We start from the raw sequence: 72,089 nt of genomic DNA, 5'->3' as shown, positions 1-72,089 counted from the left end.
CAGTTCTGACTGGGTTTTCATGATACATGACATGTTGAAGGAATGGTTTACCATTGCCACACCAGTGAGCTTCCATGGCTTAGATTTGAACCTGTGATTCCTAAGTCCTAGATTAAGAATCTATCCACTATACCACAATGATTTTCTGTTTAGAGAATAAGACAGGCAAACGAAATGTAACTTGCTGGAATAGCAGCATGTTTAAGATAAGATTTCAATAAAATTTGCCAGCTGCTGTGAGGTAATTAGGATTAGGAGAGAAAAACTCCCACCTTTACTGAATTTGCAGCTGGGAAGATTTAAACCTTGCTTTTCCATCTAGCATTGCTGACGACCATTGTACTTGCTCCCTCCACCTTAATGTCTGGTATTTATTTTAACTGATTTTTTTAAAATAGTTTTTTTGTGCTCTGTGTAGTTAGGCTCTCAGTGGTAGCACACATGCTCTGCCTGCCAGAGATATTACGTTCTCACTAATGCATCATTATTTTTAACTACATCTGCATCTTGACCCTCCTCCAGGTCACACAGTCCTCCTTCCCATGTTTGCTCTCATAACACCCATGTGGAGTGGGCTAGGCTAAAGGCATAACATAGTTGGTGATGAGTGCGAGACACTGCACAGAAAGTGGATTGGCAAGAGGCCAACAGACAGGTCATGTGATACATCTAGCCCAGTGGTTCTTAACGTGGGCAATAATGCCCCCCAGGGGTCGGTTTCATTTTTCAGGGGGGCGGTAGAACGAAAAGGGGCGGCGTGGGGGCGGCAGAACAGAAGGAGGGTGGTAGGGGGGCGCTGGAGCAAGCCAAACCTATGAAGGCGGCTGCAGCCGCAGTGCTGGCAGTGGATCCGGTGCTGGCACCGCCAGACAATCCAGCTCTTTCTGCCTGCCACGTCTCTCCTTCCTCCCTTAGGGGAGCACCGAGTGTGGATTGGGTGGAAGGAAAGGGTCTCTCAGGTCCCCGTACTCGCCCGGTGAAGTGCTGCCTCGCACCCAGGTGGGGAGGGAGAGACAAGCCCTCTTTGTCCATCCTGCCTTCCCGCCCACCTTTCCACCCATTGCAAGGGAAGTGTGGAGAGAAACGGGTCAGTTTGGGGTGGTGCGACAGGATTTCTAGGGACGGGGCTGGCTCAGGTCCATCCTAGGTGGGTGGGAATTCGGCAGCTTTTTCGGCTTTTCTTGTTGTCCTGTTGTGGTTGGCTGGCTGTTTTTTTTTTCCGGACATTTCATTTTCTTGCAATTGAATTTTACTTTCAGGGGTCACTGGATTTAAATGTCCAAATAAATAAATAAATAAATAAATAAATAAATAAATAAATAAATAAATAAATAAATAAATAAATAAATAAGTAAGTAAGTAAGTAAGTAAGTAAGTAAGTAAGTAAGTAAGTAAGTAAGTAAATAAATAAATAAATAAATAAATAAATAAATAAAAATATTGCCGTGGGTAGGGGGGCAATGATAACAACCTCAATGGCTCAAGGGGGCATTTCTTTCAAAAAGGTTCTAGCCCTCCACACTCTGCCAGCTTGCAGCATCTGCTGCCTCTCTTTGCCTAATAGTAGGACCAGCTCTGGCCGGCTCTCCTGTTTGTATGGTGCAGATCTCAGACCCAACCAAGAGCCTATTCACAACAGAAGGCAACAAAAGTGGAAGCACAATCTTTCAATCTGCTGTTCCTGAACTTCTTGAGCAGGAGTACAGTGGGGTCTTGACTTGAGAACTTAATCTGTATTGGAAGGCGGTTCTCAAGTCAAAAAGTCTGTAAGTCAAGTCTCCATTGACCTACAGTGCATTGAAAACCGATTAATCCCGTAACAGGCTGTTTTTGTTCCATTTTGGTTTTTTTCTGGTCTGTAAGTCAAATCTCAGTCTGCAAGTCAAACCTAAATTTTGTGGCCAGAGAAGTCTGTAACTCAAAAAGTCTGTAAGTCAAGCCGTCTGTAAGTCAAGGGTCCACTGTAACATAAGCTCCATGTGGTCCTCAGGTAGGATCACCATATTCCAGATACCCAAATCTGAGATGCCTAGTTTGTATATTATGCAAATCTATCCATTAAGCAACTTGACATAATTTGAATATAATGCAGGAGTGCATTGTGTGCAAATGATACACATTTATTACTACATTGCTTTTCTGCCACTCTTGGTGACATTTACCTCCTAAGCACCCCCCCCCCATTTCCATAGTTCTGCTACTTTCTACTTATTGTTTGCTGTCGACTCTATCAAATGCACCCCACCTGTCTGCAAAGAGGGCAGGGTGTTGCGACACTGTAATATTTCCCCAGGAACTGAGAGGCACTGACTCACTATGGCGTCCTTGACTGAAGGTTTCAATCAAACTGCTCCATGGCTTTGTGCTTTGAGGAAATATATTCCAAGACAGTAAATAGGGAGCTTATTTCTCTCACAGGTGAAAAAGAAAAGAACAATGATTTTTGCCTTCTACATTTCCATAATGATTAAAGACTTTTGTTGTTGTTGTTAAAATTAAAGTTGGAAATCCAGGCCAGTTAATGGCCTACAAGAGAACTGGGTAACACATCTAAAGACCCCCTGGCCAACCAGGCAATGTAACAACCCAAACTCTGTGGTTCCCTAGGCTCAAACCCTCAAGGCCTATGGGGAGGCATGATGTGCCACTTGGGAGCTTTTGAGGGAGCTGCCTCAGGCCAGCCCTCCAAGGTTTGTGGGAGGTGAAAATGGCTCATAGACCCTCAGAATATGGCCATCTGTGTCAGCAAGGAATCCCTGACAAGCTTTCTTGGAGGGCAGAGTGTGTGTGGAACTGAGTGTGGCTTTAATTAAACTTCCTCTAATTACACAGCAGATTAAATGGTCTAGGCAAGAACCTACAGAGCAGATTGAGCTACAAATCTCCCTCAGTAGACCACCTCATTTTTGTTAGTTTACCTCAATTGGCACTTATTGTCTCAATGCATTCACTCAGAGACTCTGGTAATGAGAAAGAAAAAATGTTTTGGTTTACTTACAGTTCTTTGGAGATAAAAACCAAACATTATATTGTTTACAAATGTTAGCTTGTTACATCACTGAGCGTAACCAGCTAATTAGTTTCATTACTGACTAACTGACTAGTTATATAGTTGAGAGAATACATCACTCAAACTAACCACTTCTGACTCCATTGCTAAAGCTCTAAATGAACCCAGAGAGAAAAAAAGGTGGAGAAAAGAATCTGAGGTAGAGAGGGAACTATTGGCTGATGCTGAGTCTATTGACAGCAGCCCCAGTCCAAAAAGGTCCCTCTCAGCTAAAACATCTCAAAGGCATCATGTGCAGGTTGCAATATAACCAATAAGCTCTTGATGATTCTGGAGTGCTTTGGAACCCTGTTTGAAACCTACAGGTCTGGAGTTTTTTCAGAAAAGCTTTGAAAACATAAGCAGCAATCATATGCGCCAGCAGTATAAAAATTAATTCAAAGGCTTTGCTTTCCTGCCAAAGTAAATGTAAACCCACCTGGTGTTCATTTGGAATTAGGGACCACTTTTTGTCTGCTTGCCAAGATCTTGCTTTGTTGCGCTAAGCCAAGTGGTCAGCTGGCATCTCTGGGTTCTGCATCCCTAGGGGTTGACCTCCTCCTTCCCCACACCCTGATTTAAAATAATGTTGCTGTCTTGGCAAGCCAGGCCACAAACTCACAGTGCTACAGAATTCAGAATGTATTCCAGGTGGGTTTGCTTATATGTTGGGGCATTTTTTTTTGGTCATTATTTGGTATGAGCCTACAGCTTTTGAACTATTTTTATAATGCAAAACATTGTTTCTTATGTTTCAGCCATTGCTTCAAAAGGTTTATTGTGAAGGACTGGGGAAGATTTAGACGTGATTTCTCTCTGTTTCTGAAATATAACAGTTCAAAATTGGCCTTCTGAAGGTCTCCATCTGACTTGTGGGCAAAGAAATTATGAAGGGGGGATTTAACAGGATCACTTCAACAACTTATCAGAGGTGGCGCTCACGATTCGCAGTGGTGGTAGCACATCTTTGTTCTCCCACATCCAAAGCCTTTCGTTTCTTTCCACCGCTTTGGGAACTGGCAAAAACAACAACTGTGCTGGCAACCTGGCTAGCATTTTGCTTTCTTTGCAACAGGTTCTTCTACTTAGTGTCCTTGTTGGGCACAGCAATGGTAGTGGTGGTGGTGGTGCTAATATTAGTAGAGGCAGACACCAAGAAATGGCTGGACAGGAAAAGCCGCAAACTGGTCTTCTATTTACAAGGAAATAAGGACAAGAAAATTCTTAGTAAAAATGTTTTACGATGAATTTTGGATTAGCTCTTTCCCCCAAGTCAGGATCACTGTAGGTACTTTTAGACTGTATTGCACTGTACATACATTTAAACTCTTTTGCAAATTATTGTAATGAAGCTTATTTCCTTTAAGGCCTGTAGTAAGTCAGAAGCCAATGTTGTGTCCAGATGTGAAATTCTGTGTGCCAAGAGTGTAAAAATAATTAAGGAGGGTATACAAAAAGTAGCCCTGAAAACGGAAGTGCTTTTAGAAATGAGGCTTGGCCAGCAGTTTACTGAGAATCATTGCAAAACAATCAGCCAACTCTCCAGCCAAGCAAGGTCACTATACTACAACCATTCCTGACAGTTAAACATGTTTTACAAATGATAACAAAGCATAAACAAAAGAGAGTAGTTAAAGAGTGTACAGTATTTAAATAAGTAGAATGTGTATACAGTATGTTGTAGTGTGTTGATATGACCGGAGATGGTGTTTGCAAGAAGTATAACTTGCACCCTCTGTAACTTCTTACTGTTTCAATGTGATACTTGTTTAATTAATTTAAAATATTTGTATAGCTATTGTTTTTGGCTTCTACATATTCTATTTTTAATGATGTGGGCCACCTTACATTCTTTTTAAGGAGAAAGGCGGGATAAAAAATTTAAATAAACAAACTACAGTATTCTGGATTTCTTAAAAGGAAAGAAAGGCGTAAGAAAGAAAAGAAAAAGAAGGCAGCTGTAGGGCAGGCTGCCAGGTTTTGGGCAAAATTTAAAAGTAAACCTGTGCCATCAACATCCCACGATGGAGACTGTGACATACCTATGGGAGGTTTAGATCTTATTTCAGAGAAAAGAGGAGATGATCCTAAAGAGATTATTGTGAACAGCACCAACACAGATGAAGCAGACAATATTCTTGAGTGTGAAGAAGATTTGATACTCTATAAATGTGAGGCAACAGAAGGTGAGTGAGTTGAGGAGAATAACAACAGTAGCTAAAGATGACATTCTCAGTGTTGTACAAGATAAGGAAGATGACAATATATCATCTAATTATCTGGTCTTATGGCCTAAACAAAAGAAGAACTTCTTGTTCACAGGGTCCTACTCTGTGCCAGCATTTGGCAGGAAATTACAGTTATTCTGAGAAGTATAATGGTGCTGGTACTAAGCATTCTCTTACCAAAAAATATGTTGGAATGTACCATGCAGAATGGACAGACTGTTAAAAGAGATTATATCATACAGTATATTCTCTTTCACAAGGAATTATTTATTGCTTTCAATGTCTCCTTTTTTGCTGCATCAAAAGCAGCATTTTCTGACAACTGGATTCGTGAATTTGCAAAACAGAAAGCAAGGAAAAAAACATAAAAGTTGTCTTCTATTTGAAACTTCATAATACTGCCTTTATAAGAGCAGTCCTACCCAAAGCAATCCTCCCTGCATCTTGTGCAGTGCACTACTCTGCACGATTTATCCAGATTCTCTGGACTCGGTATACTATCTTATCAATGCTGGATTCCAGTTACATTTCGAGCAGCAAATTGACATATTTGCAAATTGAAAAGCCTTCGAGAATACAAATTGACATACTGTATGTTTATTTTGGTACTGTAACAGGAGGTAACACTTTAGCCCTTTGGCACCAAGGCTCTTATTTTCATTGCAGGTGCTTTTTTTCTGGGTACACGTTTTGTTTTCTAATACTGAAGGCTTGCTTATGGTCATAAGCTAGACTTTCTTTTAATTGTTATGTTGTTTGTTTACTTATTTACTGCTACCAACATTACCTTAGTGAGTCATTTATGTCATATTACATTGTCCATATTGTGTGACCTATTTAGGTAGGAGGTGAGGGAGGGAGGAGGGAGACCCCCCCATACACACACACACACTATTATATTTTATTGTTCAGGACTCACCAAAGCTTTGAATCAGCTTTGGCCTTATAGGCCCCTTCCAACTCTGTTACTCTACGACTCTATGAATGCAAAGCCCAGAATTTGCCCACCAATATGAGCAGTGAATGTTCTAGCTGAGGGATTCTGGATGATGTATTGATTTGTTTATTTATGTATTGTATTGTACTTTATTTAGTATAATATTCAGGTGTGGAAAAAAATAGCTGAAAGTTGCTTTTTGATACTCGTTAAAGTGAGCAAAGAACAAAGGTGGCAGCATTATCTTAGCTCAACTGAAGGCTGATCATATCATTTTGGTTTTTCCACTGAGACAGCTAGCTGGCCTCATTTCTCTTTAGATGTCGCTTTTCGGACAAACAAGTAAACCTGGAAACCTGAAAGCTAAGTCATTATCTAAGAAATGTTGTTATTGATAAGATACGGAGGAAGAGGGTTATATATGAAAAACATTTTCTCTTGTCCATCGTATTTACTTCACATTGACATGGCTAATATTCTTCAGGACATTATGATGTCATTTCCTCTCTGCTGCCTAGTTACATAAATGCTGGAAAACAACCATTTCTAATAATTCTCAAACAGATGGCCGTGCGTATAAAAATCCAGAAAGTGAGAGCAGCTACTTAATGTAAAATGTTTCCGCCAACATATGGTATAATGTTTATTTTATAAGCCCTCCCCCAACCTCATGGCCTTATGTGGTTCAATCTTGTGATTTTTCCTGGCAGGAATCCCTAGCAAAGGACTATGTACTAGTAAAGAAAAAAAAAATTAAGCAAATTAAAAAAAAATTAAATTAATCTGAACAGAATATAGCTTTGCAGCTTAATGTTTATTGATAAGAGCAGAGAATCACAACAGGAAAAATAAGTATAACAATGTTTAATTTGTTGCGGTACTTTAAAACTGAACTTTCAAAGTACTGTTTTGCATGTTTTTTTCAGAAATACATAACTCCAGTGAGTTAAATGGGGCTAACTCACAAATAAGAGGGTATACGATTGTAGCCCAAAAGGCATTAAACTAGGAAACCCCAGGAAGCTGGAAGCTCTGTAGTGGTAAAAATAAAAAATTACTGTTACTTTAAACATTTGGTACATATGTTGGTGTAAGTTAATTTCCAGAAAAATACTGGTAGTGCAATAAACATTTTCATGAAACCATCACTATATCTAGAACATGCCTGGTGCAGCTACTGTGATGTGGCACCCTCAAAGGGAAAAACAGAGCTTGCAGGCTGATTAGGATTGAGCAATAATAGGAAACTACCAATAATTGATACTGCCTTTTCAGCATGAGGGCTAGAAACTTGATTTTTAAAACAATAGGGAGAGTGATTCTCATGTATCTGAAGGTTCTGGGGTGTGACTTAGGAATATGGAAAACTGCCATACAGTCATACCATTGGTCTAGTCAGCATTATTAGTTCTGACAGGCAGTGATGACTTTCCATTTCACCAGCATTATACTGGCTTTTTGGATTATATGCCCAGCCTTCTCTGAACGTTTCTGTGGAAGTTTCTGTTGAAATTTTACAACCTCACATGCAGCCTGTAGTGTGTCTGGCTGGGAGGCGCCTTTCTGTATGCCATCAGGTCAATTCTGGAGAACATTTTTTCCCCCAGATAGAGCATATTCGAAGTACTTTACCATTCTCTTCCTTTGGGGGTGCCCTGGGATTATGCAGCTTGCCCAAGCCTACGGAGGCTGACTCTACTCACAGGGGGCACAGCGGGGAATAGAACTCCCAAACTCTGCCTTTGCAGTCAGATATCCAAACCCCGGAATTATCAGGTGGTGTTCAACAGCTCTAAATTCAGCCAGAGTATAGTGACCCGCTATCCAGTTGTGTGGAGGTGTAAAGTATATTTCTTTTAAAATTACTATAATTTTCTTAATTTCTATTTAAGTTGGCAAAGGCAAATCTTATGGAAATCTTCATTTTATGTTCTCTCCCCCCCTCCCCCCAACCTGCCCTTTTGGACAAATAGCCACCATAAGAAAATGTGTTTGCTAATCATGTTGTTAGCATCATGTGTTACCTTGAGATAAGATGGCACACAGTAGCGCTGGACTTGCAGCTCACTGGGCTGAAGTGTCAGGACTATTTGACCTATTTATCAGCACCCAGGAAGGGATGTGGTGGCGCTGCAGGTTAAATAGAAGAAGCCTCTGTGCTGCAAGGTCAGAAGACCAGCCGTCGTAAGATTGAATCCACGCAACGGAGTGAGCTCCCATCGTTTGTCCCAGCTCCTGCCAACCTAGCAGTTCAAAAGCATGTAAATGCGAGTAGATAAATAGGTACCACCTCGGTGGGAAGGTAATGGCATTCCGGGTCTAGTCATGCTGGCCACATGACCATAGAAACTATCTATGGACAAAATGCTGGCTCTACGGCTTGGAAATGGGGATGAGCACCACCCCCTAGAGTCGGACACGACTGGACTAAATGTCAAGGGGATCCTTTACCTTTACCTATCAGCACCCTGAATTTTCCCTCTTCCTTCTGAGTTTTGCTGTAGCCTTCTGTGAGCTGTCTTTGTTGTAATGTGTATTGGTGAGGGCTTAGCCTTGAATGAGCCATTATATACTGTTAGATTTAGAAAAGAAATGGCTTACAGCTCTAGAAATGAAGAAATTCTCCCAGGAGCTGGGGAAGGCCTTTCATGAAGAACACCTCTATTTCAAAATTTACTACCAAATAACTAGCAACAAGTAAAATGTCTTCCTCCAGGAAAGGATGCATATCCCCGATCTAGGTCTAGCTCTGTTCTAGATCAGCTATTCAATGGCAAACTCAAGACAGATCAGCAAACCTGTTGCTGTTTATGCAGGTCAGTTTTATAGGGGCCCCCTCAATTCGGGTGGTTTGGTTCTGCAAGGGATTTTACAAAAAAATATAATTGTTCTTAAACAAATATCAGAATTATCAGCTTGCTAGACCCAGACTTTCTCCCAAATGAAAAGCAGAAGAGAAGCATAACCAGACCCATTTATCTGCATATCACACAAGTTAATAGAGAGGTTAAATGTTTGGTTGTTTTTGCTTCACATTTTCAAGAGATCAATCTCTTCTTATGCGTGATCAGGGATGGAGACTGGAGTTGTGTGACTCATTGTCAAGTCAGACTTAAGTCACATCGGTGACTTGACTCAGGCTTCCCCCCCCCCCCCAAGGACTCGGACATGACTTATGACTTGGAACCCATCCACTCCCTCTGGAGAAGAAAGCTTGTTTTTAATAGGAACTCAGGCTTGGGGCTTGATACCAAAGACTTGCCAACAGCCCTGCATGTGATAAACATGGCACTTGTATTGAATCCACTTCAACTTACTTATATTACATTTCTGTTACATGCCTGGAATACAAGCTATGTGTGGAGGACTTTGAAATTCAAAGCTAATTCCATTTAATGTATTTCCCCAATTCTTGATGAATATACTTCCTACCCCATCAAGAGAATCAACAAATAAATGCACCTAGGAAAACAAATCAGCACAGTTGATTTCAATTTCAAAACACTGGATAAGCAAACAGTTTATTTTATGCAGACCATAGCTTGGAAATAACATGCTAAAATTAATGCATTAGTGATTTTTTTTTTTACTTTCCCCATAAAGTGGGAGAAAATTACTTTATCTAATACTTTAAAAGTTAACACATTTTTATGATTAAAATAGTTAAGTTATATCTATATATGCCCCTCCTCCCTTGCAGAAATGCATATTCCCAGGAGAACTAAGGGTTTGATCACACAAGGCAAAAACAAACAAAAAAAAACCCCTAGTTATACTGATTCTGCATGTTTTTAAAATTGTTTCACTGGTTAATGTCCTCCTCTCTGGTGGGGTTGATTTAAATTGTACCGATGTTGTATTGATTTATTTCATATCAATTCTGCACTTGGGAACGTTGCTGTCGATTTATTTACTTTTCAAACGGCTTATGTTTTTTGGCACTGTGGCCACTTCATGGGCTTTTAAGGTAAGTGGAACATTTAAGGAGCGGTTCTACCAGTTCCAAACCTCCAGGGATCTTCTATGGTTGTCTCAGGATTTGAACCCAGGCTCCCTGACTCTTAATCTGCCAGTCTATCCACTATCTACAACAACATTGTATCATATACTACATTTACTTGTATCATTGTATCATTTACTAGGAGTAAAAGTCCCTTTGAACCCAGTGCTATTTACTTCCAAGAAAGCTTACAGAAAACCCGGCTGCAAAGCTGAGCAATAGGGATGAGATTTTTGAATTTTATGGACAACAAATACCACAATTCTCCCTTCTGGGAGTTCTGCTTACCTCCCCCATGTATCAGACGTTAACCTCTTTAAATTTGCTGGTGTGTGTGTTGAGCATTCTCCCCTTGGGGGGAAGGAAACAAATCTTATGTAATATTCCCTCTATCAGTAGTAGGAATAAAATTCTTTTCAATTAGCATTTTAAAGGTAACATTGGAGGTGATCAGACAAGCATATAACTTGCTGTTTAGTTTGCTTTTGGAGCAGTTTACTTCAGCCGATTTTCCAGTAACTGCATGTGTTTTGAGTAAGAGCGATTCATCCCGTCTCTTTTGCAAGTTGTCCCACTTCTTGCAGTCCATCAGCGACTGCTACAAAATGCTGAGACTCAAAGATTCCCATTCTAGGAGAGGATAGCCCTATTTTCCCATTTATCTGCATTGTGAAACCACACCCTCTAATGTTTTCCAAATAAAGACAGGGTGTTGCAAGCACCTTTCTGTGCTCTTGCGAGGGCTCATTGCCCAGGTTTTCTCCCAACACAGTATGCATTGCTTAAGACCCTACTCCCTCTAGTGCATTTGTTTACTTTGCAAGAGATTGTCCTGTACTGCTTCGATTTCCAAAAAAAGGTGTTTTTGTTCCGGTTAAGAACACCAGGGACAACATAGCTGTCATAGAACATGGATAAAAAGTACAGATTAAAATCAGTTTCATCAACATGTGACATAGTAGGCTCTGATCAAAGCAAGAAGCTGGAGGAGGGAACCTTCATTTTTTCACCCTTGTTGTAATTTTCATTGGAACTGAGAGGGGAACCTGTGTGACTGGTTCTTGTTCTGTGTTTAGCAGTTCCTCTTCTGTGATGCGATTAACCACAGGAGGCATAACATCGTTAAGGGAACATTTACTATCATCCGGAGGGGAAGGGTGCACAATAACTTCTGTAGGTCCAACAAAACCATTAAACATAGGTGAAGCAGTCCATAACGTCAGCAGTCCCATCTGGTTAGTTCTCTCCCTACACGCGGTGATATCCCAAATCGCTCCAGATTGTTTGGTTTCCTCAGTGGGGTGCTCCTTGCTACGCATATGGTCCCACAGCACAGGTGACATGCACATTCTCCCTCACGAGGTGTCTCCCCAGGGGGGATAGGCTCCGGCCGCACCACCTTTCTCCAGGGACCTTCCGCACCACCTTTCTCCAGGGACCTTCCGCACCACCTTTCTCCAGGGACCTTCCATTCTAGTGGGTCCAGCTCCCCTAACTGCACTTCAATACCTGTTGGTCCGTGTCCGTGTACGGGTCTGCCTCCTCTGTCACTACAGCATCTCTTTGGGAATGAGAATACACAAGGTTCTTCTCCCTTGTCTTGTTGCTCACTCCTCTTTCCACTTTTCTCCTTCCTTGCATCTATCTGCTGCTCTGAACCCCAACTCCTCTTCTTTCCCGCCTTTTCCTCCCACTCTATCCTCTGTAGAAAACCTTCCACTATTGGTTGTTCTCCTTCTGCCTTCTCCCTATCCTGGCCTTCTTCCAGAGACATCTCTCACATTCCCAGGGGTAAATTAAGTAACACCGTGTCACCTCCTCCCCCCCCCCAGACAATTGAGGAATGGCCGCTTTAATCAGTTCCTCTTCACACCTTGTCAGTCAATGAATCCAGAGACACAGTGAGAATCAAACTTCCAACCTTTTGCTTCACAGCAAAATGTCCCCTCTGTCTGCTACTTATGTTAGGAAAACAAGCTTCCATTGGAGGCACAGGTTTCCCAATCTGGATTATGACTCCCATCCTGAAAGAATTCAGTTTTCCTCCACATTTCTTGCAACTGTAAATGATCGTTGAAAAAGCCATCAACGTCTCTGCTAATCTTGTAAATGATATCTAGTTTGACTAAAGCTCTGAAAAGTGACTTTTCTGTAGAACAACTCCCACAATCCCACAGTCAGTGGCCATGCTACCTGATGGATTCTAAAGGCTGTCATCAGGAAAAGTAATTTTTACGTACTAAGGCCAAAATCCTGTTGCTTAGTTTAGTAAATCACACCAGATTAGGCCCATGGAATCAATGGGGATTTGGTGAGTCCTCATTAAGCTCTATTGATTTTTAAATGGCCTACTCTAATTGTGACTTACTTTAGCATAAGAAATCACAGTTAGAGTCGGTCCATTTGTCGTCATCATCAATGTCATCATTATCTTAGAACTGCAGAGCTAGAAGGGACCCCATAAATCATCAAGTCCAGCCCTTGTCAAAGAGGCAAAACTCCAAAGCTTATTGAGGAGTTGACTCACTATATCATATATATATGACATCAGAGCAACACTAATCAGCTGAACAGTCTATGGTTGCATCACAAGCACAAAGTAGGAACTAAGCTGGTGGATAACCAATGAATCCATATCAGTGACTCCCATGTCAAAGAATTAAAAGAAAAATCAATAAGAAATGTTATCTGCAGTAAATAAGCCAAGTTGAGATGCGAGTACACAGTGAGGGGAAATAAACTTGGATCCGCTCTGATATGCAGTTTTTCAAAGTGCATCACTGCTGATTTCTGTGGGTGAAATCATTGTAGTTGTCCCCATGACTATAGCAACTTCATCATGAAAGACAGAGGCAAGTTTCTTTTCATTCTGGTTGTAAACTAACCACCAGCACATTTTGATCTGACAAGGTGTCAATTGGTGATTTCCATTTCTTTTTTAACATTCAGTTTTTCCAAAGTGGCTTATTGCTAATTCCTCTGAAGCTGTTTTCTTTAAAAAAGAAAAGAAGAAAAAAGAAAAGAAAACCTGTTTGGAGACAACAGCTCCTTCTTCTATCTCTTTATATTGGAACAGGCAATGGCACAGGCCAAAAAGTAGAGAAAAGAGAGGGAAGCTTACAGCAAAAAAAAAAAAAAGAAAAAAAAAGATATCCCATTAAAAAACAACAAAGACAAAAGCAATTCCCCATGAGGGTTCTCTGTGCTTAGCTTTCTGTTGTGTAGTTCCTATTTTTATTTCAATTTTCTCTGTGCCACAGTCTGATGCAAACTGTGGGGTCAATAAGTGGTAGATGCCTCCTTCCTTTCTCCAAATTGAGAGTGTCAGAGAGAGAACATAAAATCCATATGATCACCAGTTTCTGCAAGAAGGCTTTCTCCATTCCCAGTATTTTTTACTCATGGAAATTGCGTGTTCCATGAATAGGCTTCTGAAGGCCTGTCCAGAGTACCTGTTTTGGTGTGGTCTGGATTGGACTATAAAGGGTCAGTTGAGGTTGAGGGGAGAAGTGATGTGCCATTTGGTGCACTCCTCCTGCCTCAATGGCAAAAAGCCCTTTGTAGTATGATCCATTTCAATTAAAATTGAAACCATGGCTGTGGGCAGTTTCTCAATCAGCAATGCACAAAACAAGCAAAGAAAAATAATTAAATTTAAATAAAGTGATACATTATATTAGTGATAATCTACCAGACATTAAAAAAATCACTTCCCCTGACCCTCCACAGAAGATCAGAGGAAGGGTTCTAGGTCCAATATCCTGAAGTGCCCAATAGGCCCCTTCAGAATACCAGAAATTGACACCTGAAGTTGCTTCTAATTTAGGCTCCAATTTAGTCCATTTCAAGTGAGCACACTCACTGGGAATGGATTAACTTGGACCCCTTCAACTTGCACCAAAATAGTAGAAGCCCTAAGAGGAGTTTTAAAAGGAACAAATTGATCTGCTCCAGCAAGGTCTGCCTGTGGACACTGGAAAAAAGAGTGAACCAACCCAACTGAACAATGCACCAAACAGCAGAACAAATATCCATGCAGATTTTCTCTAAAAACATTACTTTACTGGTTGCTCACTTGAGTAGACCACTTGCTTCATCAGACATTGGCCCACTACAGAACTGATTATAGATGAATCAGCTTTAAAAGGAAGCAACTCACCCGGACCTCCAGGGTTTACTTTGGAGTTGACATGTCTAGGATCAAGCTGTACTTTTATAAATTGTTTTAATAAATCCTTGAAAATTGCAGTGATTTGGACAAGCTAGTCTCAAAAGAGACCTGTTGTCTGGTTCAGCAATGCTACATTGTTTTTTTGTCCAGAAATATAACCACTGCTTGGAAGGAGGTTTGTTTTTATTTTTAAAGAATTCCCAAATTAGCCCTTGTGCCATTCATTGGAAGCACTCATTATAACTTAAAAAGCTATGTAAGAAAATCTGGATTGTTCCAGTGAGAGAGCTCAGATACTATATATTTTCATGTCCTCAGTGGTGGGCCCCAAGCCATGGAAGAGAGCGAGTATTTAAATGCCTACTTTCAAAAACAGGAAGTGACATTTCAAGTAGTTATAGATTTTCAGAGGGGACAGGGGTGATCACTTCATTGTCCTGGATTTCCTGTTTCTGTCTGAAGGAAGTGGTCAGGGAAAGCAGGACCGGGTGGGGAAGAGAAGGAAAGCAAATCTGGGCTGCAGCCACACTGACTGACTGCGCAGGGTACACTGGCTTCGCAAATGGTTGTGGAAAGATGCTCAAACCCTTGCCAAAAGCTCACTTAGAAATATTTGACATCTCACCCTGCTCAACAAGCAGGAGCTAAAGGTTAAATGACACACTATCCATATGCCTGATGGGGAAAGGGATGTGCTTGTGTCATCATCTTTCTTTGTTCCCAGCAGTTTCAATAACAAAGCAGGTTCCTAGACGTGTTCAGAGAGGAGACGGAAGGGGAAGATAATTGCACATGATGATGGCTGCAAGTAGGGATGTGTTGCAGTTGTGGAAATCATTCAGAATCCAAAGCCAAATAGGGGTATTTGTTAATTTCTGAACTGATCCAAAAGGAACTGAAGAAGCTCAGACTAAGCCCTGGATCAAATCAGGACTCTCCAAAGTGCCAAATGTTGCTTTGGTTCTGTGGTTTAAGAAAACTAATTTTAAAAACCCCACTACAGTACTTGGCACCATCATGCCCCACCTGGAACCTGGAAACAAAACGGAAAAGAAGATTGACAGTTGAAGCACCAATGAAAAACCCAGGATTTCCAAGAAGTGACAATCATAGAGCCCCTAGAAGGGCTTGGATTGACCAGATAAATTCTCTTTTCCCATGAACTGCAGTCAGTTCACATCTTGCCAAGATGAAGAATGGTGTTAGTCTGTGAGAGATTACTATTTGCATTGCTTTCATTTTCAGTATGGTGGCTGTGCATAGGAGAAATTTTTTTTCTTTACTTTTAGGTAGCTGCAGATCTCATTTTGTGTTACACCTTAGAATCCAATCTGTTGAATTCCTGTGTGTGTGAAAGTGCCGCTGGTGTCTGAGTCTCTTATGCAGGATTTGAGTGGGGTAGGTCACAAACTTTGGACACATCAGGAGAACACAAGATTTGCTGGAAAAGACAATAATGCTGGGAATGTTTGGAGTCAGCAGGAAAAGAGGAAGATCAAATATAAGATGGAATAACTCCATCACAGAAGCCACAGTCCTGAGTTTATAGGAGCTGAGCAGGGTTGTTGAAGACAGGAGATTTTGGAGATCACTTATTCATAGGGTCACTATAAATTGGTGGTGGCTTGACAGCACTAGGTTACATTAGAATTGGAACAGGACTTAAGCTATTCCCACCTCTCAGTTTTGTACTTTATTTGGTTTTTATTTTTATTTTTCTAGAACCTTAGATCTCCACCCCCCTCCACTGGTCATGCCTGTATTCTAAACAGGCGGCTGGAAACATGGCACATAAGTCAGCAATCAAACATTCTATCCACTGAGATAGATGCTAACAGAAAATAGCCTTTCCCCCCATTCAACAAATGTTTTAGTTGAATAAATTTGAATATATTTCATGATTCTTGGTTGGTGAGGGGGAAGGAAGGAGGTAAACTGGTTCAAGCTTTGCCTGCACTCTGGAGGCCAAGCAATAATTGATGGCACTGAGTCTCAGTCTCCCATCCCAGATCCAAATCCTTTATTTTCCCCCATTTTCAAGTTTTCCCTCTATTGTAACCTCTACAAATGCATATATAGTTTTGACTATTCAGATATGAATCAAAGCAGACAGAGTACAAAATGGCTTAAAGCAAATTGATTGCTATTTGTAAGACAAATTATTTGGACTGAAAAAAAAAACAGGAGGTACAATATTTGCACACCCGCGGTTGTGCGATTTCATTAACAGCTCTGTTCACAGCCTCATGACTGCAAGTTGTGGTGGAGAACTGTTGGGCCTCCAGTCATTTTGGCCTACAAATCTCATCAGCCTAACCCTGCATGGCCAATGGCAAGGGATTATGGGTAGCAGAGCCCAAAAATTGGAGGGTCAAAGATTCCCCTGCCCTTTTCTAAATACAGCTGTTTTCAAAAGCAGTTATGCATGAGACCCTCATTCTCTTGTTAGATTTTCGTTCATGTACATCTCTGCTTCTACATGAGGGTGTTGGAATATTTTAAAGTAGGAACAGCTGCAGTGGGTGTGCTTTTCAGTGTCATGTAACACATTGAAATGTGGTTGTGGGAACTGGCATCCTGATTCATATCGTGGGATGGAAAAGGATACCAAAATAACAAAATATGCCCACAGCAGCAGCTGGGAAGCGGAGAAGAGGGTTGTTGCCACCCACTCATCACCACAGCCGCCAAGGGTGATGTAGAAAGAAATTGACCTTCTCAGTCTTCTAAGAAGGTTATGAAAAATATTGGGGTGGAGAAAGTAGGATCAAACAAAATAAAAAAAACGCAGGCAGCTGTTATTGATCTTGACAAAAAAAAAAGCCATAGTGTTTTTCATCTCTATCTGGAAAGGGTCTTCTTTAAGGCTAATGGGTCTTAATTACTGCAATTGCCAAGCCATTCGAAAATACTAGTGTTACAACAGAAATACTGTACTGTATTTTCTGTGTATAAGACACCCCTATGTATAAGACACCACCCCCACTTTTCTAACTCCAAATTAAGAAATCAATATTTTAAATATAAAACAGAATCCATTTTTATTTAGTAATTAGGTAATATTTACACACCAGTACTATAACATTATGCATCACACTTAGCCTTCGCGAATACACATCACTCTTAGCTTTGAGCATATCAGTTTATTCAGCCTCTGCGCTCAGAACAACCCAACATTACCTTGTTGCATCTGAACAGTGCCTACATGCTCCACCTTCAGAAAGGTGTGTTCAAATTGTTTAGCATCAGCTGACATCAGTTACGTAAGGCTCATGATTGGAGGAAGCTAAGTCTCCTGGCTGTAGGAAGCTAAGCCTTGCGATTGGAGGAAGCCTGTTTACAGAGGCAAAGTATGGGCAGTTTTGCAATTGTGTGGTTTTCTCCTCGGCTTACTTCTGTGTATAAGGCTACCCTCAATTTTTAGTCTGAAGATTTTAGACAAAAGTATCATCTTATACACAGAAAAATACATTTGTTTACAAAGATGTTTGCGAAAGTCATTTTCCTCCAGCTACTGTTGCTGGAGTTTGTTTTTGCAGAGCTGAGTGTAATAACAATAACAATAGCAATAGCAATAGCAATAGCAATAGCAATAGCAGTAGTAGTAGTAGTAGTAGTAGTAGTAGTAGTAGTAGTAGTAGTAATAATAATAATAATAATAATAATAATAATAATAATAAGAAGAAGAAGAAGAAGAAGAAGAAGAAGAAGAAGAAGAAGAAGAAGAAGAAGAAGAAGAAATGGTTCAGTAAGGTCAAAAAACATACAGAGCAGATTGAACATTAGTCTCCCTTAGTTGTTTAGTCGGTAAGTAATGTCTGACTCTTTGTGACCCCACGGACCAGAGCACTCCAGGCCCTCCTGTCTTCCACTGCCTCCTGGAGTTTGGTCAAATTCATGTTGGTAGCTTCAGTGACACTGTCCAACTATCTCGTCCTCTGTTGTCTAAGTCTCCCTTAGACTACTTCTTATTTGTTAGTTTACCTCAGTTCCAAATTATTTGTTTCAATACAGTCACTCAGATAAATTAGAAAAAATAAAATATTTCTGTTTACTCACAGTTCTCCTTGTATAAAAACAAATATATTTTGTGGAAATATTAACTTCTTACAGTACCAAGCTTAACTACTTAATTTACTTCATTTTAAACTAACTGACTGATTATGTTGCTGACAAAACACTTCACTCTAACTGTTCATTTCTGACTACATAAATCACATAGTCTAAAACACAGAACACTAACTGAACCCTGACTAGAAAAAGACCACTGAGATAGAGTGGGAACAATGCCTGCCACTGGATTGATTGACGTTGACTGCAGCTCCCTCCCAGCCACAACTTCTCAAAGGCATCATATGAAGGTGCACCCTGAGAGGAAGCAGGGACATTTGAGAAAGGTGGCAGATCACGTTATCCTCCCTGCTAAACAAATGTACCTGGTGCTTCAACTTGTAAACATTGGCCAACCTACACCGCTTCCGTTTTTGTCAGTGGTTCCCAAAACTCCCAGAAGCTTTCACCACTAGTTTTGTTGGCCAGCTGTGGTCTAAGAACATCTGGGAACCCAAGGTTGGAAACCACTACCTATGTAAATGTTAGCAGAATTGATCTGCTGAACATGCGCACAAAATTTGTTACACAGCAGCATTGTCTATTTCTATCTATGTCCTGTGGGAAATAATTCATTTTGGTGTTTAGTAAGGAAAAAAATAAATTATTTGGTGCAGGACTAAGGACCGACAGGAACATGAACATCAGTAAAGGATAACTACTGTTATTTTTTAAATTGTCTTTTAAAGTTGGTTATAGGTACCCAGTGCACTGTAGTGTATAAAGTGATGACTTAGGACTCAGGAGGCCTATGTTCAATTTCCACTCAGCCATGGAAGCTCACTGGAGGAGTAGAACTGGTAAAACCACTCCTTAAATATCTCACTTACCTTGAAAGCCCTATTAAAGCTTCCCCTTGACATTTAGTCAGTTGTGTCCGACTCTAGGGTGCGGTGCTCATCCCCGTTTCCAAGCCATAGAGCCAGCGTTTGTCCGTAGACAGTTTCCGTGGTCACGTGGCCAGCACAACTAGACACAGAACACAGTTACCTTTCCGAAGTGCTACCTATTTAACTACTCGCATTTACATGCTTTCGAATGGCTAGGTTGGCAGGAGCTGGGACAAGTGACAGGAGCTCACTCTGTCGCGTGGATTCAATCTTACCACTGCTAGTCTTCTGATCTCACAGCACAGAGGCTTCTGTGGTTTAACCTGCAGCGCCACCACGTCCCAAAAGCCCTATTAGGGTTGCTATAAGTCAGTTCTGACTTGACAGCACATAATAGAAAAACAACAATCAAGCTTATCGTCACAACACTGATTTTTGAATTTTCCTACACTTTCTATAAATCTGTAATGTTCAGAATAGTATGCATAGTCTAGCTGCTCCACCTCAAAAAGAAGATCCTGCTGACATGTGCAAAATTACTAAAATTACAAAATGACCAGGGGCTTGGTGCGTCTTCTCTTCAAATGAAACTACTAGACTGAGGAATAATCAATGATGTAGTGGAAGATGAACACAGGGAAATACAGTTCATGGCTCTCCACCACCATCATCACCAATGATTAAACCTGGAAGAGCAACAGAAGAATTGAGAGACCTTTCTCTGTGTGCCCAATAATGGAGGTGATAAGCCTATCAATTTTTGTAGCAGAGTATAACAGTATAATAAACATGTGCTGTCAAGTTGATTTTGACTTATGGGTTTTCCAGGTAGAGAATATTCGTAAGTGGTTTGACATTTCCCTTCTTCTGAGGGCACCCTGAGACTGTGCAGCTTGCCCATGGCCACACAGGCTGGCTCTACTTATAGGAGGCACTGTGGGGAATCAAATTCCCAATCTCTGACTATGCAGCCGGATACCTAAACCACAGAGCGATTCAGCCACGGAAAATCAGAACACGAGAAACATAAATAAGCAAAATCTGGTTACCTCATTACCTTTCTTTCCTGTGGCTCATTTCACACTAGGACCTTAAATTGTAATATCACTTTTTAAAAAGACAATGTGCTAAAATAATTTTTAAATGGAACCACATCTGATATCTAATGCAGAGCTAAACTGAGACTGTTTTAGGATGAAAGCACCCCATCAGCACAAAGTAACCTCCTCTAGTTAACATATTATTCCATAAATATAAAAGTTATCTAGATACGTCAATGTGGCAACCCCATTCTCGTTTCGTTTAGTCGTTTAGTCGTGTCCGACTCTTCGTGACCCCATGGACCAGAGCACGCCAGGCCCTCCTATCTTCCACTGCCTCTCGGAGTTGTGTCAGATTCATGTTGGTTGCTTCGGTGACACTGTCCAACCATCTCATCCTCTATCGTCCCCTTCTCCTCTTGCCTTCACACTTTCCCAACATTAAGGTCTTTTCCAGGGAGTCCTCTCTTCTCATGAGATGGCCAAAGTATTGGAGCCTCAGCTTCAGGATCTGTCCTTCCACTGAGCACTCAGGGTTGATTTCCTTTAGAATTGATAGGTTTGTTCTCTTTGCAGTCCAGGGAACTCTCAAGAGTCTCCTCCAGCACCACAATTCAAAAGCATCAATTCTTCGGCAGTCAGCTTTCTTTATGGTCCAGCTCTCACTTCCATACATCACTACAGGAAAAACCATAGCTTTGACTATTCGGACTTTTGTTGGCAAGGTGATATCTCTGCTTTTTAAGATGCTGTCAAGGTTTGTCATCGCTTTCCTCCCAAGAAGCAGGCGTCTTAATTTCGTGGCTGCTGTCTCCATCTGCAGTGATTATGGAGCCCAAGAAGGTAAAATCTGTCACTGCCTCCATATCTTCCCCTTCTATTTGCCAGGATGAGATGGGACCAGTGGCCATGATCTTAGTTTTTTTGATGTTGAGTTTAAGACCGTTTTTTGCACTCTCCTCTTTCACCCTCATTACAAGGTTCTTTAGTTCCTCCTCGCTTTCTGCCATCAGAGTGGTATCATCTGCATATCAGAGGTTGTTGATATTTCTTCCGGGAATCTTAATTCCAGCTTGGGATTCCTCCAGTCCAGCCTTCCGCATGATGTACTCTGCATATAAGTTAAATAAGCAGGGAGACAATATACAGCCTTGTCGTACTCCTTTCCCGATTTTGAACCAATCAGTTGTTCCATATCCAGTTCTAACTGTTGCTTCCTGTCCCACATATAGGTTTCTCAGGAGATGGATAAGGTGGTCAGGCACGCCCATTTCTTTTAGGACTTGCCATAGTTTGCTGTGGTCCACACAGTCAAAGGCTTTTGCATAATCAATGAAGCAGAAGTAGATGTTTTTCTGGAACTCTCTGGCTTTCTCCATAATCCAGCGCATGTTAGCAATTTGGTCTCGAGTTCCTCTGCCCCTTCGGAATCCAGCTTGTACATCTGGGAGTTCTCGGTCCACATATTGCTGAAGCCTACCTTGTAGTATTCTGAGCATAACCTTGCTAGTGTGTGAAATGAGTGCAATTGTGCGGTAGTTGGAGCATTCTTTCGCACTTCCCTTCTTTGGTATTGGGATGTAGACTGATCTTTTCCAGTCCTCTGGCCACTGTTGAGTTTTCCAAACTTGCTGGCATATTGAATGTAGCACCTTAACAGCATCATCTTTTAAGATTTTAAATAGTTCAGCTGGAATGCCATCACCTCCACTGGCCTTGTTGTTAGCCAGGCTTTCTAAGGCCCACTTGACTTCACTCTCCAGGATGTCTGGCTCAAGGTCAGCACCTACATTGCCTGGGTTGTCCAGGATATCCAAATCTTTCTGATATAATTCCTCTGTGTATTCTTGCCACCTCTTCTTGATGTCTTCTGCTTCTGTGAGGTCCCTTCCATTTTTGTCCTTTATCATGTCTATCCTTGCACCAAAGTGTCCTCTGATATCTCCAGTTTTCCTGAACAGATCTCTGGCTTTTCCTTTTCTGTTATTTTCCTCTATTTCTTTGCATTGTTCATTTAAGAAGGCTATCTTGTCTCTCCTTGCTATTCTTTGGAAGTCTGCATTACCATTCTAGCAGGTAATAAAATGAAACCTTGTACGGGCAGGGGTCCTGTGTATAAACTGTTGTGTCATTTACACAGTGTCATTCACAAGTTTCACATATTCCTATATCTGTACTGAAGAAAAATGTATCTAAGAGCCTCAGAGTAACTTCTCCTCATCATAGCTGAATTGTCAATGGAATTTCTCCCATTAAGCGAGTCAGGCTTAAAAGCTCCCATAAAAGAGCTTTTGCTTCCAAGGGGAAAAGGTAGTTTCCTCACCCTGCGTGAGGAATAGGCCTGACTTTAACAATAGTAATACATAAAACCACACTAAAATTACAGCTCACAGTTCTGGTGACCTTGCTTGAACCTTTGTATGGTTACACACCAAATCCATTCTGTGTATATAAATCTAAAATCCATAACTGAGAAATAGCGTAGATTATAAATCACAGCATTTCCAATGCATACAACAGCTGTAGCCTTTTCCCATTTTGAAAGAGAAACATTTTTGGTTTATGGCATGATTACCACTTGTGAGGTGTGAGCTGTTTCTGCTGAGTATCCCATTGTGCTCATATGCTGTGGGGGGAAATTTGACCCAAATACTTTTTTATAGTGATTTTTCTTGACCAGCATTAAAGAGTTGGAATGACTTTACACTTCAGGTGCATTATTCCTATGCTAATGAGTACAAAGTTTAACATTTAGGTTTTAATGGACAATTATTCTCCTTTCCCTATTTCCAGAACATGATGACAGATTAAGCTTCATTTTCATACCTTTTAGATACAAGTAAAAATTCTATGCTCAGTGCTACTCTGATGCTTCAGAATATTGGAAAGTACTTCTAAAACTAATTAGTGACAGATTTAGTAATAGTCATTCTTTGTCACATTGCTAGAACTGAGTTTTCTTATGCTACAATAATTACAGATATTACTTGCTTACTTTAGCTGCAGAATGGTCTCATTGTACTGCGGGAATTGCTGCAATGCATAAATAACAATAATTATGCTCTACTAATCCTCAGGTTAACATTACTACCAGCAGTGTTATAGCTCAGTGGTTTAGGTATTTGACTGCTAAGCCAGAGGTTCGGAAGTCTGATTCTCCACTGTGCCTTCTTGATGCAAGCTGGACTTGATGATCCATAGGGTCCCTTCCAGCTCTGCAATTCTAAGAAGATGATGATTGTAGCCACAGTTTTTGGAAAGTAACACGTTATTTCCCATTTCTTAAAAGTAACTATGTTTTACTTACCTATAAAAAAGAAGACACATATGAATACCACAAACCATGGGCCTGTGGTACAAATTACACTTTGTTCCAATGTAACTTGCAACTGTATCCCTAACATAATGTGAGACAGAAGCATGGGGCAGCATTCAAATAAATTTTATTTATTTATTAGATTTATATACCACCCATCTAGACATTATCTACCCTAAATCATGCAATATTTCTCCCCTGAGATTCTATAAGTCCAGATCCCTTAATTAAAAGGTAATCATAGAGTTTCAGTTATATATGGATGTGTTATCTCTCATGAAGTTAGAATTGTAATGTAGTGTTATACCTTCCGTAGTGTAAAGAAATTGATTACAAGCAATTATTGTGATTAGTAACTAGTTCGTTCCAAGCTCAATTATGTCTCTGGAACTCAATCAAAATGAAGAAAGAACACAGATCAGCTGTCTTTTCCTTTGACCTTTCACAGTCACTCTGTTTTCTGTTGCTTTATGATTACAGAACTACAACAACAAATAATTTTTTTCCTGGATTCAGCCAGGCTGTTTCCTATAGGAGATGATGAGTCCCAGAACCGCTTATACTGAAAGCTGAGGGAATTGATCTTTCTTTCTTTCTTTCTTTCTTTCTTTCTTTCTTTCTTTCTTTCTTTCTTTCTTTCTTTCTTTCTTTCTTTCTTTCTTTCTTTCTTTCTTTCTTTCTTTCTTTCTTTCTTTCAGTTTATTCGTGGCTGAAAAAGAATAGAAATTTGTGCAGTTCACACACATGCACAAACGTATTTTGGAATAGGAAGTTCTAGAAAAGGAAGGAAAACAAATCATCGAGGAACTGCTGCATTCAGGGAATAATACAGTTTTACCAAAAGGTAAAGGTAAAGGTAAAGGTTCCCCTTGACAATTTTTGTCCAGTCGTGTTCGACTCTAGGGGGCGGTGCTCATCCCCGTTTCCAAGCCATAGAGCCAGCGTTTTGTCCAAAGACAATCTTCCGTGGTCACATGGCCAGTGCGACTTAGACACGGAACGCTGTTACCTTCCCACCGAAGTGGTCCCTATTTATCTACTTACATTTGCATGCTTTCGAACAGCTAGGTTGGCGGGAGTTTACCAAAAGACCTCCCTGGAAACATTCAAGAAAACTTTGGTACCTGAAGTTTGTAAAGAGATTTATATGGCTTGATTCTAATGAATGCCCCACGTTATGTCCTCGACTTACAATAAGACTTATGAAATGTTTACAACAACCTCCCCTACCCCATCAAGTAATACAAAATGGTAAAGCAATTGGTTGTTAAGAAATGTAGAATGAAAGTGAGACACAAATCAGCCTCTGGGCAAACAAACACAAACAAACAGCAATTTCCCCATTGCATCCAGCGACAGAGTTGGAGAAATTCCCAGGAAACAAAAAAAGATTGACCGAGAATTTACTAATTAAAAGACAAGTGATTAGAATAAGGAATTGGTTATAAAATATAAAGAATACTGAGCAAATAAAAGAAGTGATAGGTATGGATAAAATATCTTGGTGTAATATTATTCAGGTAGAGCAGTGAACAAACAACTGAGTAAAAAGAAATGGTAAGTGTAGGGAATTTACTACAGTACGTACAAAGAAATTATATTACAAAAGGAAAGCAAAAGTGAAAATGAAAATGAAATAGTGAAAGACATTCAGTAAAACTGATAACATTTTATTAGAAGCAGAAGATCAGGAGGACTCACTTAAGTCATTATGGGAATTCTGCACGGGAGAAGAAATAAGTCGTAGTGCCTAGAAAAATATACGAAAGATTAGAATATTGAAATCTATGTAAGTAAAGATAAAAGAAACAATTTATAAGTTAATTTGGAGATGATACTTAACTCCAATGTAATTACATTAATTTAAAGAAATGGCAATCATTTTAAGATGTCCTGGAAAGGGTGCCAGAAAGTAGGTACTTATTTTTGTATGTGGTGAGAATGTGAGGGTATATTGCAATTTTGGAAATTGGTTTTCAAAGAAATAAATGAGATAAGTAAGTTAAACTTAGCTGTATGTCCTAAAATAGAGCTTTGATCAATATTTGAAAAGAAGAGAGGTAATGTAATGACTAAAAAAAATTAATTTCAAGTTCGTTAACAGCGGCAGGATTGATTATTGCTAGAAACTGGAAGAAACACAATTTCCAATTCATTGATTGTTATAGGGAAGTTTGGAATAAGCTAACTTGTAATATAAAAGTTAAGAAGGGGTAAAAAGGCAAAGATGAATTTCTAGATATATGGGGAAAATTTATTGATTTTGTATTAATAAAAGGGAAGGGGGGGAAATCAATGTAAGAGTAAATACAATTCTGGAAGGAAGATGGGGCTCCATAAGAGTAGATGGGATTGGTTGTTATTCCCAAAGGATCCCTGTGGGAGGGAGCACTCTTGATTTAGATACTTGTTTATCAGATTTTTTCCCCTTTTCTACTTGTTTTTGTTTTGGGTATAAATAATAAAAAATTTTTAAAGAAGGATGACTTACCTGTTTGAACTGGCTTCCTTTTTTTTGAGGGTGAAGGAACACTAAGTTTATAAATGGACTTAAGAAAAGCAAACTCTGGGCTTATAGGACCTTATCTTTTCTTAGAGTAGTCAATATTTAAATGTAGATATATTAATGTTTTAGAGGGCTTGAAACTTTTTGGTCCCTGAGGTGATGGGTGAAATTATGCCTTCCTGCATCCCTCTTCCAAGGACAAACTGTGTCAAGATTGGCAGATAAATGTTATTTTTAATACCAAAACACAGTCTTCTGACTCAACGAAGGAGGACAAACAACTTTAGTGAACGCATGGCGAATGGGGGAGAGGTAGACCGATTGGTGCAGCCCAAAATATCTGGAGAGCACCATGTTGCCTCCTCTTGATATTGGTATGGGCAAGATAAGGTCAGCCAAACTCCTAATGAATTGGACTTGAATCGAAACATTATCTGACTGAGGCTTTCACATTAATATGAATGAAGCCAAAACACTATCTCCCACAGTTTGCAGGTACACACCTGGTCATCAAACTATAAATGCAGCTTATTCTAGCCAGCTGACCAGCCACCGTAATCATCTGTATTCCTATGTTCTTGGCCACTTAATTAAATTTTTAAAAAACCAAAATCAGAGAGCTTGCAACACCGCCCACAAGGGGAGGAGCAGGTCTGGATTGTTTCTGGGGAGCTGGGAGAGGATTTTCATTTCTTATGTCCCTAAAAGGTCTCTAACAAACTGTTGCTTTGTTTATAGCTTCCTGCCCGTGAATAAAGATGATTACTGTCTTCCTTGTATTGCTATCTTCTTTGCCAAACTCTAACTACATTTTGAAAAGAGTGGTTTGATCTCAGAGAAGATTACAATGTGATACGATCCCATACATCAGTGGTCCCCAACCTTGGGCCTCCAGATGTTCTTGGACTGCAGCTCCCAGAAGCCTTCACCACCACCTCTGCTGGCCAGGATTTATGGGAGCTGAAGTCCAAGAACATCTGGAGGCCCAAGGTTGGGGACCACTGCGGCATACATGACATCCAGAATTTGAAAAAGTTAGGGTTTTTTTTGGAAGCTAACTCCCGGAATCTCCCAACTGGAATGGCTATTGATCATTGGTGGCTGGGAGATTTTGGAGGTTGTCATGCAAAAAATAGAAAAAGGAAAAGAAAGAAAAGAAAAAGAAACTTTTTCAAGCTGTGCATAATTATTCTGAAAAAAAGATCAAGAAGTGAAATGTGCCAAGAATATAAAATAATAACAATAGCTCGCCTAATATAATTTATTATTTGAACTTGCAAGATTCCTTCAGGATCTTAGGCAGAAGTCTTTCATGTGACTAGCTGGGAACAGAAGACTAGCAAGGTGCAGCTCAGGCCAACCTCAGAGCCTTTACCATCTTCTGAGATCAGAACTCTGGTAAAAGCAGCTGTCAAATGGAGATGTTGATGAGGAGATCATGGCCCGACCCTTGGAACCCTACTCCTGGATTATCAGGACCCTGGGCCCAGGAACTGATGCCATCCTGCCAATGCCACTGGTAAAGTTAATCAGGATCTGGAAGAGGGTGTCAGAAGAGGGGGGGCAGAGGAGAGAGGCAGGAGGAGATGGAGTTGTAGGAAGAGAACCTGGGATAAAGTACTGGAAGCCTGAGATAAAAGAATATAAGAAAGGAAACTGGCCTGTCAGGAGAGAAGGAATGGAGTGAGCCTCTTGAGTGGATCCCGAATCTGATACCTCAAGAACTTGTGTAGGCAAATTATGTGAGCCCCAAACTGGAATCCAGGAGGATCAGGGGTCCATGTAATTGAGGGGGTGATACTGGAGTTGGAAGAGGAGCTTCCGGTTGGACCACTTCCAGACTAACCAATCTGCATCTTATACTGGTGCTGGTGCTGGCGATTATAACTTCAGTAGTTTCGGCAACTGGACCACTCCTTGAGAATGCTGGAGAGATCTCCATTGGGTTTAGGGTAAGCACACTTGGGCAGATGCTGGCAGACACCTTGATTCAAGTCAAGGGGGAGGAAGAAAAGTGGGGAACCAGGAGGACCCAGAGTGTGATAAACTGAACTATCCTGGGGCATTGGGGACACATGAGGGCAGAGACTGTGACATGGACATTTTTCCAGGAGAATGCCATAAACTGCCCTTGGACTTAACTGTAATGAGTCTGAGTGAAGGACTCATGGGAAGGGGAGTTGAAGTTAAGCTCCCCTTTTCGCTCTGCAGTTCCCGTCAATAAACCTGTCATTGACTCAACATGGAGTGAATTCATATTCACCCCAAGAGGCTTGAAGGGCATGCACACGTTCTAATGTCATCTGGTTTTTCTTGCTGCACTATCTTTACTCTGGCCTGCAAGTTCTCCATCTCAAGCTACCAACCTACTAAGTTTTCCATCACTGGGATCTCACAGCTCATATCATGTCTTGGAGAAAGACTAGAATATATGTTGCTATGTTTCATCAAATAACCTCTGACCCACTGCAACCCTAACAGCATCTTCAACATATATGAGATGTTCAAGGAGTGGTTTCCCATTACCACCCTCACTCTTGTGGTTTCTCATTGTCAAGCGGTGATTTGAACTCACTTCTCCTGAGTTGTTGTCCAACGCTTTATCCACTATACCACATTGGCTCTTACATATGTATCTGACTAACAGAATCATTGAACTAAAAGGGGGTGTACCAGTCATTTGGTTCAGCTAGTACCAGTGGCCAGTAGCCCTAACGCTTAAATATTACTGCTGTATCAGAAGAAGTATCACTTTGCATACCAGTTGCTGTGGAACAAGAATTAGACTGTATTATTTCGTTCATGTGCTACTTGTGGGCTTTCTAAAGGGATTTAGAGACAGATGCCAGTCATGATCTGATTTTTCTTTGTGTGTCAAAGGCTTTTTTTGGCTGATAGGTTGGTAGTAGAGAGATTTTGTGTATTTCTACAAAAGTACAAAATCTTAAACTTCTAAATTGCCATGTTACATAGACCACTAAAACACTGGATCATTACATGGGTTGCTCACATTTTTTGTGAGCAACCCATGTAATAATTCAATGTTTTTGTGGTCTGTGTAACAATGCAAAAGTCAGTCCTTTTGTCCTTGTTCTGCTTAGCTTTAGAAAAGGAAAAGATGTTAGAAACACTTTGCATAAATTGTGCAAACCACGATGGAAGAAGATAAAAGCACCTGGTGTCTCAGTTTCATGCTGGAGGAGAGATCATTCCTTGTCATCTAGACCTTTGGTCTAGATGGGCAGGATAGAATTCTAATAAATAAATAAAATAAATAAATATTGTCAGGCTCTCCCACCACACTGAAACAGTCTGTCTTGATCATATGCAAATAAGCAAGACATTGGTGAGATTTCTTCACATTCATCCATCTAGTTGGCCATTTTGTTTTTTCCACAGAGAGCTACAGTTAATGCACAAGAGGCACTAGCTGAAGTGTTGGGAACCCTGTCTGAAAAATTCAGACTGTATACTGCTTTATTTATTTGATAATAATTGTTTAGTCTCTTTTTTTACTTTTAACCTGGACAGGTGAGTTCTTAAAACTTTTCAATAAGCCTCTTTTGTAGACTTAGAAGCTAACGCAATAAAGGGGGGGATACAGATCCACCCCCTTAATTTAGCTGAATAGTGGTTAGTTATGTTGAACCAAAATTGAAGAAGGTATGCATTGTCTCCGACGCATTTTTGGTATCACCTGGCAGGACAAAGTTCCAAACAGAGTAGTCCTAGAATGAGCTGGAATTTTTAGCATGTCTACATTACTGAAACAGCGACATCTACGTTGGCTTGGGCATGTTGTGAGAATAGCTGATGGTCGGATTCCAAAAGATCTCCTGTATGGAGAATTAGTGCAGGGAAATCGCCCCAGAGGGAGACCACAGCTACTAAACAAGGACATCTGCAAGCGGGATCTGAAGGCCTTCGGAATGGACCTCAACAGATGGGAAACCCTGACATCTGAGCACTCAGTCTGGAGGCAGGCAGTATGTCACGGCCTCTCCCAGTTTGAAGAGACCCTTGTCCAGCAGGCTGAGGCAAAGAGGCAGTCCCGAAAACAGCAAAATCAGGGGGCTGGACAGGGAACAGATTGTACTTGTCTTCAGTGTGGAAGGGATTGTCACTCTTGAATTGGCCTTCTCAGCCACACTAGACACTGTTCCAAGTCCTCCATACAGAGAACGTTACCATAGTTTCTCGAGATTGAAGGATGCCTAGTCTATGATAAACAGAGAGTGTATGCAACCAAGCTTTGTATTTTGCAATGATTCCTTTATCACCACGAATCTTTCTAAACAGAAAATATTTAATAACATGGACAAATAAAAATTCTTATATCAAGGTACTGAGGCTTCCGTGGAACCCTTTGTCTGGCAGAGGCCATTTGAGGCTACCGGACAGGGTGAAGTTTTTCCTTTACAAAAATTACAGCCGTTGGTAATTAAAGACACCCCCTCTCTACTGTGCAGCCCATGATGGCCCCTCCACGTTAAAGGGGATTCCATCAGAGCCTGGAGACCTTCAGGGTGAATCAGATTTTTTTTTTACTTGCAGTGGCTGCATGACTAGATTTCAGCCACAATCTCATCATTTTGGTTTAATAAGATATTTTTTCTTTTCCTTTATGAAACTTCGAAAGAAGAACTGATGAGAAATTAAAACAAATCCAACCAACTCAGAGAATACCGCTGAGAGAATGGTCAATAAAAAGATATTACAAATGCTGGTCATAAACAAACAGTGAGTATTCAGTAAGCATGGAATATAGTTCAATTTAAGGAAAAATAATATTAAAATGGATGGGTGAGTCAAAGAACTTATTTAGTGCAAAAGAGGGAGAAAGAAAGAGAAGCACAAATATGAGAAAATTATTCTGTTGAATGAGTAGGATGTTTCCTGGTTTATTTCCTCGACATTTCTCACTGAGCAATTGTTGTTGTGTATCATCACAATGGGACCAACCTATAGCAATCCTGCTAGGGCTATTAAGGTAAGTGAGATGTTTAAAGTATTGTTTTATCAGTTCCACACCCTCAGTGAGCTTCCACAGCTAAACGGGGATTTGAACCCAGGCTTCCTACATCCTAGTCTGTCACTCCATCCACTACATCACACTAGGTACCCCAGTAGAAATAGGCATGTGGAAATTTCTCCATTTTGATTTCATTGCATTTTTCCCTATCTATTTACATCTGTTACAGTAATTTGGTTTCCATTTACCTTTTTATATGCCTGCATTCATGCACTCCTCCTAATGTACACATTTTAATGTGTTTTCTTCTTTGGCTAAAACCAGTTTATGAGTGTATTTTTCAACTGTACATATTTTTATCTATTTGCATTTAGAAAATTTTTTTGCATGGTTTCATATGTATCAATATGCAAGTGTAAATGTGCAGATTTCTATGTGAAAAGGGGCATTTTGTGTCATAAGGAGTTCTAGGAGGTTCAGAATGTATGCTTCCTGTGAGAATCTCAAAGTCAGTGAAATTTTTTCCCATTGCTGTAAGAAGCTATTTTCAAATTGCTCCAGGAAAGGAGAGCAGCTCATAGAACTGAACAAAGACATAAAGATTTTAATGTGGCAGGAACTGAGTACAGTGGTGCCTTGCTTAACGACAATAATCCATTCCAGGAAAATCGCCGTTAAGCGAAAACATCGTAAAGCGAAATTAAAAACCCCATTGAAACGCATTGAAACCCATTCAATGCGTTCCAATGGGGTAAAAACTCCCTGTCCAGTGAAGATCCTCCATACAATGGCCATTTTCACTGCCTGTATAGCAAGGAATCCATGCCTAAGCACAGTGGGGAGTCATTTTAAGCACCCGGTGGCCATTTTGAAAACCCGACGATCTGCTGTTTTTGATTGTCATAAAGCAAAAATCGGTTCCGAAGCAGGGAACCGATCATCGCTAAGCGAAATTCCCCCATTTAGACCATCGTTTTGCAATCGCAATTGCGATCGCAAAAAGATTGTCATAAAGCACATTCGTCATAATGTGGGGCAATCGTTAAGCGAGGCACCATTGTACCAGGAGAATCCTATTCGGGTGTTCAGTGAAAGCGTTTGCCTCAACGTGTGAGCAAAGAGGACAAATTAGCTTCACCCACTTCCTCTTCAGTCTCTACCAGAATTTAAAAATGTTTCTTGGACTACATCTCTCAGAGTCCTGCAGTCACTTCAGCCTATTCTGGGATTCTGGGAGGTTGAAATCCAAAACTATAATGCTCTGGTTTTTACATCTGGAATATTTCCACATATTTGGGACCCTAATGTTTCAGGTTTCTGATTGCACAGAGAGCCACCATGGATGGAGACGGGAGATGTTGCTAGGATGGAGAGCACCTGTTCTCTCTGCTCACAGCTGAAGGTCAACAACACCATCATCATCATTAATACTCAACTCACTGAGCTATCCAGCCAGCAAATGTTTTGTAAAACAACCGAATAGAATTTGTGTCAACCTCCTCCACTGTTTCTACCTTAAAACAACTAAGTAAGGATTGAGTATGCTCAGAGGGGATGGAACAGTGACCAATAAGAATTTTTTTAAGTTGTAAACTGTGGTGTAGGGCAGAGCTGTAACTACAGAGTGATGACAGGGGCCTTGCCCAGGTACCAAAATTTAGAGGAATAAAAACTGAAATGGAATAGGGTGGCGTAAATTCTAAATACAGTAAAGGCCCTCCATACCAGAGCATTTTGTTGCAGGTTCTTCTTGTATTTATATGAAAAGGTTCTTGCTTTCCTCAGGATTTTAATGTTCAACATTCCCAGCTGTGAGGTCAACAGTACCCAACCAGCAGCAAAGAAGGGAGATGACAGGGCAAATTTGCCCTTTTTTGACTTTCATAAGTTATCTTGTTACCTATAAATAACAAAGTTCAACTGACCCATATTTCCAATTCCATATGTACAGAGGTTGGGGGGTGGGGAACTGTGAAAGAACGTCAAATATGTGCTGTTAATATGCACTGGGTTTTAAAAGATTCTGGGGTTTAAAGGGATTAAGGCTCGAGAGGTTTTTTTTTTTTTTTAATTGTTAGCTGAACTTTGTCCCTTATTTTCCAGTGCCAAGACTGTGTCTGTAAGATTTAGGCCTACTGTCTGGGTTCAGATAATACACACTATTTTGTGGCATGGATTTTTGGTTTCTATGTGGTCCCTGCCTGGCCCCCATTTGGAACAGTGCCATAAACTAACGTGATGGATTTGGAAAGCATGGTTTAAACAGTTCCTTGTATATGAAGAACAGTGGGTGGTCTTGTCATCTTGCTTGCCCTGATTATTTCTTCATTACATGTAGAGATGAGATTTTTGAATATTTTGGACTATAAATCCCATAATTCTCAATTCTGAGAAGTTTATCTGGCAGACATCTTACAAACACTTAAATGTGGCTCACCTGGGACAAAAGCCCCAGCTGGAAGTCTTAGCACCTGAGCTAGGCCTAGCTCCATCTAGCTTTCTGTTCTGAAGGAACGCTCCCTGTTGGTACAGGGGCAGAAACAGGAAGCTTGGGAGGGCCTAGGCCTAGTTCAGCCTCAAAGCCTTTGTCCCAGTTGATCTATATCTATATATGTTGTCTGTCTGTTAGGTGGAACTTCCAGACTGGAAAGTTATGGGATTTGTAATCCAAAAACCCCAAAAATCCTATCCCAAATCTTCCTCCAAGGGGTGCAGGACTGGCTGTCCCCATTACTCTGTTTATCTTGAGAATCCTGGGAGATAATTGAGGTAGTAACTGAAACAAGGGCCCCCAATGACATCTTGCTGACTGTATATTTGAACTTTGTTCTCTCTGATCTTAGTCAATTCAGTTAAATCTTTATTGCACAGTCACAGATCCAATAATTGGTCTTAGTCCAATACTTTAGCAGAGAAAGGATGGTGAGCCCACATATGTTTTTGGTCCCTTGTTTTGCATCACAAATGACCAGATTTTCTGTGAGGCATTGCCAATCACTTTGTAAGTGGGTATGAATTGGTTGGGAATGTGTGGGAATGAGAGTAGACAAAAATAATCTGTGCATGATTTCAGGGCCAACATTTGAGACCTTGTGTGAGTGAATCCTTGTGACATAACAAGGGAGGGCCCTTCCAATATTGTAGAGTTTGATTCTTGGGATGTCACAGAAGCAAAGCTGGTAAGAGTTGGGAGGTAAGCAATACACATAGGAACACTTTCATGCTGATCTAGTCAGGAATGGCTCAGGCATTCAAGTCATCTCGCATATTGAAACCATACTTTCTAGGCATGAGACTTTAAGAATTCTAGGATTTAGAATAATAGAATCACAGAATCATAGAATAATTGAGTTGGAAGGCGCTTATAAGACCATCGAGTCCAATCCCCTGGTCAATGCAGGAATCCAGATCAAAGTAGATCTGACAAATTGTTGTCCTATATTCTCTTGAATGCTTGCAGATTTAAGCGCTCACCACCTCCTGGGGTAATTGTTTCCACTGTCATACTGCTCTGACAGTTAAGGTTTTTTTTCCTGATATTCAGCCTAAAATCTGGCTTCCTGTAACTGAAGCACATTCTTACATATCCTGCACTCTGGGATGATAGAGAACAGATCCTGCTCCTCCTCTTTATGACATCTTTCAAGTATTTCAGGAATCCCCCAGGCGGATGTCAAGGGCTGGAGAAGAGAAACCAGGAAGCAAAAATGATGTCTTTCTACTGCTGTTGTTTGCTTCACTTCATGTGCTTCAGCTGGAAAAGAAGAAGGGAACACCCCCTCAGTCACACTGCTTCCTGTGAATTGCCATAATGCTCCATGGGAACAGTAATCTTGCTTATCATTATTCTCTATAGGTGGAGCCTCTCACTGAATTATTCACTCATGTACCATTGGCTTCCTTATGTAAAGACTCATTTTTGGGGTATTTTGCTACACCTATATTCTCACTTTGAGGATCACCACCTCAATTTCCCATTAGTGGTTACTGAAACCCGTAGTCCATTTGCAAAGCATTTGGCATTATATAGACAGGATTAGAGATGGGCACAAACCTCAGTTTGGAAGATCATGCCAGTTTGTGTCCACGGCACCACTGGTGCTGTGCATCCCTTTCCCCCCACTTCCCCAGCTGGATTCCCCATTCACCAGCTGGTGTGTGCTCCTTTCCTCCTCTTCAGCAGTTCAACCAGTCTCCAGCAGGATCACAGGCTTCCCTGCCCCCTTGGCTGATCACCCACCACTCAGACAAAGAGGCAGGACAATCAACCTCATATTCCTGTTGAGGACTGATCTAACACCTGAAGGGGAGTAGGAGATGAGAGTGCTCCAACAGGTGATTGGGTCATTGGTTAGGGGAAGGGAATATGCTCCACCACATCAATGAACCTCCAAACCAAGGTTTGTGCCCATCTCTAGACAAGATGTTATAGAGAAGGGATGGAAGAGAAGATGCCTTCTGGATCCATGCACCAGATTCTTGCATGCACCTGTATAACACCTTGAAGTTCTATGGGGCTATTTGCTTTCCTTTGATGAACTTTTCAAACACAGTTTCACAAAATTGTGAAATTCTTATTCACAGTTATACAGTATAAGAGGGAACACGAGCAGTTAAAACAACAACAAAATGCAACAGTTTGTGCATCTAAGTCCTAGGTGAAGCACCAATACAGAAGTGGCTTGTAGAACTGCAAAGTTTAAGTTGCCTTTTGAATTCAAATTCAGATAAAACTTGAAGACATCTTCCTCAACTTGGTTGAGTGTCCATCGCATAGAAGAATCAGTTCTACCAGTGGAATCTTCAAAACTCTAAACCAAGTTGGCAAGGGCCTTTGTAGTTTAAATGGCACCAGCAGCTTTGACCTCTTCAGTTCTCCCTCTCTTTCTTACTCCCACCCCTTTGGGCTGAACGGATCCTTTATAGGCTACACCAGTATTTTCCATCCAAGCATAAACAAGATAGATATGGAAGACATTTCAGAGAAGGAGGGGGCTAAAAATGAAAACTCAATTGTAAATATGTGCATACTCTAGACTAGGTGATTCTGGGCTGTATTTGAAGAGAGGTAAACATCCCTTCCCCATATTCATCTACTGCTGGATTCCTGTGATGGTTGTTAGAATGGAATGTCTCAACATTTGTGTTTGAAACATGTTTTTCTTTTAAAAAAACATGGCAAGACATCCTGTTCTATGAGCTATTTGCTGCATGAGCGTACTTAATTCTTGCACTCCCTGTCTGATCTAATCATTTTGCCATCCTGCAATTTTATTATGTACAAGGTAATATTAAGTTACTTTACTATTGGTTTTAATTGCTAGTCATCCTGAGAGGTTTAAGTAAATTAAAAAGGTATATAAGTCTTCCAACAAACAAACAAACAAGCAAGCAAATCTTACTTTAGGAAAAATAGGTTATGAACAGACTCTCCTCCTACAGAAAACTAATATGAGGAGCAAAATTGTGTACTGTACACAACCATGCTTACTTCACTTGGTTTCTCTTTTGTTCCACACTCAGTATTTTCCTTTTTCTTCTTTCACTATTTCATCATACAGGTAGAATTATTAAAATGCATTTCCAGCATTTCCCCATTTCTCCATTTCAGAGGTGGGGAGTTCCTGCTGAGATGAATGGGGCTTCTGCTCGTATAAGTACTGGTTATACTTTCATATACATGCTCAGTATCTATCCAGATGTTCTCACAATGGAGAGCAGCACAAATGGATGGGCGCAACAGGATTTTGGGCACAGTTTTAACTAGGCAACTGAATCTGAGAGCAGATAATACTTAGGCAATAGAAAAGAAAGGTGATTCCAGGTAAACAGGACATTTAGTTGTATAGATAAAGGTAAAGGTTCCCCTTGATATTTAGTCCAGTCGTGTCCAACTCTAGGGGGTGGTGCTCATTCCCGTTTCCAAGCCATAGAGCCAGCGTTTGTCCAAAGACAGTTCCTGTGGTCACGTGGCCAGTGTGACTAGACACGGGACGCCATTACCTTCCTACTGTGGTGGTACCTATTTATCTACTTGCATTTTCATGCTTTCGAACTGCTAGGTTGGCAGGATCTGGGGCAAGCGATGGGAGCTCACTCCATCGCATAGATTTGATCTTACGACTGCTTGTCTTTCGACTTTGCAGCACAGAGGCTTCTGCGGTTTAACTCGCAGCACCACCACGTCCCTTTGCATATGTATAGCACAACTCAATTCAGAGTCAGTTGGTTTTGTTAGATGCAGTAAAATTTGAAAAAATATTATTTTTTACAACTTCAATTTCCAGCATCTTTCAAGCCAGCAGCTATGTTCACTGGGGAATCTGAAAAACGTAGTCCAAAAAACATTAACATTTCCAAGGGCTTAGTAGAAACCGTATATACCGATTTCATTTATGTTGCACACTTTGAGAAAATAAATACATTTTAAATGGTGTGGAAAATGTTGCTTGCGAACGAGCTTACAATGCTATGTTTTGAAAGGGATGGAGGACTGGAAATCATTTAGAGATTTAAGAAGTCGGCACTGATGCAATATTAGATTCCTTTTGCAACAGCTGGTTTTTAAAAGTTTGCAATGCCATGTGATAAAAGTAAATGAAGCCCTGTATGTTTCCTGGATGGAGATTCCAGACACAAAGAAATGATTGTTTTGTAGAATACTTATTCAAGTTTGCCACCTGGGGGCATTGGTTGGAACTACAGATGCCCTAAAAAAATTTTAAAAATCTGATATGCAAGTCAAACTGGACATTAGAGAAAATGCTTATTAATCCCCCCCCCAGTGCAACATAATTTCCTCAAAGGTGCAAGGCTGAGCAATCAGATCTGGAACTGAAACTTGTGTTTTCTCTTCCATTGACCAACCACAGAACAAAGCTAGCTAGAGTTCAGCTAAAGCACATGCTATGATGAAAGAACATCTTTCAGTGCTTAAAGAAACTTCACCTATAATAAAGCGCAAGCTGTAGCACCCAGTTTGATCATGAGAAGGACAAGATGGTGTCCCTTCCCTGGTTAACATACAGAAATTCACTCAACTGTCAACTGAGTCTTACTTTGCTGCTAGTGTCCACCACCACACCTGAGGCAGGAGATTATGCATAGGATAGCTAGGGTGCCATATTCTATTCTGTCCTCCAAGTGAGGAAAACAGAGAGTTCATGAGGCCAGGACAATGCCATTCCTGGCCCCCATCTGTTAACTGAGTCTTTGGCTTCATTCTGCCCAGCAGTAGGACTGGCCCTGTATGAAATACTCACACGTTGCAGAAGTTGTATGGGCGTAATATCACAGATACTCAAGGAGAGGTACAACATCAAGCACACTTACATGAATCATCTTGAGCAAGATAAAGCGTGCAGGGCCCTCAAACAGAGATTGTCCTACCGGAAGTGGAGAAAGGTAGAGCAGCATTTTGCACTAAGATTGATGTGCCTACAAGGGGCAGGAAAGTGATCGATAGGACTATCTGAGTGCTGTTCCTTTTGTCTATCTGATTGGGCTCCACTTTGTGTAGTGGATCAATGTTCTTAGCCGGTGACTTCACTTCCTTTTTTCTCAATCTTCTTCTAGCTTTCCCCCAAATTTATTGTTGGCCTAATGGAAGAAAAGTTTCCCTAAGTCTTAGATCCTAAGAAGTCTATTTATTTTACCACTACCTCCACCTGGTATCATTCTAGAGTGCAGCCACGGTGGTGGCAGGAGAGCAGCCCCCCAAACAAAACAAAACAAAACAAAACAAAACAAAACAAAACAGAGGAGAGAAATTGATATAGAGAGACATTCGGGAAATAAAACTACAAAGTGGACTTCTATTTCTTGAAGCGGAGGAGCAAATAAAACCTCAGAATATTCTCAGAAACAAATGACTTTTGAGAAATTTTGCATGAGTATGTGTTGAGCCTTGGAGAAGCTGCACAGTCCCAGAAGAAGGGAATAGAAAACCACTTCAAGTATTCTCTACTTGGAAAACCTTGGAAAAAAGTCAGAATTCCTGTAAGTTGACAGCATGTTGTTGTTGTTGTTGTAACATTCTGGGCTGTGTTTATCACACAGACCTTTCTTTGTAAACTGTGCAGGTTGTCCACCTAAAAGTTTATTCCCTGATGAAACAGCTTCCATCTTTCTTCCTTTAGAAACTGGTTATATTTTTGAGCTCACTGTAACACTGCAAGGAAGCTGAGCGTGCTTCAGTTACTTATTTTTCTATCTGTTACGCATCTTACAATTACTGTGCTGCTTCCCTGTCACCCTGCATTTCCTGCTATGGAACAAACTTGTGGAATCACTTGCTTTATGATGGCTTCCTATGAGTGTTTACTAGTGCGTAGGAAGGTCGGTGGCTGGCAGTAGCTACCAAAGCAGGGACTTTCAAGTCTAAATGAAAGATCCAACACACAAAAGACTTCTTAAATACAAATGAATCATGTTTTCAAAAGACAGGTCCATGAACTTTACTTTTTAAAAAATATTCCCTCTTTCACATACACTTCTAGTATCCTTCCACCTTTTGTCTGTCAAACCGCCTGAGAAATATTTCATCCAATACCATTGCAGGGGCAGTCCAGGAGGAAGAACTGGGAATTTAGAATCTCTTTAAAAGAAGACGAAGAAGCCTGGAGCCTGGTAAGGAGTGCTCTTTGCTTCAGTTGTTTGTTTGTTGTGGGGTTATTGTAGTGTGAGCTTCTGGTGTACCACATCTTTGATGGCTGCCTGCCTGCCTCCCTGCTGGGCTTCCATCTTGGAACGTCAGTTCTTCTTAGAGGGAGACATTCTTATTTGAGGACAATATAATTCTGATGCTTATTCTCAATTAAAAATGTAGTGATTCTGCAAACCCATTAGGTGGCAGTATAATCACAGTGAAAATTCCCAAGGTACATTATGTTGGGGAAGGAAACTGCATAAATTGCCATGTGGGAGGGTATATGCATAATACCTGGGTCTCTGTTTGAGGAGAGGGGTGTGATATATAATCAACAGCTACCTAAGCTGAAGTTCAAAAATGTACCCTGTCCTTTTTCTAGCTTACCTTTAAGAAATAAGTGTGCCATAAACATCTGCCATGAATTTTGGGGACTTTAATTTCTCTGCATTACAGACATGCCTGAGGAAGTAGACTTTGATACACAAAAGCTAACAGATTGTATGATTTGTTTAATAGCCTAATAAATATATCACCTACTCCTTGATTGTATTGTGTAAGGACCACCATGATATATTCGGTTTTTATGTGAATGTACCATACAGTAGTTTTTATTATGTACCTACTCTTTTGGGGATTCTCCCCCCATCTTTTGGATTATTTTTGCTACTTATTCAGTACTCACTAGTTTAGAGCTGGGAACCTGCATGTTTGGTTTTGCCTCAAAACCTATGCTGAAGATTTGCAAACATTTTTCAGTGTTCTGACACACAAGTCGCAGATTTTAGCCCCGTGCCCATGATGTGTGGACCTAAAACACTTCCCAACCAGGACTGCTTGTGTCACTCAAAATCTGTGCCAAAAGTGTAATAGGGTTTTGTGTGTATGTGTTTTGAATATTCTCTATAATAGCATACGCAACTGCCTAAATATGTTTCAGTGCCCTTAATTCATATAATAATCACATGGTTTTCCAGCCAGAGATTCGGAATCTATTTCAGCATCCGTAGTTAACAGAACTCTTCCAAAGTAAGGATACAATGCTGGAGTAATACACATGAATTCAAAAGAAAATTGGTCAGCTGGGTATGAAGTTGAATGTTATGAATCATACAATTTCCTAACCTGGCATTCTAATAATGCTTTATACTACAACTCCCATTGTCCCCAGCTTTATATTCTTAAACACCGGAGCCTAAAACTGAAAGTACCCCAGCTAGAATAGATGCACTGAATCTGTGGTGAATGGGGATCAATACTTAACAGAAATCCCACTGATAAAATAAATCTACTCTAGGCCCTAGAAATGACTGGGTTGGGAGAGGCTAAACAAGCCTCTGTGGACCACCTTGACCGAGACATCATGATAGGCTGAAACAGGAAGATGATTTTCCTGAGAGGATAATGTTCTTCTCGATTACTGGAGAAAAGGCCCTAATCCACACACAGATATATGTGGCAGCTTCAAGATAAATGTAACTGGCTATAGTGGTGTTGTTTCCCCTCTTAATCCTTAAAAAAAAAAGGAATAAAGACATGCATAGAATTGAGCTAAGTCTTATATACCTTAAAGCTGTTGCAGTGGGACTTATTTTTGAATAAACAAATTTCTTTAGTTTGAGCCTCCGAAGATTATTCAGGATGTCATATATGCAATGTCAGATGCCAGTGTTTGTATTGCTCTTCTGAAGCTGTAAGATCATGGCATTTTATATTAAATTGCTGGCAACTGGGCACCTGAATGCAGACCAGCTTCTCTTGTCCTCTCATCCTTTGAGTACAAGACACCAAGCAGCAGGTTTATATTAGAAGCCTTCCGTGTGCCAGAGAGGGAGGGAAAGGGGAGAGAATCCTGGCTGCTTCGCATGCAGTCAGCAGTAAATGTAATCACATGATCTGGGTGGATGGAGGACAGGAAAGCGGATTCTTTTGTAGCTTGGATTTTAATCCAAGTCAGAGAAGAATTGAGGGAGAAATCATTGTGAATATCTGATTACAGTGTCAATCCCAAGTTTTGCCAGAATCCCTACCGGGTCTTTTTTAATATAACTCTTTGGATATGCTGAACATATAGTAAGAGCATCACAACATCGGAAGATTCAGCTTAATGAGATCATGGATCTGCACCAAAGTCTTCCCCTTCCCAAATTTTTGCTTTGTTTACTTTTTTCTTATGCTGAGCATAAGATTATTAGAACAACAAAAGATTGGATCTGATAGGACTTTTGCCCTACATTGTTGTCTAACTTTCCCAAATCTCCGGCATAGTTTCCAGAAACAACAGATTGCTTTGTTGTGGACTGTATTGTTTCACACTGCAGACACAGTTTACACATACAGTAATTCAGTGGTTCTTAACCTTGGTTACTCAGGTGTTTTTGAACTGCAACTCCCAGAAACCCCAGCCAGCACAACTGGTGTTGAAGGCTTCTGGGATTTGCAGTCCAAAAACACCTGAGTAAACCAAGGTTAAGAACCACTGCAGTAATTGAATGTCCCTACAGAAGATTCACCAGAAATTTCAGTGCCAAGGAGAGAAGGATTATCAGATTGCTCTCTTTGAAAATGTTAAATTCTGTGTGGAAAATTTTTTATGTCATTCCACTTCTTCAGCAGAGCATGAGTTCTGCAATTCCACACTAGTATTCTGAGCAGGTGTAAAGTTTGCCCAGAAACATGTTTACCATCTCATGAGAACAAGAGATTGATCTACTGAGATGCATATATTGAATTTAGTGTTTTAAATCACAGCTTTGGCAAATATTGCATCATCACACCCTCAGTTGGCATTTCCCTATCACATAAATGACAATTGACTTCGTCATTCAGAATGCTGGTTTATGCAGGATTATTTTAATTCTCATTGGACTTTGCCTACATTTATGGAGTTCTTAGACCCATAAACATTGTCATATGTTTTTTTCCGGCCAAGATAAAGCTGAAATAAAAATACTATCAGGTAGTCCAGTCTGATGATTTATTTATCTTTCTTTACACTTCTGCTTCTCAACCTTGAAACGAGATGTAACAATGACGTATGATCTTTCAGACACTCCTTCCTCTTTCTGAATATAGTGAAGCAGCAAAACAATTATTTATTTACTATGGCCTTGATCCTAATGCCACCCAGAGTAGACTTCAGTCTAGATGGGTGTGGTATAAATTTAATAATAAATAAAAATAAATAAAGTTGTCCAGTGGAGTTTCCTGATATTATTGCAGGCAAAGCGCCAGTACAACATGGCTAAAAACATTCTGTAAAACTTTATCCCCTTCTCTAACCTAAGAGGAGACCTCATAAATAAGTAGCCGTCTTGCCCATCATCATATCTTTTATACTAGCTGATCAGAGATCACTGGGAAGCCCACAGGCAGGGCATGAAGACAACAGTCTTACCAAATCCCATGTCTAGCATTTAGTGATATAGATACAGAGATTCTTTAGTTAGCATGGTTAAGAGCGTTATAGCTGTTCAGTATTAATTTTGTCCTACTCTTAAACAAAAAGGCATCTAAGATGCTTTGGAACAGCTTTCTCCAACATGACAGTCCCTATCATCTCCATTCATTATGTGGGTAATGTAGTCCAAAACACATAAAAAGCACTGTATTGGGTATGTAATTTTCCACTAGCCAGCAGTAGTGAACTCCAAATGTGGACCGTACCTTGTGTGCATTTGCTATATCTGTCCAGATCCTCCAACTTATCTGTTTTACTGAGTTACCTGGATGGCTCTCATTGAAGGGAAGCCTCAGTTCTTGTGAGGTTCAAATTGTTTTGAACCTTTTCTTGGCTTCCTGTTGGCTTCCATTCACTCAACCACTACAGATTTGTCACATTATATACATTTTAATTTCAAACTGCACTTTTCCCTACCTGGTGAAGCTTATTGTAATCTCCTGTGCATAAATTTTTAAATAAATGGAACAGTCTACATTATTCTCACTTTAGCTTCAGTGGTTATGAGTTTATATTTAGAGTTTCACCATTGCTTCAAACTCTTCCAGACCTTGGACAGTAATCTTTTTATGTGGGCTTCAGCATTAAAATCTTTATGTCTCTTTGTTTTTCTCAAACAAAAACGCTCCTGTTAATTTTTACAGGGAGGATTGAAAAATTAGTTCCTTTGCTTTTACATTTCCTTTAATGTCTCTGACTATCACAAGTGGTACTGGCTCAGAAATAACAGATACCCTCCGAACACACACACATATAAAGAAAAATGAACAATTTTCCTATCATTTCCATTACTTGGGCTGATTCTATGCAATACTTTTATTTACTGCTTCCAGATTTCAAGAATATTTTGGAATTATGTATGTATCTCTGGAATATTCATACTATAGGATAAGAAAAGTGAATATATATATTTTCTTTTAAAAATATTAGTGCCTTGTCAATGGATCCTTTCTTAAAATATTTTGCTAGTTAGTTGTCCAAAGATTCCACAATGAGAAGCAATGGAAGAAATAGTTTGGTGCATCTCTTTTGCAATAAGCACTTATCAATGCTTGAGGAAGGTGCTAAATACACCCTTGATAAGTTGTACATGAGTGTGTCTGCACGTTTACATGCATCACTTCTAGCTGAGGGGTGTTTCAGGGAAGAACAGAGTACTATTATTCAGGCCAAAGGATGAATCTTCAGCGAGACTTATCCTTTGGCTAGAAGGTAATGTAATAGAAAATTTCCTGCTAGAATAGTTGATTTAGTGACATTAATACAGGGGTGGGCAGCCCTGAGGCCTCAGGTAGCCAACCTGAAAGCCTTTAGAAGTGGCAGTTTACCTTTTACTGTACATAGTTCATAGCCCCCTAAAATTTAGCACCCGCGCTCATTTCTCAAAACTGGAAATAAATGTTCTAGCCACTTCTGGTTAGTTGATAGGTTGTTCTTTCTCCTTCATCAAAATTGGTCTCACAGCCTTGCCAACGTTGTACATTAATGTATATAACAGTAGAACAACTGTTTACACCTGAAAGAGTTGTCGTTAAGTCAGAATCAGTTTCAATGGTGTGTCATAACTATTATTACTTAGAACAGTACACAGCATCCCAAATATGGTTGCACCACACATTTGAATAAAGGCATAATAACAATTGCAGTTTATTGTTATTCTTGTGAAAGATACAAGACACAGGCTTTGACTGGTGTTATATAAAAATACAAGTTTTAACCAAAAACCCAAAGAGTAGTTAATTATTAATGTATTATGTACAGTATATGTCTATTCTCATATTTTAGGAGAGCACATTTCACATTACAGAAGAAACTAGAAGGTTTGAAAATGCCCTTTCCCCTTCTCACATTGTATTACAGATTGTAAGTGCCTTGGGACAGGGAACTAGGAAAAGCTGGATGGCTTTCTTTATTTTACTCAGGAGGAGTTAGTCTCGCTGAAATTAATCTGATCTAAGCTTCATATTTGTTGAGAAACAAATCCACTGAATTCAAAAGGATTTGCGTCAAGGGAAGTTGGGGTGGGTTATAAAATTGAAGCACAATCTTAAGTAAGAGTAAAAAGTATTGTGGCCTTAAAATTTGATTAGAATGCTTCCTTCTATCTCTAGTTAGCCAGGCAAGTTCGACACAATTTCTGAGGCACAGGACTGGGACACGCTTAGCGGCAAGGGGACAATCCACATAGCATGACCTTATAAACGAAGTGTCTTGAAGAGTTAAAAGCCTGAGTTTATCCTAAGAGTTGTTTATCTCAGCATTTCTGGAAGTTTGAAATGTATAGACAAAGAAAATATGAGGGCAGTCTTCCAAGGAAAGCACTCTAATGGGTGGGAGGTACCAAACTCTTAAGGGGTAACAAGATTTCCTGCTCTTCCACCACCTCTGCCCTTTAATGGAAGGTGTTTTCAGTTGAACAAATGGTGCCTGCAAGCATAATAGAAGATACAATAATTTAATCCTTGGCCTTTTTCTTCTTAGAAAGAAAATCTAATCCTGTGCTGTTAAAATTGCATTAAGTTTCTGGCATGAACTAGCAAAAGTTACGAAAGGTTATGACTTTGGCTTATTCTTCCTGTCACCTCAAGCACCCTAAGATAGTCCTCTATAGAGTTGTTGTTGTTGTTGTTAGATAAAAACATTGCCTGGTATTATATAACAAATACAAGCTTTAACAAAAAAACAAAGTTACTTGTTAAATACTGTATCAGCGCGGTATGTATGCTGTTCCTAGTACTGTATTGCCACTTTTTGTAGCTCTGATGGTGTTATTTCCGAGATCTGCAACTGCTTATAATACTGTGTGAAATTTCTTGATATTGTTCCCAAAGCCCTAATGACTAAGGGAACCACTGAAGTGTGCTTCATCCACAAAAGAGATGATTCAATTGCCAGATCTTTGTGTTGTTGTGGTGGTGGTGGTGATAGTGGTTGCTGCAGATCTCTGAAGTAACACAATCAGAGCTGAAAATAGGAACAACATACAGGTACCTCAAAGTGTTTCTCCAACCTTGCAGTCCCCTTCTGAACATATGCTTTGAAATGTCCACCCAGTGAAGAGTGCTGAATGACTCAAATGCTATTTACTGCCTTTTTCAATTAGTATGGTGGCCTAGTAAATGTATTATCCAACACTTCTTCTTGATCTTACACATGGAACACACAGCTAAGTTTATTATCTTTAACAGCAGCACAGATAGTCCTGCCACTGGCCTAAGTGAGCACCTGGGTGCCATGATCAGCAAATTTGCCACTTTGGTGCTCACCTAAATGTTTCCCATCATTTTTGACCCACTGGATCCAAAGTTGACAAGTTACCCCATATAAGCTCAGCCTGGATCCAATAACTCTGACATCTTGTTAGGTAGTGTATTATGCCCCGCCCCCACTGCTGTCAAAAGAGGAAGAAGTGCGATATTTAAAGATTAGATAGGCCAAGTGGAACAAACCTGTACCCATTTCTGTTGCCCTCCTCTTCAGTGCTATTTTGAATTGCTTTAATTATTATGATGAGAGTGCATCAGTGGTGTAGAACTGAAGTTTATTAAGGTCAAATGAGGGCAAGGATATTGCACCCAAATGATTATTTGGCACTGGTGCTTATTCATTCTGTTAAATATCATTATCCAAAACAAAACATTTGGCTCAAAGGTTTTTTTTTTGCACTCAAACAGTATTCCCCCCCCCCCAATAAATATATATTTTTTGTTTGCTTGCTCAAGGATAGGCGGTGTATCCAGTGTTGTGATGTTCCCTTTAAAAACATAAGTAAATTTGTTAGAGGCCCTATTTTGGAATATTGCTTGTAAATTGTCTTTATAACAGAAGTTGCAAATAAAAAAGGAGATTAAAGACAATGGAGAAAAGACATCATTACTAAAAGATGTAAAGTTGGATTTTCCAGTGCAAAAAAACCCTATAAAAGAAGAAAGTGTGGAGTGTGAAATTATGAGGGAAAAGATAAATAAGACAATATTTAATACGTGCACTTTGCCAACATAATAACAAAGCTTAGCATTTATAGCTAATATAACAGCACTTTCTGTTCCAAAGATAATATTGAATTTATTTGAAAGAATGAGCATCTGCTTTCTCTGGCGATTTTTCCAATCTCCAAAAAAATGCTTCATTTTCCACAATAGGAGGGCCTCATACACTCCAAGTGAAAAGAGATCGACAAAATGGAAAAACAGTTAACTTAGTACGGCACATTTATTTATGATTTATGGGCTGAAATCCTGTTGTGTAGCTCTGCATGCACAATGATGAAGATGTGACCAGCAGTGGCAAATTATAACCAATTGAAGGGTTTGGGGGTGCACATGACTTGCACTGTGCTTGGGACATGTGACCACAAAAATCACTTTTAGTCAGCAGTGATTTGCCATTAACCAGTGATGATTCCCTGCTGCTGCTGACATCATCATTGTACATGAGGAGCTATGCAACAGGATCTCAGCCATTAATTTTCCTCATTATTTATAGCCTGCCTCTCATAATAGATACCACATCTAGCAGCTCATACACAATGCCCAGGCCATAGGTATTAGAAAGCTGCTGGTCCTGCCTTTTATGTCAGGCCTGTGGGGCGGGGGGAAGTCCATAAACACAACAGAGCTTGGCTACTAGTATTTGTCCCCAGATTTGTTCAGATCCACCACTCCCAATGGATTCTGCTCTCAGAAACAATCCCTGGATTCATTTGGAGTTTTGCTCACTAACCTGAGAGCTGCTGTCCACACCTGTCCTGGATGACTTGATTTCAAGAATGGGGAAAGCTTCACACCATCACTCTGCAAAACTAGTCCTTAAGGAATTCTGCCTCTGCCGTACGTTGTGCAGGAATGGGATGTTACTCAGCAGGTGTTGGGTTTAGACTAGGTTTAAAGGTGTGTTGCAAAATGTGCGTTGAACACAGGAGAACAATCAGAATTTTAAAAATATGAATGACAAATTTGCAAAAGATAACAGTTTAGGAAGGCTATTTTTATCGAGAGAGAAAAGAAGAGAAAAGGAAAATAAAACAAAAATCTAGCGTATACAAAGTCCAATAATTCTTGCCCCCCCCCAGGCAACCAAGACATTAACAACAATAACAACAAAAACAACCTTGCAATGAATGGCCTGTGGGGTATTCTCTGAACCCAGTGAAAATTCTAGTGTACTGAGAGTCGGCACAACACTTTAACAGTAAGGTAATAAGTGTGCTTAAAGTTAGAAATGTTTAAAGGGAAAGAGTTCATGTAAACTTCTTATGTGCTGTAACCCCAATGAGAGTTCCTTTTCCATTGGCAGACATCTCAAACAAAGCCAATTTACTGACAACTGGATCAAGTCATTTCTTCATCCCTGGACACTGAAAACCTGCATAGGATACTTGCTTGCTTACTTATTTGTTGTCTGAGGGTGGAAACTGAACTCTTAGGCACTCAGTTCTGGGGGTTTTTTGTTTTTGTTTTTTTGTGCCTCTTTTTGGCCTTTTTTTCCTTGCCCTTCTGATGAAAAAGATACTATAAGGAGCTCATTAAGAAAAAAAAAACCCTATGTGCATGAAGCACATACCAGTATTTTGAGCTCAGACAGGGAACCCACAATGCCTAGCTCACTCCCTCACACATACATGGAGAAATATTATGTTCCCAATTCCTGTGACATCACAAGGCCCCACGCCATGTCTTCCCAAAGACCCACCCCAGGCATTGGGCCAAAGATATAATGAGGGGATGGGGAAGAGAATCCCACGACACCCCCTGACAAACAAGACAACACTTCAAAACCATTACAGAAAAATTCTTTTATTGGTTTTGGAAATGAGACTAAACGGGTATCCTCAGTGGAGACAAGGGCCTTGTTCAGCTCCAGCAGGACGCCTGCCTTCTGGTTCCTCGCGTCCCCCTGGGGAAGAGGAAGCTTCAGGCCCTGCAAGAGAAAGAGAGAGAAAAAACCAAGTAAGGGGCCAGCTCGTCCACTGCCATCAACCAGCTTCAACCCAGGCGTATCCACTGACCAATGTTCTGGCAACTTCATCCCGAAGTTCCGCCTGCCAACATCCACTGGCTTCCACCAGGAATATCCGACCGTTCATTTCTTCCGCTCTGCTTCTGAAGCCAGCCTCCGCCAGCTCCCAAATGCTTGGGTCACACACATGCCCGGGCGACATCCCCATGGAACGCCAGCCAGCCCATTCACACACACATTCACACACACACACCAGCTGCACCCCGACACACACATACCTTCTCTCCACCAACCATTCAAACACACGCCAGGGCTTCCATCCACCGACATCCATCAAACTTCCGCCAGTTGGTTTTAGGAGGCTAAGGTCCCCTGGCTTCATCCGCCAACCTCTGCCGGTCTCCGACTTGCGGCCTCAGCCACCTTCCGCAGGGAGATTCCACCAGCTTCTGTCTGCCAGCGTCCACCGACTTCCTCCTGGTCCATCGCCGACATCAGCCAGGTTCAAGCCATGCATCTCTGCCAGCCTCGAGCTGTTAACTCGCAAGCCCACTTGGCCGGTTCAGCTGCTTTCGCGAAAGAACTGGCCTTGGGCAGAAGGGCCGGGTCCCCTGCAGCCACTGCTGCTCTCTCTGCCGGACTGCCCTCTGGCCACTGGCCTCCCTTCTGGTCTCCTGCCCTGCCCAGCAAGCCCCTTTTATCTGCCAGCAGAGAAGTGGGGCTCTCTGAGGTCACAAAGACCCAGGAAAATGGGGTTGGGTTCCCAAGGCAGCAGCAGCAGCAGCACCCCCGGGACTGGCTGAGTCCCGAAGATGATGTCAATAGTCCCTCTGATCATGTCATTCACCCACAAAGGCTTGCATTTTGAATGATTTTTTAAAGTAGTTTTTTATTAGTGGCCTCTTAATGTATCCCCTGTCAACTAAGTGTCTGGACAATAAATTAATACCAGTGGCTGTGCTTTGCATTCCTGTATTTTCATTATAGCTGATGTTGCAGGCAGGTGGCCCAACTCTCTTGTTCCTGGGGCCCGATATTTTAGTTAAATTCACATTGACCCATTTGCTGGAAGAACTTGCTTTGTAGGTAGACATCTGCAAACCTAAACATGTCTCCTCGGAGTCCAACTGAGCTGAATGGAACACACTGCTGGCTAAGCAGGCACAGGACTGCCTCCCCCCACCACCTCCAGAGTGTGCTTCTGGATCAGGCCTTTAGTACCACTGCAAACAACAGTCATGGAAAGGTGTATTCTCAGTATAGCAGTTACGGATGGTACTCTAGAAAGAGGTTCTTGTGAATGATAACACCACATGCAAATCTTGGCACAGGTCAGGCTTTTGCTCATCAAAGCAAGAATACAGGAAGCTTCTCTGTGTCTCTAGTAAGTCGGCAGCAAATTCAGTGCCTTAGGCCCCAATGAAAACAAAAGAACACAGCTATGGCACTCTCTCAAACTGAGAGAAATCAAGGCTTGCATTCATAGACACCTGAACCAGTAGGCACTCAGAGGCAGCCACTGCCCTCAAGCAGCAGATTTTGCAGTACCCGTGTATTTTTGCCATCTATCCATGGCATGGATCCACATGAATTTTAACCTACGCTCATCTCCAAATCATTGTTCATCTCCATTTCCTTGGTTGTGGCACTGGTGTGAGAAGTTGGACTGGAAGCTTCTTTGAAGTGGCATATATTTTCTCCCCACTTGTACTCTGCAAGGCGCTGTCCATGGAGTGCTCATGGTGTTGATGATGAAGCTGAGGCTTGCCAGGTCTCAGAGAATCAGCTGCTGTGCCAGGAAATGGCTGGGCTCCCCTGAATCTCCAGGCCAGGCAAACCAAAGTGAGGAGCGGTGGTGGAAGGGAAGGAGCGAGCCTCATTTATTATTACGGGGTGGCCATAGTGTTTGGGTGCCCAACTCCATCCCTCTCCAAATGGCACCAGGGCTCACTGGCTTCCTGTGTCTGTCCAACATGATACATAATATACTTGCTTAGGAGCTCAGACAGGGAACCCACAATTTATTTATTTATTTATTTATTTATTTATTTATTTATTTATTTATTTATTTATTTATTTATTTATTTTATATCCCGCCTATCTAGTCGGTTGACCACTCTAGGCGGCTCACAACAAAGGGGACAGCAATAATAAAAACCATTTTACAAAGAGAGAACTTTCAACAATTGGATAAAACACAAGGGGAGAAAAGGAAAGAGGAGTCAGGAATTAACTGGGGGGGGGGGGAAGGCCTGCCGAAACATCAATGTTTTTAGTTGCTTTTTGAAAATACCCAGCGAGGGGGCCGCGCGAATATCAGGGGGAAGGTTATTCCAGAGGCGAGGAGCCATCGCCGAGAAGGCCCGATTTCTTGTCTTTTCTTTCCGGGCCTCCCTCGGCGTTAGGCTCCTCAGCCTCACCTCCTGGCTCGCGCGAGTGACACGGGTAGATCTTGGTGATAGAAGGCGTTCCGCCAAATATCGAGGCCCTAAACCGTTTAGGGCTTTATACATAAGCACCAACACTTTGAAGTCGATGCGGAATCGGATGGGCAGCCAATGCAGAGCGGCCAGAGTGGGTGAAATATGTTGGAATTTTTTTCACTCCACTGCGAAGTCTGGCTGCCGCATTCTGCACCACCTGTAGTTTCCGCAGCAGCCTCAAAGGCAGCCCCACGTAGAGCGCATTACAGTAGTCTAATCTTGAGATTACGAGCGCATGCACCAAAGTGGTGAGCGCCCCAACATCAAGATAGGGCCGCAGCTGGGCTACCCGCCTGAGATGGTAGAAGGCGGTTCGGACCACCGACGCCACCTGAGATTCCATAGTGAGCGCCGGGTCAAGATGGATCCCCAAGCTGCGTACCCCATCCTTCGCAGGAAGGGTCACCCCCCCAAAAGAGAGGGAGTCTCCCAAACTCCCGACTGTGGGGGCGCCCACCCTTAGCACCTCCGTCTTGTCCGGGTTCAGCCTCAGCCCGTTCTCCTGCATCCATTGCAGTACGGTCCCCAGGCAGCGCTGAAGGGACAGAACGGCTTCTCCTGCGGTAGGTGGAAAGGAGATGTAGAGCTGAGTATCATCAGCATACTGATGACACCGGGCTCCATACCCCCTGATGACCCCACCCAGCGGCCTCATATAGATGTTAAACAGCATTGGGGAGATGATCGACCCCTGTGGAACCCCACAATTGAGATTCCACGGGGCCGAGACGCTCTTCCCAAGCTGCAATCTCTGGGGACGGTCCTCCAAGAAGGAACGGAGCCAGGCCAGAGCAAGGCCCCCAATTCCCAACTCGGAGAGCCTCCCCAGGAGGATACCGTGGTCAATGGTATCGAAGGCCGCTGAGATGTCGAGGAGGACCAGCAGGGACACTTTGCCCCTGTCGGCCTCCCTCAGTAGGTCATCACACAGGGCGACCAATGCCATTTCTGTGCCATGGCGCGGCCTGAAGCCCGACTGAAATGGATCCAGGGCATCTGTTTCGTCCAGGTGCGCCTGAAGCTGGTCGGCCACCACCCTCTCCACCACCTTACTTAGGAAAGAAACATTGGCGACGGGCCTATAATTGCCTATTGTGTCCGCCGCCAAACTTGGTTTCTTCCTAATGGGCCTAATGAGTGTCTCCTTGAGGGCAGATGGAAATCTGCCCTCCAGGAAAGACCCATTAATTATTGCAGTGGCCCATTCCATGGTTGTAGGCCTGGCTGCTTTGATTAGCCAGGCCGGACAGGGGTCAAGGGAGGAGGTGGTGGCACGACAGCGGTCAAGCGCCCTGGCGACAGTGTCAGGCATAACAGGCTGAAAGGAGTCTAAAATTGCCGGACAAGATGGAGCGCTGGACATCTCAGCTCGACTCACTGTATTCAAAAAAGGAGACAGGTCCCGGCGGATGGCCTCCACTTTAGATTTAAAAAATGCTGCAAATTGGTCCGGTGTAAAACTAGGGGGAGGCCCATCACCCGGGCCAATTCCGGATAGGTCACACACTATACGGAATAATTCCGCCTGCTGGTTGGATGCTTCGCTTATCCGGTTAGCGAAGTATGCTCGATTGGCAGCCTTTACCTTAGCCAGGTAAAGGTTAGTGGCGACCTTAACAGCTATCCAATTATAATCCGTCGGGTCCTTTCTCCATTTGCGCTCTAGCCGTCTCCTGATTCGCTTCATCGCCCGGAGGTCCTGGTTAAACCATGGCGCCGGGCGAGCTCTGCGTTGGAGAGGGCGTTTAGGTGCAATCGTGTCTACAGCCCTGACTGCAGCGGCGAACCAGCTGTCGGTCAGAGCCTCGACAGGAGCGCCAGCCAGGTCAGCCGTAACACCTCTCATGGCATCCTGGAATCCAACTGGATCCAGTAGCCTTCGAGGGCGGACCATGACAATAGGTCCCTGCTCCCTGCGAGGGGGGAGGGCCACGTTGAGGGTACATTTTATTAGGTGGACCAATGTCTAGCTCACTCCCTCACACATGCGTGGAGAAATATTATGTTCCCAAATCTTTTGACATAACCAGGCCCCACACCATGTCTTCCCAAAGACCCACCCCAGGCATTGGGCCCCAGATATAATGAGGGGATGGGGAAGAGAATCCCACGACAGCCCCTGACTAACAAGACAACACTTCAAACCCATTCTGGAAAAATTCTTTTATTATTTTGGAAAAGAGGCTAAATGGGTATCCTCAGCGGAGAGAAGGGCCTTGTTCAGGTCTAGCAGGACACCTGCCCTCTGGTCCCTCGTGTCCCCCTGGGGAAGAGAAGCTTCTGGCCCTGGAAGAGAAAGAGAGAGAAAAAACAAATAAGGGGCCAGCTCGTCCACTGCCATCAACAGGCTTCAACCCAGGTGTATCCACCGACCAATGTTCTGGCAACTTCATCTCGAACTTCCGCTGCCAACATCCACTGGCTTCCACCAGGAATATCCGCCCATTCATCTCTTCCACTCTGCTTCTGAAGCCAGCCTCCCCCAGCTCCCAAATGCTTGGGTCACACACATGCCCCAGTGACATCCCCATGGAACGCCAGCCAACCCATTCACACACACATTCACACACACACACCAGCCACTCCCCCGACACACACATACCTTCTCTCCACCAACCATTCAAACACACGCCAGGGCTTCCATCCATCCATATCCACCAAGCATCTGTCAGCTGGTTTCAGGAGACTAACGTCCCCTGGCTTCATCCGCCAACCTCTGCCGGTCTCTGACTAGGGGCCTCAGTCAGCTTCCGCAGGGAGATTCCACCAGCTTCTGTCTGCCAACATCCACTGACTTCCACCTGGTCCATCGCTGACATCAGCCAGGTTCAAGCCACACATCTCTGCCAGCCTCGAGCTGTTAACTCGCAAGCCCACTTGGCCGGTTCAGCTGCTTTTGTGAGAGAAACTGCCTTGGGCAGAAGAGCTGGGTCCCCTGCAGCCACTGCCGCTCTCTTTGCCGGACTGCCCTCTGGCCACTGGCCTCCCTTCTGGTCTCCTGCCCTGCCCAGCAAGCCCCTTTTATCTGCCAGCAGAGAGGTGGGGCTCTCTGAGGTCACAAAGACCCAGGAAAATGGGTTTGGGTTCCCAAAGCAGCAGCAGCAGCACCCCCGGGACTGGCTGAGTCCCAAAGATGATGTCAACAGTCCCTCTGATCATGTCATTCACCCACAAAGGCTTGCATTTTGAATGATTTTTTAAAGTAGTTTTTTTTATTAGTGGCCTCTTAATGTATCCCCTGTCAACTAAGTGTCTGGACAATAAATTAATACCAGTGGCTGTGCTTTGCATTCCTGTATTTTCATTATAGCTGATGTTGCAGGCAGGTGGCCCAACTGTCTTGTTCCTGGGTCCATATATTTTAGGTAAATTCACATTGACCCATTTGCTGGAAGAACTTGCTTTGTAGCTAGACATCTGCAAACCTAAACATGTCTCCTCGGAGTCCAACTGAGCTGAATGGAACACACTGCTGGCTAAGCAGGCACAGGACTGCCTCCCCCCACCACCTCCAGAGTGTGCTTCTGGATCAGGCCTTTAGTACCACTGCAAACAACAGTCATGGAAAGATGTATTCTCAGTATAGCAGTTACGGATGGTACTCTAGAAAGAGGTTCTTGTGAATGATAACACCACATGCAAATCTTAGCACAGGTCAGGCTTTTGCCCATCAAAGCAAGAATACAGGAAGCTTGTCTGCCAGCTTCAAACTCAGAGAAATCAAGGCTTGCATTCATAGACACCTGACCCACTAGACAATTGTTCTGGTTCTTCAGGTCTCCTCAAGGGGTGACAGATGCCTGTATGATAGGTTGGGGAACAGATAAACATTTGGTTTGGGATTATGAAATTTCTTTCAAGCCTTAGCACCCATCTCCACCGATTCCCATTTGGAAACAGGAATGACTGAGGTAGGACAGAGGTATGTTGTACATGTGCTGGGTTTGTTTCCCTCCCAAGCTTTACTTGCTCAGCCTCCATGAGATCACAGAGTTCTAACTCCTGGTTTTAGGTTTTACCTCTGAAAGCTCAAGGAATTGTATAGTGCTGACCTGGACAAAAGTATCCCAATGGCAATAGACTTACTGGAGCATTTCTCATCCTAGATGTTTTTTGTTTGTCAAACAACAACACACGGACATCAAGACTTGCATCTTGAGTACATGCTGGGTGATAGCTCTACACTGTATGCTTCATTCAGGGTAGATACTGAAACAAAAGGCAACACTTAGAAAGCAAAATATCTCAACCTGGTGCATGAATACGAAATAATCTATATAGAAAAAATCTTTGGCATTTGGAAGAGATAAGAAAACAGGAAAAAAGAAAAGAAAAGAAAAACAATATAAACTGCAAGACCACCATACTGGATGATTCTTCTGAAATACAGCCCTTTGTTCTAATGGACATTTTATTTTGGTTAAATAATATAATTCCAATCAGACCGCAGATACTTGAGATAAAAATCTAGCAGATTGGTTTAACAGTCAATTGTTATTCTTTGTCAGTAGATTTACCAGAAAGCAACCCTTTCTAGTTGAAGTAAATCATTCTTATACCAAATGCAAGGTCAAAGAGACAGTTTAAACAAACATATGAAGTCTTGTAGCTGACAAACTTTATCTCTGGCAAGGTCTTTGAGGAGAAAAAGAAAATATAAAGAGGAGTGGGGGGTAGGAATCAGGCCAGCTGACATGTTAATTAAATATATGTCCTGTGAATTTTGACCTAGGTTCATAAGTACTGATAAACTAACAACAGTGTCACCAAGATTAATAGTGATTATTGAAAGATGGCTAAGGCTACAATCCTGGCCCCTTTTACTTAGAAATAAAGCAATTGAATAGCTTTATATAACCAGAAACTAATAGTAAGAATATCAAGGCATTTCTTGATTTGAACGTCTCAAATAAAATATATTCTTTATTTTTCAGGAAAAGGATTCAAAGAATAAAATTCAAGACAAGTTTTGATACGGCTGCCTGTTGCTCATCTAATTAGCTCAAGAAATAGGATAGCATTTCCATTTGTTTTTTTTTTAAAATAACAATTTACCAACATTTGTAATTTCTTCGTATTTGGAATGGAAAGAATTTGAACGTTAGAAAATTTCAATATGGAGGAAACCGAAGATGGTGTTCATCCATATTCATCCAAGGCAAAGGAGGGGGTAGAGTTGGACTTCCAAGACACATCAGGGTAGCTGGGTGGCAGCCGAGCTTGGAAAAGCTCCTGTTTTGATTACACGTCTCAGAATCCATGGGCACAGCTGAAGTAGCCTTTTCCATGCTCTATATGGCAGCAGGCGTTCTGCTGTAATCTGTGCCATGCAAATATAAATAGCCTTCCATTTTAATTAGCCACAGAGTCCTTAACATGGCATTTCTTTGGGTTTTGTAGGGCATCAGAATGGGGTTTAGATGACAGACCCAGCCGCTCGATGGCGGGGGGGCTAGAGAGGCATCAACTGTAAACCTTGTTGCAGTGATGGAGTCTCAGCAGTTGCCTATGGATTTCAAGCCTGAAACACTAATGTTAAATATAGATGTTAAACATCAGATGTGCTGATTAAGAATGGGATAGGATTTCGGATTGTCTGGGAATTCTAGTCGACTTACACACATCTTGGAGACACTAAATGTGACTCACCTTGGGGTAAAAACCTAAACTAGAAGGCTTTGAAACTTAGCTAGGTCTACTTCTCCCTCTAAGCTTCCTATTCCTACCTCAGCGATAGCTGGGGGCTTTCTGAGCAGGGAGCTAGGCAGAACTAGGCCTAGCTAAGCCTCAGTGCTTTTAAGTTGAGGATTTTTCTCCCAAGTGAGGTACATTTATGTGTTTGTGAGGTGTGTATAAGTCAGGTAGAACTCTCAGAATGCAGAATCTTCCAGCCAACATGGCCTTGGTCCTGCTGATGTGGGATGACAAGAATTGAAGTTCAGTAAGTTATTTTTTTTTCTAAAGCTGCTGCAGCTGCTATATGCCATCAAGTTGCCTCTGAATTATGGCGCCCCTATGAATCAGCAATCTCCAATAGGTCCTGTCCTCAACAGCCCAGTTCTTATAAATTCAAGCCTGTGTCTTCCTATAGGGAATCATCCATCTTGTATTTTGTCTTTTCCTGTTGCCCTCTGCTTTCCCCAGCATTGTTGTCTTTTCCAGAGAATCCTTCCTTCTTGTGATGTGTCCAAAGCAGGATAGACTCAGTTTCAACATTTTGTCTCCAGATATAGTTCAGGCTTGATTTGACCTAGGACACACTTGTTCATCTTTCTGGAAAGTTTTCTAGAAAGCTAATGGCTATAAATCTATGAGAATAATGAAAGTAAGGGATGCCATTTATTGGCTCCTTATTATTCGAGAATGGCCAAACAACCAGCAAACACATTTTCCCCTTGGGTATTCACAATGTGGACTCAATGGCTTATTTTACACAGTAGGCCTCTCACAGCCGTCTCTGAGCTATCTGAGGAAATGGAGTATTCAGAAGCCTGGTTTAAAGGAGTGTGGAACCTCTAGACATCATTGGGCTAAAATTCCCCAAATCCTTAAATGTTAGCCATGTTGATTAGGCTGGTGGGAGTTCTAGTCCAAAATATTTGCAGGATTACAAGTTTCTCACCCACATCTAATGTGCATCAGTGTGGTATCTTCGTCTGTTATAAATTATTCTGACATGATCTATTATGTTTTAAAGCTTGTGATTCTGCAGGCATTCCCCAGTTTGCTGAATTTTCCCCCCCTTAGGTCTATTTGGCTCAGAGTCAGGCTTAGTACATTTCGTAACTGATCTGTTCCAGACATTTGGGCATATGTAGAATCCTTCATGGGGCTCAGCCATTTCAGCAAGTACACAGAGGTTTCATAGCTCATGGAAGGGGAAGGTGTGACAAACCCAGACCTACTGGGATCTGCCACACGTTAACTAAGCTGCCACCAACCATTCCCTATAAGAAGTCACACAGACCAGGGATGGATTTTCAACAAATAAAAGAATATGGTTTATTTAAATACAACACACAGGGAAAATAAAATGATCAGGTGAATAAGATATAGTAACGTGGCTTAGTCTCATTCATACATGCACACAGTTTGGTTCACACAGAACACTTAACTTGAAGCACAGACCCTGAACCTATCAGTTCTGGCTAACCATACAGACACCTGAACCTATCAGGTTGGTACTGACTGACACACAGTAGTACCCTGTCTGACACACAGACTCCCACACCAGCTTCTTCTTCCCAGCTGCTGCTTCTTCTCCTCTTCTCCACACACGCTCCACATATATATACAGTACAGCCCCTCCTCCTGATGTCCCGCCTTCCACTCCCCATAGGATGGAACTTTCCCTCCAAACCCATGACAGACAGGTAACATCAGTGCTGTATGTAACAGAAGGAAGCTTTACTGTGGCTGCCATTTTGCCCTTCATAGTGTTCAGTTACACACATCTCGTTGTCGTTTAGTCGTTTAGACATGTCTGACTCTTCATGACCCCATGGACCAGAGCACGCCAGGCCCTCCTGTCTTCCACTGCCTCCCGGAGTTGGGTCAAATTCATGTTGGTTGCTTCAATGACACTGTCCAGCCATCTCGTCCTCTGTCGTCCCCTTCTCCTCTTGCCTTCACACTTTCCCAACATCAGGGTCTTTTCCAAGGAGTCTTCTCTTCTCATGAGATGGCCAAAGTATTGGAGCCTCAGCTTCAGGATCTATCCTTCCAGTGAGCATTCAGGGTAGATTTCCTTTAGAATTGATAGGTTTGTTCTCCTTGCAGTTCAGGGGACTCTCAAGACTCTCCTCCAGCATCACAGTTCAAAAGCATCAATTCTTTGGCGGTCAGCTTTCTTTATGATCCAGCTCTCACTTCCATACATCACTACAGGAAAAACCATAGCTTTGACTATTCGGACTTTTGTTGGCAAGGTGATGTCTCTGATCTTAGCTAAAAGACTGAGAAGCAACACAATTTCTATGGGTCCTCCATGGTATTTTTTAACTGAATTCCTCCTGATCCCTGCTTGCTACTAAATTTTTAAACAGGAATTTTAATCAACATACTTAAGCACTTAAAGACAAAAGTCTAGGCCTTTCTATTGACTTTCTGTTCACGTAACTGGCTGGATAGCTCAGTTAGTTGGTGGCCTGGCTGCAGAGCCAGAGGTCAGGAGTTTAATTTCTCATTGTATCTCTTGGGAGAAAAGCCAGCCTGTGTAGCCTGGAGCAATACATTCCCAGCAGAAGGGAATGGTAAACCACTTCTGATTACTTTATACTTAGGAAATCCTGGATTGCAACCCAACAGAAAATCCTGATGGGGAAGGAAAGAGGCAAGTATTACCAATTACTCTTCTCCCAGCAATCTAGCATGCCACCATTATGCTTTTCTGGAGGTTCCCCTAACCATCTTAGAGTTGAAGGCTGCAGGGTAGGGAAGAGGAATTGGTAAAGCTTGCCTTTTCTTCCATGACTTGCTTCCTGTGAGCAGAGATCCACTCCTGAAACATCTAAACCAATGCCAAAATGTCCATGTTGAGAGTCCTATTAAACCTGGAGGCAACTTTTGGTCATTCACTCATCTGCATTATCTGCATCTAAAGAAAGACGCATGGGGCCATCCCTGGGACAGGTTGTGGTGGGGTAAAGGAGAAAAGTACAGGATGGAGAGAGAGATTGAGATCTGTGACTTGAATGCTGTTTTCTTAACAGTGGTGGAAGACTTCCTCAGTTAATGACCAGAATCCTATTTGCGTTGGTTGACTTTATCTCACTCCTAAAAGGGAACAGTCAAAAGATGATGTCAGAACAGCCAGAAGATCATTTTAGTAGAGGGCTGCAGAAACCATTCCACTGGCACTTTTTAATGAGGTATCTGCCTCACATTATCCAATCTTAATGTACACTTGTTACACAAGACACTGCAGAGTACACACACTTCTAAACCACCTGAAGAGAAGAAAATATATTGGCAGGGAGATAAATAGATCTCTCTCTCTCTCTCTCTCTCTCTCTCTCTCTCTCTCTCTCTCTCAAACACACACCATGCCCCCCCCACACACACACACACACAGAGAGAGAGATCGACCTTTGGGTAAATTTAAATGTAGGAAAAGCATGAAATCATATAAAGAGTGGGCCTTCATATAATTATCAGCCATATGTCATAAATGAGCAACATCCTGAAATGGGAGAATGAGGTGGAGTGACATGGCTTTTGTTTCAGTCATGAACTGCCAGCCATAAGAATAGAAGCATAAATAGTCTGTTCAGAGGCAGTAAAACAATCCTTTCTAAGGAAGCCAAGGTTACACATAAAATGCTTTCATAATTTGTTTAATAAGCCATGTCTGCCTGAGGAGGCATAATGCAGGAGATACGAGCAGGGAAAACAGGTGCAGGAGGTCTATAAGAGACAGTGGCATAAAATCTTCCATTTTAAGGCACTGTTCTCAGCTGTTTCTCTGCCACGTAGCTCAACAACAATGCGGCCTGTGTGTTATTTATTCCCAAAAGAGGGAAAAATATTATCGTCGTTTAGTCGTTTAGTCGTGTCCGACTCTTCGTGACCCCATGGACCAGAGCACGCCAGGCCCTCCTATCTTCCACCGCCTCCCGGAGTTGTGTCAGGTTCATGTTGGTTGCTTCGCAGACACTGTCCAGCCATCTCATCCTTGGTCGTCCCGTTCTCCTCTTGCCATCACACTTTCCTAACATCAAGGTATTTTCCAAGGAGTCTTCTCTTCTCATGAGATGGAGAAAGTACTGGAGCCTCAGCTTCAGGATCTGTCCTTCCAGTGAGCACTCAGGGTTGATTTCCTTTAGAATGGATAGGTTTGTTCTCCTTGCAGTCCAGGGGATTCTCAAGAGTCTCCTCCAGCACCACAATTCAAAGGCATCAATTCTTCGGCGGTCTGCTTTCTTTATGGTCCAGCTCTCACTTCCATACATCACTACAGGAAAAACCATAGCTTTGACTATTTGGACTTTTGTGGCAAGGTGATGTCTCTGCTTTTTAAGATGCTGTCAAGATTTGTCATTGCTTTCCTCCCGAGAAGCAGGCGTCTTTTAATTTCGTGGCTGCTGTCTCTATCTGCAGTGATCATGGAGCCCAGGAAGATAAAATCTGTCACTGCCTCCATATATTCCCCTTCTATTTCCCAGGAGGTGATGGGACCAGTGGCCATGATCTTAGTTTTTTTGATGTTGAGTTTCAGACCATTTTTTGCACTCTCCTCTTTCACCCTCATTACAAGGTTCTTTAATTCCTCCTCACTTTCTGCCATCAGAGTGGTATCATCTGCATATCAGAGGTTGTTGATATTTTTTCCGGCAATCTTAATTCCAGCTTGGGATTCCTCCAGTCAAGCCTTCCGCATGATGTATTCTGCATATAAGTTAAATAAGCTGGGGGACAATATACAGCCTCGTCGTATTGCTTTCCCAATTTTGAACCAATCAGTTGTTCCATATACAGTTCTAACTGTTGCTTCCTGTCCCACATATAGGTTTCTCAGGAGATACTGTAGATAAGGTGGTCAGGCACTCACATTTCTTTAAGGACTTGCCATAGTTTGCTGTGGTCCACACAGTCAAAGGCTTTTGTGTAGTCAATGAAGCAGAAGTAGATATTTTTCTGGAACTCTCTGGCTTTCTCCATAATCCAGCGCAGGTTAGCAATTTGGTCTCTAGTTCCTCTGCCTCTTCGGAATCCAGCTTGTACTTCTGGGAGTTCTCAGTCCACATACTGCTGAAGCCTACCTTGAAGGATTTTGAGCATAACCTTGCTAGCATGTGAAATGAGTGCAACTGTACAGTAGTTGGAGCATTCTTTGGCACTGCCTTTCTTTAGGATTGGGATGTAGACTGATCTTTTCCAATCCTCTGGCCACTGTTGCATTTTCCAAACTTGCTGGCATATTGAGTGTAGCACCTTAACAGCATCATCTTTCAAGATTTTAAATAGTTCAACTGGAATGCCATCACCTCCACTGGCCTTGTTGTTAGCCAGGCTTTCTAAGGCCCACTTGACTTCACTCTCCAGGATGTCTGGCTCAAGGTCAGCAACTACATTGTCTGGGTTGTCCGGGATATCCAAGTCTTTCTGATATATTTCCTCTGTGTATTCTTGCCACCTCTTCTTGATGTCTTCTGCTTCTGTTAGGTCCCTCCCATTTTTGTCCTTTATCATGTTCATCTTTGCACGAAATGTTCCCCTAATATCTCCAATTTTCCTGAACAGATCTCTGTTTTTTCCTTTTCTGTTATTTTCCTCTATTTCTTTGCATTGTTCATTTAAGAAGGCCCTCTTGTCTCTTCTTGCTATTCTTTGGAAGTCTGCATTCAAGTTTCTGTAACTTTCCCTATCTCCCTTGCATTTTGCTTCCCTTCTCCTCTCTGCTATTTCTAAGGCCTCATTGGACAGCCACTTTGCTTTCTTGCATTTCCTTTTCTTTGGGATGGTTTTTGTTGCTGCCTCCTGGACAATGTTACGAGCCTCTATCCAAAGTTCTTCAGGCACTCTGTCCACCAAATCTAGTTCCTTAAATCTGTTCTTTACTTCCACTGTGTATTTATAAGGGATTTGGTTTAGATTATACCTGAGTGGCTGAGTGGTTTTTCCTACTCTCTTTAGTCTAAGCTTGAATTTTGCTATGAGGAGCTGATGATCAGAGCCACAGTCAGCTCCAGGTCTTGTTTTTGCTGACTGTATAGAGCTTCTTCATCTTTGGCTGCAGAGAATATAATCAATCTGATTTCGATATTGCCCATCTGGTGATTTCCATGTATAGAGTCGCCTCTTGTGTTGTTGGAAAAGAGTGTTTGTGATGACCAGCTTGTTCTCTTGACAAAACTCTATTAGCCTTTGTCCTGCTTCGTTCTGAACTCCAAGGCCAAACTTCCCTGTTGTTCCTTTTACCTCTTGGCTCCCTACTTTAGCATTCCAGTCCCCTAGAATGAGAAGAACACCTTTCTTTGGTGTCCGTTCTAGAAGGTGTTGTAAATCTTCAACAAATTGTTCAATTTCAGTCTCCTCAGCAATGGTGGTTGGTGCATAAACTTGGATTATTGTGATGTTGAAAGGTCTGCCTTGGATTCGTATTGACATCATTCTATCATTTTTGAGATTGTATGCCATTACAGCTTTTCCCACTCTTTTGTTGACTATGAGGGCCACTCCATTCCTTCTATGGGATTCTTGCCCACAATAGTAGATATGATAATCATCTGAGCTGAATTTGCCCATTCCTGTCCATTTTAGTTCACTGATGCCCAGGATGTCGATGTTTATTCTTGCCATCTCCTGTTTGACCACCTCCAGCTTCCCAATGTTCATAGATCTTACATTCCAGGTTCCTATGCAGTATTTTTCTTTGCAGCATTGGACTTTCCTTTCACTTCCAGGCACGTCCACAGCTGAGCGTCCTTTCGGCTTTGGCCCAACCACTTCATTAGCTCTGGAGCTACTTGTACTTGTCCTCCGCTCTTCCTCAGTAGCATGTTGGACGCCTTCCGACCTGAGGGGCCCATCTTCCAGCGTCATATCTTTTATCCTTTTGTTTCTGATCATGGGGCGTTCTTGGCAAAGATACTGGAGTGGCATTGCCAGTTCCTACTCCAGGTGGATTGCGTTTAGTCGGAACCCTCCACTATGTCCTGTCTGTCTTGGGTGTCCCTGCACGGCATAGCCCATAGCTTCTCTGAGTTACTCAAGCCCCTTCGCCACAACAAGACAGCAATCCATGAAGGGGTCTACTTTAGCTGTGACTTATTTTAGCATAGTAAGTTGCAGTTAGAGTAGGCCCATTCGAATCAATGGAACCTGCAGAGAAATTGACTCATCAAATCCCCATTGATTAAATGGTCTCACTCTAGGGCAAATTACTATGCTAAGCAACAAGATTTTGGTCACCGCATAGGCACTCTTCTAATACAAGAAGACATCATCTTTATGGTGGAAGCTAGAATATGTTGGTATTTTATTTACAATCTTGCATGCTGCCTGTGGTTTGAGTGATTGGGATGGACTTTTCTGGGCTGTGACGACTGTCAATCTTTCCAGCACTAACCATTTATTCCTACCTGCCTCTGAATTCAAAGACAGCCCTGCCTCTCTGCTAAATGTTCTCTTTCTCTCTCTATTTAGTGGAGAGGTCTTCTGCCTCTTTATTCGAGGTTGTTGTTTGTTTCCTGTTGATCTGTCCACAATTGTAAATAAATACATGCTTTCATTCTTTCTCCAAATGTCTCAGTTATTGAGACTTTAAGTGCCAGTTAATGAGAAAAGGGACTCCAGAGAATTTGTAGCTATTGTCCTCTGTGAGTCTCCATGCTTCTATTGTGTAGCTAAAGGAATTTTACCAGGAATTCAAAATTCTGCAATGGCATATTTATAAATATTTATAAAATGAAAAAAGGGCTCTTGTTCTGTATAATAGGCAGAACAGCTCTTTAGTTTTCAATAAGGAAGTCTTCCACACAATATTTCTTTTTTGCTGAACTCTTTTCTTTAAAGAAACAGATCACACATGTATTTATTATGCTGCCCTTATGCAGTGGTGGGAGGATGTATATAAAACTGATATTCCTGAATATCATATTATAAGTAAGAGAAAACAAATCAGGAATAGCTGATGGACTTTGCCAGGCACTTCCACTGGATAGGAAGGAAAAACAACAACACATAGAACAGACTCTGAGTTATTATTTTCCCAAGAGGCAGCTGTCTGGTCTTGCCATAATAGCTATTAGTCTGAATGACACTGAACAGAAGCTAGAACGAACTGATAAATGCTTTAAAATGTAAAACACGATTTGTCCAAGCAGCGATCAAGAACAGGGAATAATCTGTGGCTGCTTATTTAAAATTTGCTTCAGGTAACAAGACAGTGAAAAACAAAAACAGAACCCCAGTTCTGTGCAATTGAATAATCTCAGGCTATTTATATAAATCTGGCGATAAAGGATTTCTGACAGTGGAAAACCGCTGGCTTCATCAGTGTCCTTCAGGTACTGTGTGGTATCTGTAAATCAGAAAGAAGGGGTGGAAGTGGCCAAAATAGAAATGTGTCATTTGATGGAATAGAAAGAATTACTCAAGAGAGCATAAACGTATTTAATTTTTTTAAAAATACAGCTTTTGAATAAACTTGATCCCAGAGTTCTAGAACAAGGATCATGTTCTGCCAGTTTCTGCCCCTTGGTATCCTTTGGTGCCAAATGCATGTGGTATTAATTTATTGGGAATCCAAGCTTATATTTTAAAGCCATTTTTTATATTTCTAAGAAAGCAGAATCTCTAACTTTTGAAATCTTGAAGAAGTATAACTTCTCTGCTGGATTTTTGTTGTGTTATTTCTGAGTGGTGGTTTAGCTCTAAGTGAAAACTTCACTCTGAGAGGCTTTCTGCCCATCGCAATGCAGCTCTTAAAGACAAAAGGCCCCAGTCCTCTTAAAAGATGGCAGACTGCAACCCTAGCATGTGCATGTCCCACTTGAGAAATTTCACTGGTCCTCTGAAGATGCCGGCCACAGAGACTGGTGAAACGTTAGGAAGCACAACCTTCAGAACATGACCGAAGAGCCCGAAAAACCCACAACAACCTTTAGATCCCAGCTGTGAAAGCCTTCGCGAATACATTTCACTGCTTTTTTTTAAAAAATCAACTTCTCTTTAAGAAATCAACATGTCTTCTTTGACAGATTTTTGTGGTGCTGGTGGTTTAGTGCCAGTTGAAAGTTTTCAGTCAGAAACTTCTTCCTGCACATATCTGCTTCAAATCTATTTCTGTCATCTCTGAAGGAATTAGCATCTTTCAAAATCTTGCAGAAATCAATATTATTATTGTCTCCTCTGGTGGGTTGCTCTTGTTGTTGAATGGTTCTGTGACACTAAATGAAAGGCTATAGTCTACCCCCAGTACAAAATGATACTTTTAAAAAGTCTTACCATTTAAGGAGAACTAAAAAATGTAGAAACAGTCGAAAATCACAATCAGTGCAGAACTTGATACTTGGAAAAACAAATGCGTCAAATGAAAAAGATAGAAAATTAGAATCGTTTTTCTACAGACTGGTTACATCAATAGAACTTATGCATATAGCCATTGTCAGATCTGCCTTCTGAAAAGAGGGTGACATAAATAGTGAGTTTCACATTCTTTGGTTTAGAAAAAGGTTGGAAAAGTTACTTTTTTGCTGGCCGTGCTTACTGGGAATTCTGAAAATCATAATCCAAAAATGTAACTTCTCCAAGCTCTGAGCAATACATGCCATTATTGATGAATAGGTAAAGGTAAAGGTTCCCCTTGACAATTTTTGTCCAGTCGTGTTCGACTCTAGGGGGCGGTGCTCATCCCCATTTCCAAGCCATAGAGCCAGTGTTTTGTCTGAAGACAATCTTCCGTGGTCACATGGCCAGTGTGACTTAGACACGGGATGCTGTTACCTTCCCACCAAGGTGGTCCCTGTTGATCTACTTGTATTTGCATGCTTTCGAACTGCTAGGTTGACAGGAGCTGGGACAAGCGATGGGCGCTCACTCCGTCGCGTGGATTCGATCTTACGACTGCTGGTCTTCTGACCCTGCAGCACAGGCTTCTGCGGTTTAGCCCACAGCGCCACCAATGGAGCCATCTAAATACATCCCCAAATCCCATCCAAATTCTAGAATAAATGCCATCGTTTTAGAACATGTATATATAATCTTTACTCAGGTAGAAAGAGGGATATTTGAGGACTTTTTCAGTTCATAATGGTACAAAATTCCCACTTCAAACAGCTCCATCTGATGTGCAGATTGGAATAAGCTGTCCAAGAAGTTAGGCCATTGTCAGAAAATCCTGTCACTTTAGACGTGTAAAAGTTTGGATTTAAAAACTGACAGAAAACAAATACTTGAATATGTGTGCTCAGATCATTTTTTTAAATTTAGTTTTTTTTTAAATTCCATGCAGAATGGAAGTGAGAGTGAAATCATGTGTCAGTCACATAGACTAGGTACAGACAGGTTGATATGTCCCTACATCTTGTTTGCACAGTGTGTGTGCTGGTAAAATATCTACAGGACTGTGATTAAATCTATAGTCACAGCAATGCAGCACCCTGAGGAGAATGAATAGATTGTCATCTGGGATAAATCATATCAAAGCAATGGCTTACTCTAAACCATAAAGTGGAACTTGCTTGGGAACAATGCCTTTGTCTCAAGTGTATGTCCATGGATCTAAGTATATGAGATGGCAGCTGCACAGTTGGAAGGTGATAAAACATTATTTCTCCAAAAGTACATGTTTTCAGAGCCACTTTATCTGCACAGTCCGTCTGCAAATAATGCCTTTCGTTTACTTCCTGATGACCAGCCACCCAACAAAAGTAGGACAATCTGATTTGATCATGTGATAAATCCAAACTTTGAGATAAGATATCAACAAATGACCTTTAACTCTTAAGGAAGCCTCACTTCTAATCGTGAAGGCGGTATCTTAGATTGTTTGGCCCTAGTTTGCACATGTCCTCTGAATAAATTCCATTTTGTATACACATTGTCTACTTTTTATGAGAGAAAAAAAAGAATTCCCATGTGTGTGGAAATGGAAATCTTGAGTCGCTGTCATTTTTCTGGCCACTCTGTAAGAAGCAGTGCTTCTCAGCATCCTTGTCTATATGACCATTAAAAGTGCAAGGGGAAGAGTTTTCCATTTTGCTTGTCATCACCCTAGTGATAGGAAGAGCCTTGAAAGGATGATGAATGAATTAACTGGATAAACGAGTGTCCCGTGAAAATAATGTATACTGCATCCAGTGTCACTGTATGAGAAGCTTCTGTATGATTGGGGGAGATGGATTGAGCCTCTTTTGTTTCATTAGGTACCTGCAGCAGCTCAGGGCTCATCCTCAGGATGTTGTCTTTGCTCATTCTGGAGTTGTTCTGGTAGGGTTTTTTTTTTAATTCCAGGTTTGAATACATCAGCCAAGTCCACACATTAGGAGGGTATTGTTTGCTGGATGTACTGGGAGGTACTGTGCCATTGTGGTACCGTTTATCCACATACATCCAGAATTGCACCCTGATGCCTCACTCCCAACACAGATTGCACTCCTCTTTTGCCTATTTTCGCTGTCCTCTCCCTGCCTACATTGCTATCTCCTTCCTCCCATCCTTGTTTTACCCCCTTCACAGCACATGGAGGGATAGATATTGACTAGCAGGAAAAAAAGCCTCTAAGGAAACATCATCAAAAGATACATCATTGGCAACATGTGTGGATCAGCATGGAATAACATAGTATTAAATCGTAGATTAAATCATAGAATCATAGAATCGTCGTAGGTTTGGAAGGGACCTTGGAGATCTTCTAGTCCAACTCCCTGCCCAAGGCAGGAGACCTCATACCAACCCTGCACAAGCAGATCCTGCAGAGGAGCAAAGCAGAACAAAAAGACCAGAATGGTGGTGTAAACCAGTGGTTCTTAACGTGGGTGATAATGCCCCCCAGGGGGCGATTTCATTTTTCAGGGGGGCAGTAGAACAAAAAGGGGCATTGTGGGGGCACTGGAGCAGAAGGGGGGCAATAGGGGGGGTGTTGGAGCAAGCCAAACTTGTGAAGATGGCTGCAGCCTTTTTACAGTGTGCATGAATATATATTTTCCTCCAATCTTAATTTAGTTTCAGAGTTTTTGTCTTGAAATTTTTAGTTCCTGCATTGCGGTTTGTTTTTATGCCCTTTTTATATTTCTTTTTGCATCTTAAAATTCGTTTACAACTAAATAATTAAATGTTACTTTCTGGGAGCATTTCATTTTCTTGGAATTGAATTTTGTTTTCAGCGGCCATTGGATTTAAGTGTCTTAAATAAATAAATAAATAAATAAATAAATAAATAAATAAATAAATAAATAAATAAATAAATAAATAAATAAATAAATAAATAAGATATCACCGTGGGGAGGGGGGCGATGATAACTTCTTCAATGGCTCAAGGGGGCGTTTCTTTCAAAAAGGTTAAGAACCACTGGTGTAAACCAGTGGCCCCCAAGCTTGGGCCTCCAGATGTTCTTGGACTACAACTCCCAGAAGCCTTCACCACCACCTCTGCTGGCCAGGATTTCTGGGAGTTGAAGTCCAAGAACATCTGGAGGCCCAAGGTTGGGGACCACTGGTGTAAAACAACCCAGAAGAAGAGGTCTCTTTTTGGGGGGTTCCACTGTGACAGGCTTGACACTAGTTTCAGTCTTTTGTTGTGGAGACACCGGGAGGTAGTACCAGTATCTTGGATGCAAGGAAAAGTTGGAACAAACAGTCAGGCTCTTAGTTACACTCTCTTTATTGGAAAGTAAAGTGGAAATTTATGAGTGTTCTTATTTATGTGGATTTAAATGTGCTTTGCTGTTATAAAGTGTTATCTCATGGGTAGCTGGAGATGATAAAACTGATTAGCCCAACAGGCATTCTGATTATTTAGAAATAATCAAACTGTTTGGATACTGGGGACCACAGGCAACGCAAGGAGTGAATCAATAATTCACCATATCTAATTAAGCTTCGGTGATTTATAATGGAATATGAAGAAAATGAGTGGCAGTAAACTACACAAGGTAAGCCAATTGCTACTAGGGATGGGCGAGAATTATACTTGGTTCATTTTATAAAAAGAAATTTCCAGAATTCATTCCTTCTTCATAAATTTAATAGAATCAGAACCTGAGTTTTGAAAACTCAAATAAGGGACAAAACAGAATTGATATCTTCGGGCAAAAGGCTTTAAGTGCCCCTATATTCAACCACGCTTCTGCTGAACTAGAGACAGCACCTTTTTTGTTGTTCTGATAGGCTCCTCAGCTTTAATAGATAACTGATAGTTGGGTGCAACATAGTTCTCACCCATGCTGGGTGTAGTAGGTACAATCACTGAATTCGGTAAGTGCAGAAGTTTGGAAATTTCATGCAGTTAAAAAAAATCTTACAAAAATTGCAAATGAATTTTAAACAAGATATAAAGAACTTTATGTTGTTGATTTCTTTGGAGTTTTGCAACCTCGCATGCTGCCTCTAGTGGTTTTAGTTGAGAGGGACCTTTCTGGACTGGGGTGACAGTCAATGTATCCAGCACTAAGCAATAATTCCCTCCTGCCTCTGATTCAAAGACAGCTCTGCCTCTTTGCTCTGTTTCCCTCCTCTCTGTTGGAAGCAGTCAGTGAGTCTGTTGCTCAAAGCAGTTATGTTTGTCAGTCTGCTGTTTTATCTATTCTATCTATCTATTCTGTTTTCCCCAAAATAAGCCCTAACCTGAAAATAAGCCCTGGTATGATTTTTCAGGATGCTTGTAATATAAGCCCTACCCCCCAAAATAAGTCCCAGTTAAGTGAAACCCCACCCTTCACCATTGTGCAGCAATCAGAAGAAGATGACATGACTGTATTTGAATAAATATTGATTATTGTACACAAAAATATAAAACATCCCCTGAAAATAAGCCCTAATGCGGTTTTTTGGAGCAAAAATTAATATACGACCCTGTCTTATTTTCAGGGAAACACAATATAAATAAACGAAATCTTTTTTTTTGTCCTACTAATGTTTCAGAGTGAGTTATTGAGACTGTAAGTGCCAGTTGATGAGAAAAAGGTGTGGACTAATTTGTGGAACCTGAAACTATTCTGCTCTGAGTCCCTGCACTTCTGCTGCACAGCTAAAGGAATTTAACCAAAAATTCAAAACTCTGTACCAGTTTTAAAGTAAAAAGTGGAAAGAACTAAAATAGATGTATTTGTCCCTCCCTGATTGCAGTGAGACAGGGGTCTAGCTGCCAGTTCAGTCATGTTGTGACTTAGAAAACTTTACTTAGAGACAAGTGAGACAGCAGAGTTTTAGACTACAACTTCTGGCAGGCTGGGGGATTTGAAGGGTTGTAGTCTTTAAAAGTAACACTTCCAGACTCTGCTACACAGACATGTCAGAGTGATAGATATTGTTTACTTCACAGTAAATAAAGAAGGACTAGTTCCCAGGGCTAAATCATGCTGCAAGAACACTTGGCTTTCTCGAACATGGGAGTTTGTTTTGAAAATCAAGTTTACAATGTCAACAGCAAAAACTAACATTGTAACAATAGCACCTTAATTAAGAGAAAAGGAAACATGCTGATTATAGCCTTTCTTCAGTATATTAGAGGCACAACACATCCCAGGATACTCATAATATGACTCCAAAATGATGGAGTGGAGCCTGTAATAGACTGCAGTAACTAGGACAGACTATAGAAGTTTTTAGATTTCCCAGGAATATTATGTTTTGGGAAACCCACTTCTGGATTTTGCCCCTCTTGGGACTTGATATGAGCAGCTTTCAAACATGAATTGGCAAAGAATTTTAAGTTCATTT

The 72,089-nt window shown here is 41.5% G+C and overlaps 1 long non-coding RNA gene across 2 annotated transcripts; it reads left to right on the top strand.

Annotated features, from left to right (window-relative positions):
* Positions 1 to 27,475: 27,475 nt before the first annotated feature.
* Positions 27,476 to 49,496, top strand: LOC144586362 (uncharacterized). Of its 2 annotated transcripts, none has more exons than XR_013541146.1 (3): positions 27,476 to 27,706; positions 30,827 to 30,927; positions 48,562 to 49,496. It is a non-coding gene; the product is annotated as an uncharacterized LOC144586362 (long non-coding RNA). The 2 variants fall into 2 exon arrangements; XR_013541147.1 differs by lacking the exon at positions 48,562 to 49,496 and adding an exon at positions 39,719 to 39,773.
* Positions 49,497 to 72,089: the final 22,593 nt, after the last annotated feature.

Source organism: Pogona vitticeps, chromosome 2, assembly GCF_051106095.1.
Source record: "Pogona vitticeps strain Pit_001003342236 chromosome 2, PviZW2.1, whole genome shotgun sequence".
In the NCBI taxonomy this organism is placed as follows: domain Eukaryota; kingdom Metazoa; phylum Chordata; class Lepidosauria; order Squamata; family Agamidae; genus Pogona; species Pogona vitticeps.
The sequence above is the reverse complement of the archived record's forward strand: the minus strand, read 5'-3'. Positions and strand labels throughout refer to the sequence as shown.